The sequence below is a fragment of the Pempheris klunzingeri genome, chromosome 5 (assembly GCF_042242105.1).
Source record: "Pempheris klunzingeri isolate RE-2024b chromosome 5, fPemKlu1.hap1, whole genome shotgun sequence".
Taxonomy (NCBI): domain Eukaryota; kingdom Metazoa; phylum Chordata; class Actinopteri; order Acropomatiformes; family Pempheridae; genus Pempheris; species Pempheris klunzingeri.
Genome location: NC_092016.1, coordinates 1,477,753 through 1,547,461, shown reverse-complemented (window position 1 = coordinate 1,547,461; position 69,709 = coordinate 1,477,753). Strand labels below are relative to the sequence as shown.

Sequence of the window (69,709 nt, the reverse complement as noted above, 5' to 3'; positions counted from 1 at the left end):
GTGACAGCATTATGAAAGGATCCCTACAGAGAACCTGAGACTTGGTGTGACTTTAAAGTCTTTAAAGTGTTTTTAATCCTTAAATGGTTTTAAGATATAAAATAGTTTAAATCTTATTTTTTTAGAAATGAAGCTGTGACCATAACAAAATGCCTCCACAGTTAGTTCATGTTCTGGTTTTAGTTTATTTCAGATATTATATATATTATAAACTCATCCATTGTCTGTTTATCTGTGTGTTTGTTGTTCTGTGTTTCTGCAATTTAAAAAGGAGATTTAGAACTTTACTTCATTAAATAAAGCACAAAAAAAGTAAAAGAAGAAGAAGTTTCAGATGTTTAGACATTCGTTAAAGAGATTGATGTAACTCTAAGGTTATTTTAAGGAATATAAGATATAAAAACAGGCTCCTGGTGAATATGTTTGCACCAATATTAGGAATGTCAGACGGCATTAACAGTCCGTGAGTCATAATGCAGGAGCAGCCGTTCTCTGCACACTGGTGTCCATTTATGAAACAATCGTCAGTCTGTGAACATCAGTGTCTCTTTCATGCAGAAAATAAGCACATGAACGAGCGCTTGTGATGGAAACAAAGGCATTTTTCTCTGAGGCCTTGTTGTTTTAACAAAGCAGGCTGGAGCTCGATGCATTTATTTATCGTTTTTATACATTTCTGTTGGTCTGTACCAGCTGGAGAGGAGCACAGGTCTCTGTTTGTTCTGGAGGCGTACAGTGAGACGCTCAGTCAGCTGACGGACCGACGCTTTAGCTGAGAGAAGATGGACAAAGAAAAAAAAGCATCATTGTGATTTCTTTAATGCAGTGGGTTTCAACCTTTTCTGGCTGAACGGCAAAGGTGAAGTATGTCAATCACATTTCCCCACAGACAGTTTCAGACAAAGTGAGCAAAAAGAAACAGAAAACAACAAAAATAGACAGAAAACAACCCAAAGAGACAGAAAACAACCATAAAGAGACAAAAACTGACAACCAACCGACACACTGACCAAAGAGAAGCACAGAATGACCCAAAAGAGACACAAAACGACCAAAAACAAACAAAAAACGACCAAAATGAGACTCAAAACGACCAAAAAGAAACAAATAATGACCAAAAAAAGACCAAAATGAGACAAAAAAACAACCAGAGACGCAGAACGAGCAAAAAGAACCAAAAAACGACCAAAATGAGACACAAAAACAAACAAAGAGACCCAAAATGACTAAATAAAGACAGAAAATGACTAAATAGAGACAGGAAGCGACCACACAGACACTCAAATCTTTGGCTCTTGCTCTTTCGTGGGGAAGCTGGAGGCCTTTGACATGTTTTACCTTCAGAGGTGACACTGGGCCAGGTGGACTCAAGGTGATGGTGAACTGTATGTTGGCAAATAGAAGTGACTGACAGGCTCAGAGTGTTATTCTAAGTGTGTGACAGCATCATGGAAAGGATCCCTACAGAGAGAGACCTGGAAGATCCTTTTGGTTTAACCACAAACAGCACACACACCAGACTACATTCACTAAAACAGGGATTTTAGCTTGCAGACCATGGGTGTTCACTAACCATTTAAAACAACTAAGGCAGAAGAGTTTGAGTGTTTTTTGGTATTTTAGAAGGTTAGTTAACGCCAAAGTCAAATAACGACACAAAAAAATGAACTGATTGAGGAAGCAGTAGACCAGCAGCTCCTGTGTGCTGCACGGTAAAATCACAGTTTTTGTCAATGGAGTCTGGTGGCTTTGAGGAGGGCAACACAACAGCTATTTCTGAAAATCATTTCAAAATGCTTCTTTTTTTTAAAACGACTTTTTATACTATTATGCAGTTTAACCCTTTAATGCCTAGTGTATCATAGTGTTTTTTTGTATTTTATCTGTGTTTTATATGTGTTTGTTTGTTTAAGATGAACAAACTGTGAGCAATAAATTGCAAAAAAATGCCGGATGTAGAAAAAATTATACAAATTAACTTTTAAATATATATATATTATATTTTTGTAATTTCGATAAACACTCCAGTTTCAAAAAATTGGAATGGTTCAGGCTTTAAAGGGTTAATCTACACTCCCCTCCAAAAGTATTGGAACAGTGAGGCCAATTCCTTTATTTTTGCTGAAAACATTTGGGTTTGACATCAAAAGATGAATATGAGACAAGAGATCAACATTTCAGCTTTTATTTCCAGGTGTTTACATCTGGATCTGACACACAACTTAGAAGATATCATTATTTGTAACGGAACACCAAATTTTTAGGCGAGCAAAAATATTGGAACAGATAAGACTTAAAATAGATTAACGTGAAAAGACTAAATATTTAGCTGCAAATCCTTTGTTTGCAATAACTCTTGTCTCATATTCATCTTTTGATGTCAAACCCAAATGTTTTCAGTCTACAGCAAAAATAAAGGAATTGGCAGAAATACGGAAATAAAGGTGGAAATACTGAACAGGCAGCCCCGGCAAAATAAGTCCCTGAAGTACTCACTGCTGCTTGTCAAGCTTCCTGCTGGGAGACAATATAAAAGCGAGGAGGACAGACAGATGTTTGAGTCTCCTTCCTGCTCTTTATTCTTCCTCTCTGTCTTATTACTCCTGTTCTTTTGTCCTTGTGTGATCTTGGGTGTTGCGTTCAGGGACGGCGATGATGATGGTGATGGTGATGGTGAGGATGATGATGGTGCACAGCAGAGATAAGCTCTCAGGCCGACTGTGTGAACTGGTGATAAGGACAGAAAGTATGAACCAGTAATGGACACAGTTTGGAACGAGGACGTGAATATTTCAGAGCAGCTGTGACTGATTAATATTTGGTGACACCCGGATGATTCATGGCCCCTCTGAAGACGAGCCGCCTCACGTGGGAAGTTTTGCATATTTACATTAAAGGTTTGTGATCATACGTGATGATATCTGGACGTCTTTGTGTTTGTCATTGTGCACGAGCACCTTCACCAGGCTGGGATAATGGGAAGTAACCCTAACAAGTGAAGAGGACAGAAGATGATGATAATAAACAGAAAACATCATAATTAATTTAAAAAAAACAGGTGAATATATAAATCCTCCTCTCCAGTGTTTGATTTATTGATTATCACCAACATTTTCTTTAAAAAACACCACAAAGTTCCCCCCCGTATATCTTCACACACTCCCGTCTGTTTGTTTTTCCATAGAAACACATGACGAAATGCCTTTAATATATTAATTCATACCTGGTTTGTTTGTTGTTTTTCTATCATATATCTATTGAGACACAAGTCTATCAGTACATGGAGGTTTCATGACACTTTCAGCAATTGAGTTTTGCAAATAAAACACACACAAATGTACAAGAGCAGCTGAAAATATCAGTCGATTCATCGATTAGACAACAGACAGACAAAGCCACCAGACTCCATTGACAAAAACAGTGATTTTACCTCACAGAACTCACAGTTCATGTGACTTTGGTCTGGTTTTAAAGGGTTAGTTAACACTAACTGACCGAGGCAGTGGTCGACCAGCAGCTCCTGTGTTCTGCAGGGTAAACTGTCAACGGTTGATTCATCAATAAGTCAATAGGTGAAGATTGTATGATATTAATTTCCAGTAAAATGTTTCCTGGTTGCAGCTTCTCAGGTGTGAAGCTTTGCTTTGTTTTTCCTCTGAATCATCTGAGTGTGTTTTTAATGATGTTGATCTTCGGACACAACCAGCGGTGTGAAGGAGAGAAACTATGTCTGACACTAAATAATCCACACTGAGCTCCAACTGGTGACGTTTTCTCTGCAAACCTGACAGGAAGTGGGTGCACAGAGCCGAGCCTCTGCTCTCTGATCACACATGACCTGTGCAGCCAGAATCACGCTGTTACCCTCGGACAGGGGGGCTCCGCTGGGGGGCCGGTGTGTGTGTGTGTGGGGGTGGGGGGTGGCGTTCGGGGCGTCCGGGTGGGACAGGGAGATTTTCAGCCCGTCGCATATTTGGCAGGTCTTCTTGTTATTGAATATTTCCATTGTCGGGGTAACAAAAGTGCGGTGATCACTGCTGAAATGCTCACAAAGGAAATGCCTTCTTGCAAACAACATGCTGAGCCGAGCAGTTTTGATGTGAAATATGCAATCATTAGAAAAGCACCTTTGTTTTATTGTTGTTGTTTTTTTTAAGTAAGCCGCCGGGAGCATTGTGCCGCCTCTGACATGTACCACCAACATGCACACACACACACACACACACACACACACACTGCACATCTGAACACAATAAGGACAGGCAGCAGGGTGTGACTGCTCTCTGTGGATGTCCAGGCTTTTCTGCTGCTGGTTGTGGTCACACTGTGATATCACCATGACGGCAAGCAGCTACTTTAGTGAGATTTTAGAAGTCGTCCTCAGACACTCTGTAGTGGATTTAGACTCACACACACACACACACGTCCTGCTGCACCAAACGCTCAATTGAGCAGCGAATGTGGATTAATCCGCCGCTGAAAATAGTCCCTCTGCAGTTGCACTGTTCTCTCCTGTTCATTTGTCCTGTTTAAACCACATAATTGTGATTTTATAGATTCACGTGAGATTTAACGTGGCAGTAAGACAAACCGGCCTCATCAGCCAGACTGAACAGCACACGCTGGATCCTACGAGACATTCACCTGAAGAAGAAATAATTAAGACATTTAATAATATTCTAGAAAATGCCTTTTTGTTTGAAATGATTGCTGAGAACATGCTGTGCTAAATGGTGTATTTATAAGACTTATAAGTCTTTAAGAAATAAAGTAGAAGCACTCAGACCCTTTACTCATGTAGAAATACTGTATATAATATATAATATAAAAGTATATATGCAAATAATAAGTAGAAGTACCTCAAGTATATATCTGTGTGTCATTATCAGATAGTTAATCCATGTCACTGGTGGAGTCCAGTGGTTCCCAACCTGGGGGTCGGGCCCCTCCAGAGGGTCCCCACATAAATCTTATCGTGGTCGTCATATCATTCATCTGTTCATCAGTGTGATCTCTGAGACACACCTGATCCACGTGATCACCCAGACGCCTGAGAACGATCCAAGTCGATCAGAAACATCAGCGACATGCAGGACTGAGAAACACTCCGATATGTTAGATATCATCTAATATCAGCTGCTGAGATGAAGCCATGTGAGAAGTTTAGTGGGAAAATCTTACGTCAAAAAACAAAAAGATTAGAAACAAGTGTGTTTTAAAAGCTTGTTGTATCATCAAGAGAGTCAAATCTTCACCAAAGTCACACAAAACACAAACTAGAACCGATCAAGGCGTCAATAAACCATCAACTCCTGTGTTCTGATTAAATTAGTGTCTATAATTCATCTGTAATGCATCACGTTTGATAAACTAAGCTTATATTTTGTATTTAATCTTGATCTTCAGTGTAGCCTGGCTGATCCCTGCAGTGGTGTAATGGATGGAGTAGAGAGAAACACTCACATGAAGTACAAATACCTCAAAACTGCACTAAAGTACTTGAGTAAAATAACGTCATATAATGTGACGAGAAGGAGTGAGTGTCTGTATTTCACTACAACATTCAAAGTGAAACAGTCTGGAGTCTGTGTGCTGCATTTTTCTCTGTGTGTCTGTCAGAGATATCCATCTTTGAGAGGCTTTGTGCCCGTTTTGTTTCAGGCTTTAGTTCTCTGTGTGGAAGCTGAGCACTCATCACTCTGGCTGTGACCACGGAGGACCGAGGCTTCGGCTGTCAGAGGTGAACACGCAGCCCTGAACACAACATCAGCCCTGAACACAACATCAGCCGGACCACAACATCAGCCCTGAACACAACATCAGCCCTGAACACATCAGCCCTGAACACAACATCAGCCTTGAACACAACATCAGCCCTGAACACAACATCAGCCCTGAACACATCAGCCCTGAACACAACATCAGCCCTGAACACATCAGCCCTGAACACAACATCAGCCCTGAACACAACATCAGTCCTGAACACAACATCAGCCCTGAACACAACATCAGCTCTGAACACAACATCAGCCCTGAACACAACAGCCCTGAACACAACATCAGCTCTGAACACAACATCAGCCCTGAACACAACATCAGCCCTGAACACAACATCAGTCCTGAACACAACATCAGCCCTGAACACAACATCAGTCCTGAACACAACATCAGCCCTGAACACAACATCAGCCCTGAACACAACATCAGCTCTGAACACAACATCAGCCCTGAACACAACATCAGTCCTGAACACAACATCAGCCCTGAACACAACATCAGCCCTGAACACAACATCAGCTCTGAACACAACATCAGCCCTGAACACAACAGCCCTGAACACAACATCAGCCCTGAACACAACATCAGTCCTGAACACAACATCAGCCCTGAACACAACATCAGCCCTGAACACAACATCAGCATTGTAGGATTTTTAATGCATTAATTGGTAAATTCCTCGGTAAAATAAGTATTTGGTCACCTACAAACAAGTAAGATTTCTGGCTCTCACAGACCTGTAACTTCTTCTTTAAGAGGCTCCTCTGTCCTCCACTCGTTACCTGTATTAATGGCACCTGTTTGAACTCGTTATCAGTATAAAAGACACCTGTCCACAACCTCAAACAGTCACACTCCAAACTCCACTATGGCCAAGACCAAAGAGCTGTCAAAGGACACCAGAAACAAAATTGTAGAGCTGCACCAGGCTGGGAAGACTGAATCTGCAATAGGTAAGCAGCTTGGTGTGAAGAAATCAACTGTCGTGAGATTTTGAGTGAAAACCTCCTTCCATCAGCAAGGGCATTGAAGATGAAACGTGGCTGGGTCTTTCAGCATGACAATGATCCCAAACACACCGCCCGGGCAACGAAGGAGTGGCTTCGTAAGAAGCATTTCAAGGTCCTGGAGTGGCCGAGCCAGTCTCCAGATCTCAACCCCATAGAAAATCTTTGGAGGGAGTTGAAAGTCCGTGTTGCCCAGCGACAGCCCCAAAACATCACTGCTCTAGAGGAGATCTGCATGGAGGAATGGGCCAAAATACCAGCAACAATGTGTGAAAACCTTGTGAAGACTTACAGAAAACATTTGACCTCTGTCATTGCCAACAAAGGGTATATAACAAAGTATTGAGATGAACTTTTGTTATTGACCAAATACTTATTTTCCACCATAATTTGCAAATAAATTCTTTAAAATTCCTACAATGTGATTTTCTGGATTCTTTCCCTCCATTCTGTCTCTCATAGTTGAGGTGTACCTATGATGAAAATTACAGGCCTCTCTCATCTTTTTAAGTGGGAGAACTGGTGGCTGACTAAATACTTTTTTGCCCCACTGTATATGCATATGTTAGGGTTCATCTGACCTCAACCCTAACCTTTCACTCCACTGTCCCACTGTTTTACAGGCACCTGAACTAACCACAAACACCCAACTGTCCCGCTGTTATTACAGACACCTGAACTCACCACAAACACCCAACTGTCCCGCTGTTATTACAGACACCTGAACTAACCACAGACCCTGACTGTCCCGCTGTTATTACAGACACCTGAACTAACCACAGACCCTGACTGTCCCGCTGTTATTAGACACCTGAACTAACCACAGACCCTGACTGTCCCGCTGTTATTACAGACACCTGAACTAACCACAGACCCTGACTGTCCCGTTGTTATTACAGACACCTGAACTAACCACAGACCCTGACTGTCCTGCTGTTATTACAGACACCTGAACTAACCACAGACCCTGACTGTCCCGCTGTTATTACAGACACCTGAACTAACCACAGACCCTGACTGTCCCGTTGTTATTACAGACACCTGAACTAACCACAGACCCTGACTGTCCCGTTGTTATTACAGACACCTGAACTAACCACAGACCCTGACTGTCCCGCTGTTATTACAGACACCTGAACTAACCACAGACCCTGACTGTCCCGCTGTTATTACAGACACCTGAACTAACCACAAACACCCAACTGTCCCGCTGTTATTACAGACACCTGAACTAACCACAGACCCTGACTGTCCCGTTGTTATTACAGACACCTGAACTAACCACAGACCCTGACTGTCCTGTTGTTATTACAGACACCTGAACTAACCACAGACCCTGACTGTCCTGTTGTTACGTTGTTATGTTGCTGATCACATGTCAGTTGTTACAGACATGTTATAGATCTATACGCTCCGACACATTTCCATTAGCAGAAACGTGCTACAGCTGCAGAAACGAAGCCATTTCAAGAACACAGACCAAAATCTAAAACTAGAACTGTTTTAGAAGTGGGAGGAAAAGTGGAATAAAGAGGTAAAGACTCAGTTTGTCTTTGTTTTGAGTCTTCGGACTGTGTTTCTGGTTAATGTGTCAGGTCGTTGTAGCAGGAACTCACACCTGCTCATCAAATTATTGCTCTATAGCGCCACCAGTGGTCAAACACTGCTGCTCCTTGAGGTGAGGATGAACTATAGCTCACCTACAGCCCGGTCACACAGGTTTACAATTCAGCTTTTCAGTAGTAGTATGAACTTCCTGTCCTGTTGTCTTTTCAAATCTTCATCGTAGGAAATGAATCGAGTTAACAGAGTTAAGAAATAAAGGCTGTCTGTAGGTGTGAAGAATACATCAAGAAATCAAGAGAAGGGTTAATTACAAAACATCCCATATGGTCTAGCGGTCAGGATTCCTGGTTTTCACCCAGGTGGCCCGGGTTCAACTCCCGGTATGGGAACGTGGGACATGTTTAGTTTCTACCTCTTTCTGAATGACGACAGTCTTTAAAACTTGGAATAAAATACAAGGGCCTGTTTTGGTTGTCAACAAGTCAGTAGTTATAATTGAGAAAGTAACACAACAAGAGAAACCCAACACAACCCAAATTATAAAATGATTTTTGTTCAGTAAGACTTAAAAACAGAGATAACTTGCAGACAATCACACTAATCGTTATGTTTAAAAATCTATTGCACATGATGACATTATTCTGTATACTGACATGTTACGTATGTCAGCTGTAAATTCATGCAAAACAAAAGAATGTGAACTTTGCATTCAATAAATTAACATTTTACGTACATTTCAAATGCCCATTAACGCAGCATTAAGACTTCTGCAGTATTAATGCTCCTAAAAATTGTTTCTTCCTTTTGTTCCCTCCATCTAATCAGTGAATCAGCAGTAACTCCTCCCATTGATAACCAGAGGGCCGCTGCGGTCAGTCTGGTGACCGACACCAGCGCCTCCTACAGGTGTTCTCGTCAGTCCTTCGTGTCCCGAGGAGAAGGACACACCTCCGCCCTGAATCACACAAACATCATTCATCCTCAAACCTGCCGAGAAAACCTCCGGACTTTGGCTCCAGTGGTAAACCGACTGTCCGCTGTTGGAGACCATCGCTGGATTCTTCTGCGGCGGCTCGGGAAGTTTAACCAGACGAGCGCCGAATCCCGCTGATGATGATCTGTCCACAGAAAGTCTGCGGCCTCTCCTACTGGTGGCGCTGTTCCACATGTGAGTTCCCATATGAACCTGCAAGAGGGAAGTCATTGGTTACGATCCCGGATGTGGTGATATCTCTTCCCAAGAACAGCCACTGTCCAATCACAACTAAGCAAGCCTTCCTGTTTTGCACTTTGTTTTAAAGATTTGTTGTTAAATTCCCATATTTTATGCTGGTTTAAGCTTGGTTTAAATCATAATTCCCATACCGGGAGTTGAACCCGGGCCGCCTGGGTGAAAACCAGGAATCCTAACCGCTAGACCATATGGGACTGAAAGCAGGGGTCACGTATCCTCTAATTCTTGGCGGGATTTAAAATTAAAAAGATTTAGTCAGGTATTAGCTGCTTGGTATTATCCATCTTTAGCTAACGTTGTGATAAACCGCTCTATAAACCAGGTGATCACTGTTATATTTATATTTATATTTATTTGCTATTGCTGTTTTTTCTTCTACTATTGCTTCTTTTCACTCTCCCTGTTCAATTGTTGCTGCTGTAACATGAAAATTTCCCCATTACCCATACTACCATACCATAAAGTGTGCCAGAAAAAAGATTTGGTATGATTGAATACATAGTGTGTCTAATGCAGAGGCCAAATGGGTCTTTTCCACCACATGGACTTCAGTTAACACAACCTGGAGCTTCCCATGACCCGACCTCGTAAGAACCTGTAAGGTTCTCAGTTCTGTGTTGTGTTGTGTTTCCACTGTGTTTTAAAAGCAACACCACTTCGGATACCAAACGTCGGGATTTTTATATGTTTGGTAGGAGGCTGCAGTTCAGCGGTGGTACTGACAGTTGAACCAGCTGTTCATTGTATCGCCTGTATATGGGTTGGACACTTGGACACGGTCTGACACAAAGGTTCGATGGAAACAAAAACAGAACTCTTGTTAATCTGTGAGACCTAAAAGTATACAGGTGAAACTAACCTTTAGATTTCCTTTGGTGGTGAACGCTCGTCCACAGACAGCACAGGCAAATGGCCGTTCCCCGGTGTGAGTCCGCTCATGGATCTGCAGAGCACTGGAGGATGAGAAGCTCTTCCCACAAGTCTTGCAGTGGTGCTGTTTGGGCGTCCGCCGAGGTGGCGCTGCGGTAAATACAGGGGATCCATAAACGGAGGAGCTCTGTGAATGACCAGAATGATCCTTGCCATTCCTAAAGTTCAGGAAATCAGTCACCTCCGTCTTTACAGCTGGTGAGCTCATGGACAAGATGGAGCCGTTGTGGTTGGGGGCTTGGCTAGGATTGGAGGGCTCAAAGAGGTGTGGCGGGAAGTCCCTCATTTGATGGGTGAGCATGTGTTGCTTGAGATTCCCCTTAGTGGAAAAGCCCCTGTTGCATGTTGTGCAGATAAATGGCCTCTCCTTGGTATGGCTCCGGTAGTGGATATCCAAGGCACTTTGACAGGCAAAATTCTTTCCACATATGTCGCAGTAAGTGTTCTTCAGGGCCCCCTTATCTCTAAGCTCGTAGATCAAGCTTGAAGAGTCCACGGCGTGGTTGAATAACTTTAGGTCACTGGACGCTGTGGCAGATGCACGAAGTGTTAAAGTGGTGGAGTCGAGCCACACCTGGAACGGTTTGTCAAGCCTTGCAGTTTTAAAGTACATTGACGCTTGGCCATTAGGGGAGAGAGACCGTGTGGGGGCTGAACTGTCAGACGTGGGGAATGTGCCAACCCAATGACCACTTTCAGCGGCCGGTTGGTTGTTTGTTTGAACACATTCCTCATTTGATCCTTCTGGCCTCTCCGTTTTGATCCATTTGAGCTGCAGCTCCCCATGTGGCCCTTGATAACTTGTCTTCTTGTTAGCATCCATTAGATTTTTATTAAACGGAGATGGAGACAGTTGGATGGCTAAGGAATTGAGTCTGGACAATCTTTTGCCACGAAAGCCCCCATTATTGTTGTCTAAAATGTTATGCCTGTGATTCAGTTTGGTTTTATCCCCAAATCCTTCATTACCATCCACTGAGTATTTCTGCTTTGCATGGTTGGTATTGGGTAAGTGACCTTGCATGTGCATGTGTACATGTTGCTGCAAGACTACAGTGTTCGTAAACTTCCTTTGGCAGATGGGGCACGAGTGCTGAACCCTCAGTGGGACTGTGGCACGGTGAACGGCTTGGTGTGTCTTCAGGTTTCCTTTGGTGGTGAAAGCTCGGCCACACAGTTTACACTGGTATGGACGCTCCCCTGTATGCGTCCGATAATGCATCCTCAGGGCACTCTGACAACTGAGTATGCGGTGGCAGATGACGCACTCGTTTGGGTCTGACACTCCTTTGCCAGTGGTGTCTGATGGCAGCTGGAGAGCAGGGTTGTCCGAGTATTTTAACGAAAGAAATCCTGAAAATAAGTTAGAATGTGGATGGGCGAATGATTTGGGTATGACACTGGCTGACTCCTCTGACTTTGTGGTCATCATTTTAGAGACTAAGTTAAAAGATGGTTTTACATCTTCGCTTGGAAGATTCATTGTTCTTTGCTGCCCAGTCTCCACTGAATCAGAGGCTTTTGTAGGGTTTGCTTTTGACTTGAAGTCCGAGCTTGCCGCTGAATCAAAGTATGGATCACCCTGAAGAAGGGGAATGGGTAGTGAGATAGGGTTCTCCTCTTTCTTGATAAGGGAGGACAGGTTTGTTGAGTCTGACTCTTCCAGGGAACCAGAGGTCATTGTAGGTGGGGATGATGGCCCATCAAACCATCTGGCAGCAGGAACTCCAGCATTGCTTTGGACGTTGTCCAGATGCTCTTGGATAAGATACGGGTTCATTTGGATGTGTTGGTACCTCTCTTTGTGCCTCTGAAAATGAACCTTTAAGTTCCCCCGGGTGGAGAACCTGTTGCCACACACGTTGCATTTGTACGGCCGCTCTCCGGTGTGTGATCGCAGATGAATTTGCAAGGCACTGTCCCTCCCAAAAACTTTGGCGCAAAATCTGCATTTGCGTTTGCAAAGAGACTCTTTCAAAGACAACGTGGGTGCAGAAAGCATCGGATTCTTGCATTTCCTCTGTTGGGCCAAGGCTGCCAAGGCATCTAGGTCCTCAACAATCGCACTGATGTTTGGTATAGAAGCTGAAGCTGTGTGCTCACTGCTAGATGAAGGTTGAGGTAAGTGGGAGTTGTCAGAGGTCTTACTGGTGAAGCAGTTCTTGCTAAACATCAGAGAGGACATCTTGGTTCTGGACAAGATATTAAGTTGGGCGTCAGAGGAACCGCAGTCCATGTGTTGTTTCTTGGAAACGTGCTTGTGAACTGCTGTCGTCATGAGTTTACTTAGAGCTTGTGGGGACTCTGAGCCTGAGAGCCCATTTTTGCAGTCAGACTGGCTTTGATTTAGCAGCTCAGTGGCTGTAAAATGCTTGAAGTCGCTTATGCTAGCAGACTGAGTTGATAAGCATTTGGCTATCCCAGCAGCTGCAGCTAGTTGCTGGGACAGATGAGCACTGAGAGCCTTGAGCTGACTGGTGGGCTTTGAAGGTGACAGGTCTTTGGTGCAGATCACCAGGGTCTCTGGGATCTCGGCTTGGTGAGAAGCAACCAACATTACCTGGTGACGGATTTGATCAATTAGCTGCAGCTGGTGGATCTGCTGTATCTGCAGGGCGAGGAGCTGCTGCAGCAGAGACGAGATGGCAGTCTTACTGTGGCAGCTGTCTGACGGCGTCAGCTGTGAAAACTGAGCCACGGCCACTTTAGTGCTCTCAAGGTTTTCAATAATAACGTTGCTCCTCATCCAGGAGTGTCCTCCTTGGTCGGCTGAGCAGCCAGGTGGAGGTGGAGGTACAGATTCTGGGAAAACTGAGGTGCATTCAGTGCCGGCGACGCTGTGGTTGCTGCTGTTGCTCCCTGGGCTTTCAACACTTCTACGGCTGCTTCTGCTGCTGAAATAATCCATGAATTCTGCACTTTTGTTGGATCTGTCCTGTGATGTGGTGTTGCAGTTTTCAAAGTTATTAACAGTTTCTCCCAGCTCCCCTGCTGGGCTGGCCAGTAATGAGGCTGCAGGAGGAGTTTTGCTGCCGGACAGCAGATCTTCATCCTCATTCACAATCAGAACTGGAGGATTTGGAGAGCAATCTCTTTGATGTTGTTCCAGGTCTGATAGCGCACTAAACTCAGCACAGCATTGGCTGCAGACATGAGCACGATCCACTGCAGAAGGAGACTCCAAACTGACAGACACATCTTCTGAAACAGATAAAAACAAAGGGGGAAAATCATTTCTGCCATTTTGCCACTTCACTTTTCTGGAACATTTTCTCAACATTCATAATTGTCTCTGTAGCAAAGGAATGAAAGGATGACTGAAACAATCTATTAAGTCTTTCAGTTTTCTACTCTCGCCTTTTAAAAGTTGAGTGAATTGACCAGCAACAAAAAAAGAACATCTTAATTTAAGAGTTGTCTGAAAGTCATGTAACATTAGAACCAATTTCTCACCTGAGTGAACTCTGCAAATGACCAAAATGTTTTAATTAAGAATTAATTGCAATCTTAACACTTAGAATGAGCCTATATACATACGTACATACAAGAATTCACATTTTAATGTGTTGCAGATTTGATTCAAGCTCCAATTAAACAGATTAAACTCTCGAAATGAAATAAGTTACAATCAATCAATCATACAAGAAAACAATAGTAATACAGATTTGTCCCCTATAGTATAGTATAGTGTATCATAGCACAACTGTACACAAAGGATGTGAGTGATTACTATCACACTATACAGCAGTAACAGTAGTAGTATTTATATATTATAGGACTATTGTAAAGGTCTGTGATACAAATATCATTATAGATTATCTGATTACTACTTTTATACATAGTGACCTCATTAGCCCACATGGTATATTAAGAATATTAAAGAAGATAAAGAGAAATAAAGATCATTTTGTGTTTCATCCACAGACAAACAGAAAGAATCACAACAAACAGCTGAAATAACTCACCAGTGTTCAGAGATAAATCAGTCTGGAAGAGCTGCTGTGGTTTGAGCTGTTTCCTCCGCGACATGTTTCCAACTCTGACTGACCCGAGCAACTCAGAGAGAGAGGGAGAGAGAGAGGAGAGAGAGAGGGAGGGAGAGAGGGAGAGAGGGGGGGAGAGAGGGAGGAGAGAGAGAGGGAGAGAGGGGGAGAGGGGGGGAGAGAGGGAGGAGAGAGAGAGGGAGAGAGGGGGAGAGGGAGGGAGGAGAGAGAGAGGGAGAGAGGGAGAGAGGGAGAGAGGGGGGCATAGAAAGCACAGTATTTGTCATAACAAACCACACCCCCTACATACACACACACACACACACACACACACACACACACACACACACACACACACACACACACTTATTAACCCCTTACAGTCTGAAATCATCTGTTCTGGTCGACAGGGTGACCAGACGTCCACACAGGTGATCTGTGGGACAGTTAGACAGGTGATCTGTAGGACAGTTAGACAGGTGATCTGTGGGACAGTTAGACAGGTGATCTGTGGGACAGTTAGACAGGTGATCTGTGGGACAGTTAGACAGGTGATCTGTGGGACAGTTAGACAGGTGATCTGTGGGACAGTTAGACAGGTGATCTGTGGGACAGTTAGACAGGTGACATGTCCTCATGTCCTGGAGCAGGTTCAGGTCATTCAGATATTTGTATCAAGGAAGAGACTGAAAGAGGGTTCAGTGCTGGAGAACAGGTGACATGAAAGAGTCTGCTGAGAGATGGAAGTTAGAAATGAAACATAGAGTTGATTAGAGGAGGAATCAGTGCTGGAGAACAGGTGGGGTCCAGGTGGGTTTGTCCAGACTCTCCTGAGTGACGAGGAGACAGTAAACCATCTTGTATCAGTCCTGTCGGGAACATGATGTTAATATTTCAGTCTTTAACTCGTCGCCCAGGTGAGCTGAGAGCTTTTACCTGACAGGTGAAGAGTTCACTCAGCCAGTCGTCATGTGACCCGACCGATCTGCTCTGATTCACAGCTGATTCACACACACACACACACACACACACCTGACATCGTCCAGGTGTTCTCTCACACTCTTTGAAAGCAGACACTTTGTCATTAGAGATGAAGACTTCCCAGCAGCTCAGACCCCCGGGGCCCTTAGCAACACACTGCAGGGGCCAAAACAACGAGGAGGAGTCATCAACAGTGACTGAGCTCCACTTCCTGTCTGCCGCAGTGTGACAGGAGAGCTGAGATCCATCCAGTGTGTGAGTCACCTGCAGGTCTGTAGACTGAAGTGAAGCGTTCAGGAGACCAGAAAACAGCATAAGGAGCTACATTATTCCTTTAATCCGCCTGAAATCAGTCCGATCACAGATTCCAGCTCATCCGTCTCTCACAGATGATGTGATTTCTGCTCCGTTGTTGGCGGCTTTCCTACTTGGAATGTTTTTGTACCTCCTGTAGGATTCTAGAACACGACATCATGACGCATTAGAACACGCTGTGACCTCACAGAATTCTAGAACATGACATCATGACGCATTAGAACACGCTGTGACCTCACAGAATTCTAGAACACGACATCATGACGCATTAGAACACGCTGTGACCTCACAGAATTCTAGAACACGACATCATGACACATTAGAACACGCTGTGATTACGAAGCCGTCACACATTGGCAAAGTAAAGTGATCGATACGCGAAAATTGTTACGTACGTTTATAAATATACACCAATTGGCAATTCAGTGTAACCAGTGAACCTAACCTCCTGGAGTACCTGCAGTGAACACACACAAACACAGCGACGCCTGTCTTATTAGTCTTATTAGTTACAGTTTATTTACCGTACAAAGACGCTATAAATAAAATGACTATTAACAAGTAGTAAAAACAATATATTAGCTATTTAGTCCATTTTGTTTGAAATATTGATTATTACAAGTAGCCAATGTTAAATTAACACCAATCTACATATTTATAATATTCAAATATTTAGTGTAAAAGGGGTAAAACCAAAGGAAATTGGCTACTTTGGAATCAATAAGAAAAGGACGAACATCAGAGGAAACACTGCCGTTTTCTGGGGGTTTGTTGTTCTGATCTGTTGTCACCCAACAAGCACACGAGACTTTGATAGAGTTTTGTTTATCAAACCAAAGTGGACTGAGTCCACGGGAACGTAAAGACTTCAGCAGATTTACTGCCGTGTCACGCCGGAGGTGTGAATCTGCGGTTTGTGATGCTGATAAATCTCAGAGAACATGTCAGCAGCTGCGTGTGCTTTACAGCTCCGTCAGTATTTGATGGAGCGAGTTTACGACGTGAACTCAGCTGCACAAAACTTTGTTCGTCTTCTGAGAAATCAAACTTTCAGGATTCAAACACAACTCATAAAGCAAACAGCTGTCAGCAAACACTGGGATGTGGAGACTTCAGATCAGCAGCAAAGATACAAACATCCTTAAGATATATTTGTTGATAATATCATAATGTTGGATGTCTGGTGTCTGGTGGATTCTCATTTAGAGAAAAATTAAGTTGTGCGTCATCAGTGCAGCAAAAAAACCTAAAGAATATGTATTATTCTTAATATGTAACGTGCAGACAGAAGGGGACCCAGGACAGAGCCCTGAGGTGCTCCACACTTTCATCTTTGATAGCTCTAAATGAAACCCCTTACAGGAGGACTTTGGTATTTTTAAACCTACTACCTATTTGTACATATTTTGGTGTGTAAACGATGTCACAGCCTGGTTCAACAGACCATGATACAGGGTGGAGGACGGCTGTACACTGTAAAAACTGAGTAGCTCCTGGAAAAACCTTCAGGTTACCCCAAGAACTTAGGGGATCGTCCAAGAAGACGTTCCTCAATGCTCTGCAAGAACCTTTAGGATTCCTCAGTATGGAAACCTGGAAGAACCCAAGTTCTTAGAGGATCTTTATGCTACTATTTCTCTCTTCACATGATTGGAGTCGACACTGTGAAGCCGGATGACACCTCAGAGGGAGTTGGTGACCCACTGGGGATCGATTTCATCTATTTCTGGAGTTAAATAAGCAGAAAATGTGAGGAAGACTCTAGTTTTTATGCAACAGTGCACAGTTGGTATTAAGTCAAATGATAAAGTTCCATTAAGGGTCATTAAAATGGAAATTAATGATTAACATCATCCAATGCAGTAGTAGTGATAAACAGCCATTTTGTTTGCTGTGAATATTTTGATCCTGTGTATTGAATTGATGTATTAATTCATTAATTATTGGCAATATCTGTAAAATCTGTAAATAGAAGCTAATAACAATAATCTATTATTATTATTATTATTATTATTATTATTATTAATGCTATTCGTTTCATTACCACAGCAGAACTTCTACAGGTTCCTCACAGAGCTTCAAAAGGTTCCTCGAGTGACCTTGAAGGTTCCTTAAAGCATTTTAAGAAGTTCCCCCACAGTTTCAAACTGAAGAACGTCCAAAAGTTCCTCGAGGATCTTATAGTTTTAACAGTGTAAGAGGGAAGAGACAGAGTGCTCACACAGACCAGGTGACGACCCTCCACATCTGCCCACCTGGAAGAGAAAAAGTAAATATAGTGGAACCAAATGCTGAGACAATAATAAAGAACATTCTTAGATTAACTTGTAGTCTTAGAGAAAGTTTCCCTATTATATGATCAACCCTCTTACCAGATCCAATCCACCATCTACCAACCTTGGATTCAACACTAATTTGTAGAAAAAGTGTTGGAACTGGTCCAGTAGATCATCTAAAGCGTGATCCTTTGGGACAACTGCACCTGATCACAGTAGGTCCACTAAAAGAGCTTGTTTGATCCACTGACAGGCTCAGAGTGTTATTCTAAGTGTGTGACAGCATCATGGAAAGGATCCCTACAGAGAGAGACCTGGAAGATCCTTTTGGTTTAACCACAAACAGCACACACACCAGACTACATTCACTAAAACAGGGATTTGTTGGTTTTAAAGAACCCTTCAGGCCTGGAAATAACAATGAAATCCACGACTATTCCAGGTGTTTCATAACATAACAGTTGGCTTTTTATTTCTCAGACTTATTGAATTCACACCCACAGCATCATCTAGTGGCGACGCAGAAACAACCAGGTGACTTTAAACTGTTTATTTATTCCATCAGAGCTTTTTTTTTACAACCAAGAAGTTCTAATAAAAGTAAAGTTTGTTTAAACAAACAAACCAACAGATTTCAGGAGTAAAAAATAAAGGCACTTAACTTACAGCATCTCCTTAAAATAGCTTTTCTTTTGTCTTTTTTACAAATATTTACACACTTCTCATCGTGACGTTCAGTCGAGGTGAAAACACAGTTTGAGTTAAAATACACGAGAGCAGGATGAGGAGGGAAACACACACACAGAGTTTAATTCCTACATTAAATGTTGAAAAGTTAGACCAAAATATCTGCTGGTGTGACAATAAAAATAACTGTTTAATACTATAAATGTCGTAATCAACCTGGAGCCCTTTAAGTGACAGATTTTTAACATCTCTGATGATTAAAAACAAAAGATTTTCATGATGGATCATCGGTTTCACGGTTAAATAGAAGACTTAACTAAATCACATCTTGTTATTAGTAAAACAGGAAACATGAGGACGACTAGTAGGACTGTGAGTAAATACGTTCAGCAGAGTAAAATAGAAAGAAAGCCTCAGAGTGAGAACGTACTGCGTCAGAAAGCTGCTGCTGCTGCTGCTACTTCATCAAACCTTCACTTCAGTGAGAAACTTCATGTAAAAAAAAAAAAACAGATCAATAAGAAAACCCCAGGATACATTCGTCTATCAGAGGATAAATGGATGGAATGAAGAGAAAGACGAGTGAACTCTGACAACAAAACACTAACGAGTCTGTTTGTTCCGTCTCTACAAAACGCAGTGCAGAAGAAATGTGTTTGATGATTGATCACCACTCATTGATTATTAATTCACACCAGGTCTAACAGTATGCCGCCTCCCCACTGCCACCATCACTATTTAAAAAGGACAATCTGGTTAATAGTTAATATTCATGTCTTTTATCGCTCATATTATTGTTCTCTCTTACTTTTATCTGGACTACAGTTCCCAGAAGTCTTTGTGGGGTGTAAAGAGGAAGTAAAATGGATTTAGTTCTTTTAGCCTGTGTTTCTTCACAGTCGGCCAAATTATCAGTGTTAAAAGTGAGCTGGTGTTTGTACTGATGCACACACACACTCATCGCTGGATTATTCTGATAGTGAAGAAGAAAATAGGCGGCGGTGGACCAGCAGCTAACAACTCTCCATCTTGCTATTATAATATTATAAATGCTGCATTAGAAAAAGCTCATTTCAAAACAAACGTGGGTTTTAGTCAGTGGACTCTTTCTAAAATAATAAATACAAATTCAACCAATTTTATAAATACATCTTTTTGCCTTTATCTTTTGGTTTTGTAACTTTTTAAAGGGCATTTTTTCAGGTCACATTCATTCTGTTTTCAGGCAGCAGGTGGGTGTTTGTGATGTAACTGGCTCGGCCAATCAGACTGCAGAGCTGAACATGATGTCACACACCCTAACCATCATCAGGCTCAGGTGAGCCAAATGTTCCTACAGGTCTGAACTCTGACAACAAGCGTGAAGCTGCAGTTTGGTGGTTGGTGGTGTAACACTGTGATGGTGATCGCTGTGGTGATATCTGGTGTGTGTGTGTGTGTGTGTGTGTGTGTGTGTGTGTGTGTGTGTGTGTGTGTCTGCGCTCTCAGTGGGAGGAGCTACGGTCGTTGGCGACGTCCTGCAGGCGTCGCAGCAGAGCAGAGTGGTTGTCCGGACAAACCCTCTTGGGTGACGTCTCCTCCTCCAGCGGCATGCTGCGCTTCCTGGTGGGCGTCTCGCCGGTCCGGATCATACTGTTGATCTCCTGGAGACGCTGAGGGGTCAGAGGTCACAGAGGAGGGTCAGAGGTCACAGAGGAGGGTCAGAGGTCACAGAGGAGGGTCAGAGGTCATAGAGGAGGGTCAGAGGTCATACAGGAGGGTCAGAGGTCACAGAGGAGGGTCAGAGGTCACACAGGAGGGTCAGAGGTCACACAGGAGGGTCAGAGGTCACAAACAAGGGGTTAGAGATCACGCAGAAGGGTCCAGAGATCACAGAGAAGGAGCCAGAGGTTACAGAGAAGAGGTCAGAGGTCGTACAAGGGTCAGAGGTCACAAACATGAGGTCAAAAGTCAAAGAGAATGGGTCAGAGGATACAGAGAAGGGTCAGAGTTCATACAGAAGAGTCAAAGGTCACAAAAGTGGAGTCAGAGGTCATAGAGAAGGAGTCAGAGGTCATAGAGAAGGAGTCAGAGGTCATAGAGAAGGAGTCAGAGGTCGTACAGAAGGAGTCAGAGGTCATAGAGAAGGAGTCAGAGGTCATAGAGAAGGAGTCAGAGGTCATAGAGAAGGAGTCAGAGGTCGTAGAGAACCTATTAAACACACCTGCTAACAGAAAAGGTTTCTCTTCTTCATTGATTTACTGTATTGTAGTAAAGATCACCTCTGACCCACCACCTTCTGTAGCTCAGCCATCGTTCCAGCCCTGTCACATCTGGTATGAATATGTTCTGCTGCATGCTCTGTATTAAATGTAACAGTAGGGGGGGGCTTACGTTGGGGGGGCTGCTGCAGATGTAGTAGTAAATCTTGTCCCGGTGGGTGGTCGGCGTGGGGGCGGAGCCTGTCTTGTGAGGTGAGATGTAGATGGAGTGTTTGCTGGACAGAAGCATCCGACGGGGGGACCCGGTCCTCAGGGAGGGGTACGGACACAGGGGGGGGGACTCCACCTGCACACACACACACACACACACACACACACACAGAATTAACACACAGGAAATCTGAACGCTGCTGTTTTTCCTAAATTCACACAAGAATCTCTGGCAGCAAGTTCTGTTTCTTTAACCCTTCACTGTTTACGTCCACGTTCACTCACTGTTAGTCTTCTTCTTCTTCTTCTCTGCATTTGTTAGCTCCACACTGCATGTTTCTTACTAGCATGTACTAGCAACCAGTGCAGTGGTGAAAAGTACATCTACAAACTGGAACAAACGTATCGTCTGTCTACTGCACCCTTCATGATCAGGATTTCACAAACACAACATGTACTCAGAGCTCCGTGTGTATAAACTCCTAATAAGACCGTATATATGTCTTCAGACCACAAACAGCAGCTACACAACCCTGACTACAAACGTAGGTATTGAATTTTTGTTGAGACAGAAATCAACATTTTGAATTGACTATGTTATTATTTATTTTCCTTTTCAGATCTGAATTGATTTTAAATGTCGGTAAGTAAGGAAACGTGGCACAAGAGGGCGGCACTGAGCTGCTGAGGCACTGACTCCCACCTGCACATCGTCCAGGTGGGACAAGACGTGTGCTTCCTTAGGGTAGATGTTCCCACAGGAGAAAATGACTCTACACTGTGTGTAGATGACCTCTGAGACACTATGGGTAATTATAGTGGTGTGTGGTTTCTTGTTTAAGTTCTAATTTACTGTAAACTGTCTGATGTATGGAGTGTTTCAGTCTTCAGTTTGCTGGTTCGCTCTGAGAATTATTCTGTTTAGTCATTTTATTTATGCAGCTTTTAAAGTGGGGTTCATGTTTGGGATCAATATGGTCATTATGGTGTTCAATACATGGATGATACACAGTGTGAAGTTGGTTAATCACATTACACATCATGATGTTTATCATCAGTATAATTAGCATGTAAGCTTTTAAGAATCTGTTGAAGTCAGTTTATTGTTTCTTAGATGTTCTGATAATCTACTATTTGTACATTACTGATTGATTTGAATTGTTTTTGGAAGGAAGAGAAAAACTGTTCAAATGTGGTGACAAAAGTTTATATGGTTTCATTTCTCTCTCTCTCTTTTCTTTAAAAGTTCACGTAGCTTTTCAGGAGTGAAATTCAAGAACCTAAAGCATAATTTCTTTATCGTCACATTTAAATTATTATACCCACAGAAATGAAAAGTTAATGATGACGGGTTTGTTTCAGTTCAAACCTTAAAAGATTTCTGGTGATTGTTCAGATGAGTTTGAAAATCAAGCACTTTTCAAAGAGTATTAACTAATTCAAGACTTTTCCAAACCTTGAACATGTGATGAGAGTTTCAAGACTTTGTTTGAACCTTGAAATCTCCATCATATTAATTTCAGACTCGTTCAGATGGTTGTAAAAAAGTTGCAGCTTCACGTTCTAACTGTGAAATCCACCCTGATCATGCTTCACTATCGATAAGCTCTGAGCTCTGAGGATGTGAGAGGACGTACCCCAGCGGAGGGAGAGCTCGCCGAGTATCTCAGAGCAAAGTGTCTCATCTGCTTGATGTAAACGTTGTTGTAGAAGTGGATCAGGTCTCCCCGCTCCTCCTCGCCCTCGCCCACCGTGGAGGAGGAGGAGGAAGAGGAGGAGGAGGAGGAGGTGGAGGAGTTCTTGTTGGGGGTGGAGGGGGCACTGCTTGGCTGGGGGGTGGGCAAGGTGCTGCTGGAGCGAATGGCAACCGGACTGATGTCTCCACCTGCTGGTGGGAGGTCGGCGGGAGACGTCGGTCAACAACAAACACACAAAAGCTCATGAGTAAGTAAAGAAATACATAATTAGAAGAGTACGGAATAAAAATATATATCACAGAGGAGAGGAACATGGTGGTGTGATTAGTAGCAGCAAAGTCTAGGAAATGAAACAGAACACAATAATAAATATGATCATGTAATGATACTGATTTGTCTCATTTAGAAATAAAATGCATTAAACAAATCAATAAGTAAACCATGACAATGAATGTACTAATTATTTGAGTCATGTGAAGCTCATTATTCACCCTCTTTTAGCTCTGTGTTTGGTCTCCACCAACTCCTGATGGGAATATGTGGCCCTTTAGCAGCTGAAAGCTCCACTATGTTCACCAGCTGCTCTGTTACTGTTCCTGTCTGCTGCTTCTAGGAGCACTGACACTGAAGCAAGCAGGACAGGAGCTAACAGAGGCTAAGAGGAAGGTGACCTGAGGGTTTGTCACTACGAGACACTAAAACAGGTGTTTTCATACCTGGATCCTGGTTCACGTCGGCAGACAAGCTGTGTTTGTTGGCGTCGTTGTTGCCCGAGTGACGTCTTCTCCTGCCTGAGATCAGCACACTCCTGTACACCTGAAGCACACACAGATATTGTTCACCGAGGCAACAGTGACTCCTGTATTAGCTTACAAGTGAGTCAGTGGGAATTAAACAGAGCTGCATTTTGTTTCATTTTGTTTTAAATGATTTTAGTTCTGCAGTCCTTCGGCAAATGTTATAAAACCCAGTGGTACATTTACACAGGTGCTGTACTTAAGTATGACTTTGAGGTACTTTTCCTTTTATTTCCTTTACACTTGTACTCTTGTGCTACATCTTAGAGGAAAATATTGCACTTTCTTAAATAGTTTTTTATTAGTTATTCATTTGTCTGTTTGAAAGCTTTAGCTAGTGGTTATTTTACAAATTCAAATAATCAATATGTAATATTATAGATTAAACTAAGTGATTCGTGCTAATAGTTTAGTGAAGTCTGTGTTTAACCAGATGATTCACTGTTAAATAACATATTGATAATTCATCCAAAATGAGCCCCTAATAGTTTTTTATGATCAGATTTACTAAACTGTATCTGAACACACATCAGAGCAGGTTCTTACGTTGCTGCTGGCCTGAGGCTGCGTGCGGTAACACTTCATTATGTTCTGGAAAGATTTGTCCTCTTTGGTGACCTGATGAAAACACAGGAAACACACACGGTTACCTCAACAGAGAGAAACACACACACACACACACACACACACACACACACACACCTTTGCCATGACGTAAACAGCGCACATGAGGAGCTGGTCGAGGTGACGGTCCATCATCAGTTCCGTACAGTGAACCAGAGAATATTCAAAACACGTCCAGATCTTCCTCCTCAGCTCGGACGAGATGTCCAGTTTGGCACACAGATCTCTGAGACGCACGCTGGCCAGGTGGTACACCTGTGAGCAGGAAGGACAATCACCTTAATCACTTTATTCCCTCTTCCTGCTTCCTGTCTCTGCCCTGAGCACACAGCACTCGTACCTTCCTGAAGAACAGGGACAGCGAGCCTTTCCTCAGCGGACTGCTGGCTGGTTTGGAAGCTGGTTTGGTGACGGCTGATTGGACGGCGAGAGTGCCGCTCAGGGCCTGTGCGGACAGCGGCTGCAGCGTGGCCCCGCCCTGTCCGGTCACACTCACCTGGAATGGGATGAAGGTGATGCCTCCGCTCTCATTGGCTATACCTGCCGAGGTCAGAGGTCAGAGGTCAGAGGTCAGGGGTCAGAGGTCAGAGGTCAGAGGTCAGAGGTCAGGGTTGGTTATTATAATAATAATAATAATAATATAATTATCAACATCATATTTTAGGTTTGAGATGACTTTGTGTTCAGCCCCTCACCCTGCACAGGTATGGTGACCGTCTGCCCGTTGTTGGCGGTAACAGTGGCGGTTGCCATGGTGACCACAGTCTGCCCGGCCGGGATGGCTGTGACTACTGCGGCCTGGCCGGTCTTGGTCGCAGCAGCCGGTGCGGCGCCGGTGGGGACGACTCCAGACTCGCTGCCGTCCACGGGGTCGACGAACAGACGGCGGCGAGCTGCGCCGGCGGGCGGAGAGCTGTACCGGTCCAGCAGGGTGGTGGGGGAGGGGGACACGCCTGCAGGGAGAAGAGGGGGGGCAGATGTTTTTATACTCAGGCTGTCGTCGAGGTGTCACTAACTTACTACATTACAGAAGCTAATATTGTTCTTTATTTGTCACTTCTTACTTTGTAGATTCAGATTATTAGTACAAACTATCAATCATCTCCCAGCAGCGGTAGCAGCTTGTTTGCTACAGGGACGTCTACCTGTCGTCAATGTGTCTGATTAATAGATTAAAGGATTCCCCCAAATCACACAATGTGAGCACGAGCAGGAAGTTCACATGCACAAGAAACCAGGTTTTTATTCATTATCTCTTTTATCTGACAGGTTAGACAGTAACTGGTTAATGTGAAATCAGGCTTCTTTAATCCTACAGCTCGATGACTTAACCTTTAATTAGTTTACTGCAGAATGAACCTGTTTTTAAGAGCTCGCAGACTTAATGAATGGTTCTGACCCACACCTTTGATGGTGCTGTTGGCGCTGAGGTCCGGTCCGTGGCTGATGGGAGTGACGGGGACGCTGCCCGTGCTGCCTTCATCATTTTGTTCCAGGTACTGAGGAGGCATTACCTGAAACACACACACACACACACAGAGTCAAAAACTGAAGCTTGTTCTTTCATTCAAACAGACAAACACTGTAACATGGTCAGATCTACATGTCTATATTTCCTAAGACCTGCTGGCAGGCGGGGACGGCGTCTTTGGCCCCGCGGAGGCTCTCCCACAGCGGGGAGTCGCTGGTCCAGGCCAGGCTCTCCAGAACCTGCTCCTCCACCTGGTTCAGGTGCTTCACCACCTCCCGAAACAGGCCCTGCTCCGACCGCACCAACACCTCGATCACCTGCAGGACACAAGGAGCTTCTTACATGTGGTTTTATCTTCCTACTGCTGCTGTTCTATTCTAAATACTAACAGACGCACATCCTGAGAGGAGCTTGTATTGATACCTTGTAGAAGTGATAAGCAGGGAGCTGGAAGATGCCGATCAGGTTGGGGAAATCTCCCGGAGGTCTGTAGGAGAAGATGACGATCTCCAAACAGCAGACCAGCAGGGAGCGATGGAAGATGTCCTGCTCCATGATGCACTGAAACACACCAATACATAACACAGCGCCGCCATGAGCATCACAAGCCTCCATCCCTGTAAGCATTTACTGTGACGGTAAACGTCCTGCCTGTTTATTTATTAGAAAGGAGTCAGTGTCTCTGCGTACTGTAGCGGAGGCCTCTCAATGCAGAGGCTTAAATATCTAAGGTACCACAGACCTGCCTGTCACTCTGCTCCAGCTCTCACATCTGCAGCTTTACCGAGAGCAAAATACTCACCGACAGGTCCGCGTCTCCCAGGATCATCTTCTCTCTCTCTATGATGGACTCCAGGATCCTGTAGTAGAGCGCCTCCGCCAGGTGGAAGTACTTCACTGCCATCTCTGCAGAGCACAAAGTTTGTTTATTTAGGTGGTTGGAGAGAATCAAATATAAACTAGACATGAGTGTCAGTTTACACGAACCTTTCCCCATCCCCCTGTTCTCCGCCCCGCTGCGCTCGAAATGTTGGCAGAGGAGCTCAAACATGTCCTTCAGGCGCTTGCTGATGACATCACTGGGGTCTCTGGCACAGGTCCTGCAGGGATACAGTTTATGTCATTACACTGCAGGAGCTAAAACACCTGAGACTGAGACTGTGACGGTGACGGTGACCACATGGGTTCGTTCAAGGAACATGACAAGTACTCAGACTGTAGAAGTACTCAGATCCTTTAACAACATCACAATGTAAAAAATATCATTAAAAGTAAGAATCCTGCATTCACTGTACTTCACTGAAGGTAGCTGAAGTATCAGTGATGAAAGTAAAGTAAAGTAATAAAAGTACTTGGGTATTATTGTAGTTAAAGTATCAGCAGTGGAAGTACACAAGTATGATTGAAGTAGTCTTTTTGTACTTTTTATCATAAATATGTACAAATGCTGAAGAAACTGATGTCTGGTTTTTGTTTGTCGTGTCAAATGTTCTAAATAAAGTTTGGAGAAAAAGTAGTGTTGTAGAGTATCAGTCGCTTTCCTCTTTCTAATCGTTCATCGTCAAAGTTAACTGTAGTAACATGCCTGAGTGTCTCTGTGAGCTTAGCGCTCGGCCCCTGTTTGGTTCCTGACAGCAGGGTGTGGAGTCGGCCGACACTCTTCATGGCGGACGACACCGGAGACGCCAGGCTGTTCTCCTGAACATACTTCCTCCCCGTCAGAGGAGTGGAGACCTTCAGAGCCGAGGCCTGACGAGAGGAGAGACACCAGGTTGGATATTTCATATTTACAGCAATACGTAATAAAACTCGGGACGTAGAAGGAATAAGACATAAAAAAAAAAAAAAAAAACATGAAGCAGTTTGAATCATCCTGCTTTAAAGGTATTTTTAATCCTGGGCACATCACTGATAGCGGGCAGTCTGTGGTTACCATGGCAACCGCCACCGTTACCGAAATACCAAAATAGGCTGATACATACCCGTGCAGGGTGAAGGGCTAAAAACATTTAAGAACATGTCTTCCCTATTTTTATATACTTTGTGCTCAAAATGACTGAAGTTTTGAAATTGGTCCAGTAGGCAGAAGCCACCAGACTCCATTGACAAAAACAACAATTTTACCCTGCAGAATATGGGAGTTGATCGTTGGTTTGTTGGTGTTATTGTGAGACTATGGTCATTTAAAGGGTTAGTTTGGGTACAGCACAATATTTTTGTAACACACAACAACAAAAACAAACTAACAAACTAAAGCAGCTTTGGACCAGCAATTCCTGTATTCGGCAAAGTAAAATCCCTGTTTTTATGAATGTAGTCTGGTGTGTGTGCTGTTTGTGGTTAAACCAAAAGGATCTTCCAGGTCTCTCTCTGTAGGGATCCTTTCCATGATGCTGTCACACACTTGCAGTTGTCCCAAAGGATCACGTTGCAGCCATTGCAGCCCGTTTGGTGGCTGCTGGCTGAGGTGATCTACTGGACCAGTTCCAACACTTTTACTACCTACCAGTCACTCAGACCCCAGGATGTGTATAAACGGTGCCCAGGTTTAAAACTACCAGAGTTCTCCTTTGAAAGAGGCAAACAGAGAAACATGGGCTGGGTGTCTCACAGTGAGGCTGGTGTGAAGCTTGTAGGTGGCGCTGTCCTGGTTCTCCACCCCTTCACACAGGCAGGGCCCTGGGGTGCCGATGTCCTCGTTCGCCCCCTCGCCAGTGAAGATCCTCTCATCCAGACTGCCGGTCGCCAGAACATGTTCCTCGTACACCCGACCGAGAGACAAACTGCGGGATTAGAAGAGAAGAGTCAAGTAAAGATGATTATACTCATTTTATTAAGGTTCAATAAAGATTTGAGCTGCAGTTTAAGAAACATTTTGCCCACAAAATAAAGTTCTTCTGATAGAAAACATGTTGTAATGACTGAAATGATCTTTCTTTTGTCAGCTGACACTCACAAACTCTCTCCAAAGTTCATGGGGTCCAGAAAACCCGTCAGACTGTCCTCTTTTCCTCTGACAATCTGTGCAAGAGAAGCGAGTTTAATTTTACACAAAACCACAAACACCATCAGGCCAGGCCGCCACTGTGTGTGTGTGTGTGTGTGTTTCCTCGTCTCTACTTCCTAACTGTGGCGGTAAGAAGTGAAAAACCGCATCATGTAAGAAAATCAGAGGCAGTAACTTTTATTAGAAACTAGTAATTATAAGACCAGTAATATCACATCAGAAACATATTATGAATATTATGATGATTCTTAATAGCTTTAACTGATTTAACTGTTTTAAGTGGTGTTACAGGTGGTCTGTGTGTGTTTCATGGAGCCAGATCACCAGTTAAATCTGGTTTATTTCAGTAAATCAAACTTATTTCCATTTAAAGTAGGCTAGTAGGAAAGTGGTCCTGGTTTTGGACCTCAGAGTTCCTTATTACTGCTGCTCTGTAATTTCTATTTCATTTGCAGCTTTAGCCTCGATTCATTATTTATTGGTGAAACACTCTACACTCCAAGTACAAACACGGGAATGAAAGCATGTCTTACCCTCTTGTGGAAGAGCTTCTTGATGAAGGGTTTCCAGAAGTGTTCTTTGACCCCTTTGGCCTCCAGCACCAGGCCGTCATGCAGCTCACACAGCTGCTCTATGAAGCAGTAGGGACCTGAGGACGGCCTGTAGTCTTTACTGCTGAAGTCCTCTGGCAGACCTGAGTGACGAGTAACCAGGGGATTCGACATATTACTATATTTAGAATATTTTCACTGTAATGATGCCAATGATTTAATGCCACAAGACTCCATTCACGAAAGCAGTAATTCTCTGTTGCAGAATGCAGCAGCTGCTGATCTACTGCTTTTTCAATCAGTTAGTTTGGTTGTGTCATTGTGTGACTTTGTTGTTTTAATTAGTTAGTTTGGACCCAAACTTGTGTGTTAGCTCACTGACTGAGGCAGCGGCAGCACAGCAAACTCATGTGCTATATGAGGTAAAATTACTGTTTTTGTCAATGGAATCTGGTGGCTGTGAAGCGAGCAAAGAGAAATGAGAGAGAGAATGGCTTCAGTTGTCCATCGAAGGAGCTGTAAAGTGAAAACATCTTAAATACAGCTTACATTTAAACTGATGTTATTTTTGGAGTTGGGCTATAATACATAGGTAATACACTATCAATAATAATAATGACACGTACCTCATATAATCCAGACCATCTCTTTAAAAACTGCTGTTATTTGAGGCTTTGTTTGGTTTCTGATTATATCTCATTAGTTCTTAACACTGTTGATATAACTGGACCCACTTATGCAGCTAAATAAAGCTTGATGAAACATTTTCCAGTGATTTTTTGATACTTCAGCAATAAGAGAATAATGAAAAAAGTCATGATGGACATGTTTGAGATTCTTTAATTGTTATTTCTTTAAAATTGTTAAATGAAAACAACATTATTCTTCTGTCTTTTTGTGCTTTTATCTTTCGTGGTGCCTTCAGTTCTTTACATTTTCAAACCCTCACGTTTGTTTCCTGTGTGAATACAGTTTGGCGTGGTGTCATTTTTCATGTCGAGGCTGGCAGAGCAGTTTCCTTTCTCATCAGGTTCTCCTGCACAATAAATACCACGTTTGGAGATGGAGGTGGAGGTGGAGGTGGAGGAGGGGGGCAACAGAGGAAACACCAGGTGTCAACAGGAAGAGAGGGCAGCGCTGATATACACACTGCTGTAGGTTTTGTGGGAGTTGGCGGGTTGGAATTTGTTCAACAAAAAGAGCCTAAGTTTTTGATTTATCTTGTGTGTTTGATTCAGTGTTGTACAGGACTGATAAGCAGGCTTCCCATAAGCAAGAGCTGATTTAATTTTATGGCTCTTTAACGTCGTGTTTCGCAACTCTGAACTTTGACACATCTGTGGAAGGGACATACTTCAAAACTCTGAACAACAAAGACTGGGATGAAAAAGATGTTCTAATCTAATAAATATCACTTTTACTAAATATTAAACTTGTGATAATTGATGTCTTTGTCTACTTGCTATCAGCGAGCTGTGAACATTTGTTGTGTCACTGATATTTAGGCGTATATATCCTATTAAACCTATTTTTTGAGTAGTGTATTATTAGTGGTGGTCGGCAGGCAGTTAAATAATGTACTGCTGTGGAGGGGGCAGCAGAACTAAAATGTATTTTAGTTTTAATAAAATCTATCACGATAATTGTTTTCTATATTTAGAGTATTTTAACTGCTTTCAATGAGAAACTGACGCTGGTGTATTGTTCTCTTCCAAACCACCAAACTCCATTGATAAAAACAGTAATTTTACCTTCCAGAACAGAGGAGTCACTCGTCTAGTTGCTGAGAATTTGGCGTTGTAAAGGGTCACTTTGTCTCTGAACTGAAACCCTCTAACTAACCCAGTGTCACACAATAACACAAACAAACTGAACAATCGAGCCAGCGATAGACCAGCAACTCCTTTGTCCTCTGAGGTAAAATTAGTATTTTTGTCTATGGAGTTTGGTGGCTTTGCAGAGAGTGATATTACTTCAACACAGCTTCGGTTCCCTTTTTGAGAGGCCTGTCTGACAACAAAGCGAAGCAGTGAAAATGCTCTAAATATAATTATAATTAGGTGGGCCTTTTTTAGGAGGCTAAAACCCACTTTCCACAGCAGTACCTTGCTGAGTGTCTGTGCCGGGACTCCTGTCTGTCCGTCAAGTAGAGTTATATGAGTTTCTTCACCATAGTGAACGAATTACACACGAGCAGATGACAGATGTGATCTTTCCCATTTTCCACAGAACATCAGAAGTTCATATTTGTGGAGGTCAGAGCAGCGTGTGGTACCTTTGAAGTTTGGGTTGAGCAGGTCTTTCCTTGTGTTGCACAGCAGTGCGTTGGTGAAGACGAGGTCGAGAGCACAGAGCAGCAGATGGTACGAGTTCACCAGGTCATCGCTGATCATGGGGAAGTTCCCTGAACGAGAACGAAATGGAAGAACATGACACCACATGAGCGATTTATTGTGTCCTGGGGCTAAGTTGGCACAGCAGATTTACACTATTACTGCCAAATCTACCTGGCAGGTTTCAACTAGACTAGTAATCAGAACATCAGACCGAAGGCAGCGGTTGTGATCAGCAGGCATGTCAGACGAGAGCAGGGGGGAGTAAACGAGTGTAGAACCACCATGGTTCACTTCAGAGCTGCATTTGTTTCTGTCAAAATACATCTGACGGCAGAAATGTGTTTACACAGTAACTAAGTAACGCCGGTGAAAACACGGTCGCCATGGAGGAAATGCGGCAACGAGTTTGTGTGAGCGGCAACGGGATCTGATGATGTCCAGCTGACGTTAGCGAGTCTGAACTTGCCCTCAGATCAGACCGGTGCAAGTCCCTCACATGCTGATCCAGAACTCTGCGTCCCTGCTGTTTGTTAGGAAACCGGCTGGATGAAGCGTCCCCTGTTTCAAGTCCATGTATTTATATTTTCATGGCTGATTTCAGCATTTGTAACCACATAAAACCAACAGATCAACGTACGAATGAACAAATAAACCTAAGAAAAAAAGGCGTTTTTGTTTGGGAGTTACATTTTTTGTGGTTCTTCCTTTCACACTGTTTCATCAGCTGAATCTGTTGTCCTTTCCGTCGCTGTTTAGACTCATCAGGATGTCCTGATGAGTCTATTAGCAGATCTGAAGGTTCAGATTGGGTCTGTAAACCAGATAATCTGAGCCCAACACTGGTACCTACCAGATTCTATCTCTGACTTTTGGGGATGTGAGCCAGGCTTTTACTTGCTTTCTTGAGATCAGAGAGCTTCCCGATCCACCCAGGAGGAATGAAGTGACTCAGCAGGGTGGGCAGGAGGAAGGATTAAAGTGACCAATCAACCTTTTGATATATAAACAGGATGTGAGTTTTCTTTTCCTCGGATGGCCACGCCACAAACTGATTTGAGTTAGTTGCCCGAACTGCTGCTGCTTCTTCTTCTTCTCCTTCTTTAGGGGTGTAAGACATGAGGACCAGGACTGACAGGTTCCACATTCTTAATTATTGTACAGCCAAAACAATAAAACAGGCCCAAAATCAAATGGAGAAAAGTTAGTGTGATATATAGAGATATTATTTTGTCATTTATTAAGATTGTGGAAACTATAACACCTTTTCCATGTTCAATACACCCCTGAAGAAGAAGAAGAAGAAGAAGAAGAAGAAGAAGAAAATAATAACTAAAGAAGCAAAAATAAATCTTTACCTTTAGCATGGACAAACAAAACCCAGCAGAAGTTGAAGACCTCGGTCACAGTGCAGGGATGGCGCCTGGACAGAGAGGACATGAGGGGAAAAGAAAAAAACTGAAATACACCACGTGAGGAGAAAACAGTAACAACACATTCACTCCTTTGAGGTGTAACGGAACATGTATTGGTACCAAACGGCTCCGTACAGGATGTTTGGTTCGGTGCGTGACTTTCCTTCCTCACTCTGACTTATGGAATAATAATTATAGAGCACAAGTACATCAGGAACATTTACCCAGCTGTAGTGGGCTCATGGATGTGCTAAACTATTATTAAATATTATTATTATGCGCCGTTATTTCCAGTGTGAAACTAAATCTCAGTGCCTGAACGACTTAAAGCACATTTGGTTTCTGTGGTGGTGAAACAGCGTCGCCAGGACCAGACCTGAGGGATCAGAGGAAAAGTAGTGGTTCGGTCCCCCCCGGTATGGACAAAGGATGGAAGGATGAACAGATTAATAATAAGCAGGTGGACAGTCAGTGTGTTACTGTTGTTTTAGCCACTTTATATTCACTCCGACTGTAAATCAGATGAAAATAAAACTAGACTGCTTCAGTTATACTGATTGTTGGATGTTTTCAAAAGACCAAAATGTTATTTTTGTCTGAACCGTGACCCCAAATCAAAGCTTTGACTTTTACTGGGTGTCTTTAATGTTAATAGCTGAACTTTATCCAGTCATTCAAAGCTTTAGGAATGACTTACAGCATTAATCAATAATCAATTTATCAGTTCATCATGTACTCATCTATCTGATGGTCTGAACCAACTCCTACAGTTCAGCTCTAAGAGGCCAAGAAGTAAAAGTGTATCATCAGTGAGTGAGAATGTGTAGTTTGTAGTTCAGGCCCCTGAAACACCAAACACACACACAAGCAGCAGCAGAGCTCGAGGTCAAAGGTCCCACCTCTGTTTGCGGCTGCGGTGGACTCGTGGCGGCTCGTCCGACGGCGCCTTGAAGATGGCTTTGAAGATGGGAACGTACTTCTTAAAGATGACCGCCGACACGGTGAAGTTTCTCTCCAGCTTGTCGGTGCTCTGACGGAAATCCTGAGGCAGGCTGGCCATGTCCTGCCACTTCTTCATCTTATTAAAAAACTCTATCAGGCTGTGAGGAGGAAGAGGAGGAAGAGGAGGAGGAGGAAGGTTTACACACTATACCTACAGCAGTAACCTCCTACTGTTTATTTCAGCAGCTGTTCATATCAACTCTGAGTGGGAGCCTTGATCAGGATCATCTAATGTTCCTTAGCTATCTCCTCTCTGCAGGTTGTGCAAGACGCCTCTCCGAAGCAATTTTCTACAAATATCTTTCACCTGCCCGCTGCTAAAGGGTTAACAAAGTCCACCTGTTCTCCAGCAGCTGATGAGCAGCTACAACAGTTAGCTAGCAGCTAATGCACTAATGCACCAGGGTGCAGATGGCCAACAGCCACTATTTGGCCTTATTTACACCCTGCTGGGTCCTTGTAAAGAACAATAAATGACTTTACAGTTTAATGTGGCTGCAGCGGCCGAATGGTTTGGAGCAGGTTTCAGATCCTGTGTTATATATTTCAGTTTTCAGTAACTGTTTGGTTGGATTTAGGAAAAGATCATAGTTTGGGTTCAAAAAAGTAAAAAAAACACCTTGTTTCCAACAAACACCAGCCTGCCTTCCTATTTTCATTACTGGCTGATCTGCAGGTCATTTTCTCAATGCAAGACAAATCAATTTGTCTGTAAAATGTCCTAAGCGATGCCTTTACATGTCGTGTTGTGTCCAACCAACCCACAGAGATTCAGATTTAAAATTAACCAGGGTTATTATTATTATGTGAAGAAACACTTTAGTTAACTGAAATTGAAACTAGACTCTAGAAAAATGTACAGGAAGTGTCTTTAGTTTGAGTCTTTGTTAATCAGAGATCATGTCGACATGACTGGGAGTCAGTCGTCTTCACAGTGTTTTATTGTAACACCACTTCTGATCTTCTGCCCCTGACAAATATAATAATATATTATTATAAAAGAACTTTAAACTAAACATTTCTAAACAATAAAAACCAAACTGTGGAAACTAACTGAAACTAGACAGAAAATTAAAAACAAAATAGAAATAAAAACTATAATAGTGACTCTGATGCTAACTCAGTAAACGACAGGTGAGTGCACAGGTGCATTGTGGGCCTAACCTCATCTCTGAGCAGCGGAGGATTCTGGTCAGGGAGACGTAGTTCCCCTCGGCGGTGCCTTTCCCCACCGTCGGCACCGAGGACCTGCAGGCCACGTACAGGGCACAGGCCAGCCAGTGCAGCTCGCTGCCCTGTGGGGGGGGGGGAATTATGATTTGGTTTGCAGCTAATGATCATTTTCATTATCGATTAATCTGCCAATCATTTTCTCCGTGTATTGATTAATTGTTTGGTCTATAAGCTGTCAGAAAACAGTATGTTGTCATATCCAGAGCTGGGAGACATATTCAGATCCTTCACTTGAGTAAAAGTATCAGCGCCGTGGAGTGAAACTACTCGACTACAAAGGTTATAATTAGTATGTTTGTAGATTAATATCGAGGAAAAGCATCAGCTCGTTGGCTCTGAGAAGCTAGAAGCACCAAATATTTGACTAAATTGATTATTCTGTTATCAAAATAGCTGCTGATTCATTGTCTTTGCTGTCTGTGTGGCAGATTTCCCCTTTTCTTATTAAGTGTGCAGAGACAGTGGCCTAATTATTCAGGTACTTTACTTCAGTAAAAGTAAGTAAAACAAACATCATCAGTGCTCATTATGGAGGAAACGATTCTGTATCATATTATCACATTATTATTACTGACGTTGTTCCTGCATGTGTACGCAGCATCGCACTGATGGAGTCAGTCACTTTATATATTATCTGTAAAAGCCAGCAGAGGAGGAAGTATTCAGCTTCTTTAACAGAATCAGAATCAACTTTATTGGCCAAGTTTGTACAAGCAAACAAGCAAAATAAAGAATAAGAACTCAAACAGTACATATAATGGAGGTAGGTGTCTTTTAGTGTACTTGTACTTGAATAAAAGTGTAAAACAGTCCTGGATTAGAAATGTTACATCAGTAATAGTATGACAGCATCTCTTCCCAGCCCAGTGGGAGGTTACACCTCACATGTTGGTAACTGGAGTGGAATAAAACACAGTGTTTCTGTAGTTCAGGCTGAAGCTGCTCTATAAATAAGCCTGTATGTGTATTAAATAAGAAGCTCCAGTCATCAGTGAGTGTGCTGGACTACACTGAGCCCTCTGCTGGCTCCATCAGTGCTCAGACTGTCATCACTGTCTCTATGACCATGTAATGTTTTACAGTGTTTACACCAGAGCGACTGTTTACATTCTGTTAGTTAGCATTCAGTTTAGCACCACTAACCTGCTAACCTGGTTATTAACTAACAGTAACACCAGGGTGTGGTGGTTTACGGTGTTTTTAGTGCCATTCAGACCCCAGACTATCACTCCTTACCCGTGTTTTTATCTGTATAAGCCGACAGAAGCGGTTACAGACGTGTTAGCATTGAGTGGATTAACCTAGCTAGCTACTCCACACGGACAGCAGCGGAGCAGCAGCAGCGGACAGCGACCACACCGAAGTATGAGACACAACAGAGGGGTTTTAGTTATTTTACCTCTAATGTGAAATTCCTGCTGATGTTCTCGTAGGTTTTCCACGCCTCGCCGCTCGCCTCTTCGTCCATATTCAAAGCCCGACAGAGATCCTCAAACCCGGTCCGTGCTCTCTGCAACAGCTCGTCCTCCTCGCTCATTTTTTTTGGCTCTCCGAACCAACTTAGCGGCTAAAAACGTTGGTTTAGAGGAAAGAGAGTTAATCCAGATGGCGTTTAAGTAGCTGTTTGCTGGGATATGAGCGTAACGGTGTTATTAAGCTGCTGTAAGATATACGGATCTGTACAGTGTGGCCATTTAAATGTCCTTTGACTGACAGGTACGACGACGCGCGGCCGCTGCGAGCGTACGTAGCGCCGTAAGCAACGGAGTGGAACGTCATATCTGTGCGTATCCTACGTAGAGAATCCCAAAAGCTGCGTATCTTACCCCAGCCCACTAAACGTGCGTAGTGCGTAGTGAATGGGTGCGTCAACCGTCATTCCGAATACTACTACTTCCGGTTGTTTTGTTTTCAGCTGTCGGCCCTGCTCACGGTTGTCTGTCCGGACGTCCGTATGAAAAAAGCTAAATTAGTGTTTTTTTTAAACCAACGATGATTAAAACGGCGTAAATAGAGGTTTAAAAACATTTTAAGTTTTAAGGTCAGAGTTCGGCTCTTTAAAAAACACTGTTTTCCGTCGAAAAACCAACTAAACATTCATTCAGTTAGCTGCAATCTGGTAATAAATCTACATCTGTTGCTTAAGGAGCACAAACTCACTATAGAAATGAGTTATCATTATGAGTGAAGCCTGTTTTTATGCTTTAATGAGTTTACTGAAGTAGAAGCAGTGGTGACAGAAGTACTCATCCTTTACTCAAGTAGAACCAGTAACTTTACCAATATGTAAAAATATGCTGTTATAGATCAATAACCAACGTTCAGGCTACAGTGAAAGTATTATCCTTACCAGAATGCACCCAAAGTATTTTTTTTATTTTATATGTGAAACAGTATTTTACTGTAGCTGGTCGAGGTGGAACTGATTTGGACTCAAACAACTGGTCCACCTGGACTGTGGGGGGGCTCACAGACTGGGTCCCTCTCTCTCCTGCTGGTTTTGTTGCTGAATGAGTAACAAACTTTATCATTCTTATTTGTTCGTGCAAGACTGACGGCAACAATACCTGGAAACATCTGTGTGTGTGTGTGTGTGTGTTTTTATAATAATGTTTCATATAAGTAGATCCTGTTTGTACATTGTTAAAGTAACAAGTGACTACAGCTATTGTAGCTTCAAATGAAAACACTTATATATATATAAAGGACAAGTACCCTCCATCACTACAAACAGGGTTACAGCAGCAGATGATCCTCTACTGGTCCTCAGGAGGGACATTTGGTTGCTGCAGCTGCACCAGGACACAAATAAATACAGCTAACTAGAGAAAGTACAAAAAAAAACAAACAGTGTATTTCCCCTCGGGGATCAATAAAGTATTTCTATCCATCTATAAAACTAAAATAACAGAAGTAAAAACAGAAAGTGTACGAGCGTAAGTAAAGATGATATCATACACAGTAATATGAGACATGAGGAAGTAATGATACTTATTTATTTAGTCCAAAAGATTTTACTTTAAATGTATTTTGTTGTTGTTTTTTCCATGTTTTTATAGATTTTTATGCAAAACAGTGAGAAACAGTTCCAGGTTTTAAATTAAATAAAAAAATAAAAAAAAGTCTTACCACCAAACAAATGGATTTTTCCAGAATAATCTCATTAAGGCTCCTCCCTCCGATCCGCTGTGCTGGTGAGACGAGAGAAGTCTCAGCGGAGGCCTTTAAGTGTAACTCACCATGGCAACTGGGGTGGATCACCGTGGCAACAGATGCTGCTCAGTAAACCTGCTCTTAGACAAAAACTAATAAACAAATTCAAAAACAAACAACTGATTGAATAAGGCTGCTCACACATGAGGAGCTGTGAGCCGTCAGGGATGTGTCTGAGTCCTCGTGGGTGCAATGTTGGTTTTCTTTAGTGTTTCTGCAGCGTCTTATTCCAGTGATGACATCGTTTCATCGTGCTGGACATCACTTTTTACTGCTGCTCCATCTGATCGCATGAAGTTTCTTGTAATTAACCACTCGGCCTTTTTCACATGAGCACACCTGATAAAGTGTCAGTTGACAGAACCAGTTGATAGCCAGGGTCACGATACTGTTATTATCCACTCTTACTGATGTGAGACACCAGATCACCTGCTAGCGACTAGCAGTTATTGTCATTATTGCCCCACCAGGCCAGTGTTTTCTCCATTAATCGGTTATTCCCAGACCTGAGGGTGACTTCTACAAATGTCTTCTTTTGTTTGATTGTTTTTGAGTCCAAAACCCAAAGAAACTCAATTTACAATGATAGAAAACAAGGAACAGCAGCAAATCTTCACATTGAAGGAGCAGCATTTTTGCTTAAAAGTTTTCAAGCAAGCAGTTTTTATAATAGTTACTGATTCATTCAACTAATTGTTGATCCTCAGTCTTTGGCTTCAGTGCTGCAGAACGCTCAGCAGGTTATAGGTGACGGTGTCTCTGATGACCTCTGCAGGGCAGTACGTGTCTCCATCATAGGCTTCTGTATCAGGCTGCTGCAGGTAACTGGCACAAGGCACGATCTCGACGCTCCACTCGGGGAGGAAGGCGTCGCCCCGGCTCTCACAGACGTTGTGCAACACGCAGCACGCGGTGACGACTCTGGGCATCATGGAGACGTCGATGTCGCTCTTCTTCAGCAGGCACCTCCAGCGGCCTCTGAGGCGCGTGAAGGCAACGTCGACCACGGAGCGGGCGGAGGTGAGGGTGTAGGTGAAGCGGCGCTGCTCCGGAGAGAGCTGGTGCTCCTGGCTGTATCCCTTCATGAGCCACGGCTTCAGGGGGAACGAGACGTCGCCGATGAGATGGACGGGAATCTCCACTCCGTCAGACACGACCGATTTCTGAGAGAGAGAGACTTGTTATCTATAAAACAGCATGAAGTTCAGTCTTTTTACCAGCTCACTGATGGTTTCATGACCGATACAGATTAAGGAAGAAGAAATATTTGTAATCATGAGACCTGCACAAGCAACAGAAAATGGATTAAATCAGCACCAATCAGAATTATGAATCAGTAAATATTAGCTCAGATTTCCACTCGTCCTCTCTGAGCTGCAGATCTGATGAGTGAACCTGCAGCACAGTCCACCATCACATCCCTCCCACTGTTAGTTCAGGTGTTCAAAGTCTCCCGACAGCCTGCATTCACATCCACAAACAGTTTATAACAGCATCACCGCCTACAGCAGCTTCTAACAGACTGCAGGCTGCAGCAGGCCCACAGAGAAACCTGCTCTCCATCCAGGATTTATCCACACCCAGAGTCAGGAAACACCACCGCTGACCCATCCCATTGTACCCACAATCCTTCACTCTCATGAACACTTAACATCAGTCACACAGAACCAGAAACAATCTCTTCGTAATAACGTCGTCACGCCAAAATTCCCCTGAACACGTTTATTCTAACGGATATTTTTGCAGTTTTTAAACAGTTTGTACAGTACAGAGCCATTTCCTGTATATAACAATAGAATATCTATGCTGAAGTTATAGTTAGTCATGTTAACTTTGTTGTTTTCCTGTTTGTGTTCACATATCTAATAATCCTGGTTCTGATTCCTCTGAAGCCTTTAAGGGAAATTAATTCAAGAGATACTCTGTTAGAAATAATTCCTCTGCTGAACCTCCAGTAACTGTTCTAAATGTAATAAATAAAGATTCATTGATTGATTGATTGAGTTCAGTTAAGCTCAGAAGGGACAACTAACAGCTGCAGCCCCACACGCAGCACTGCAGGTGGACTAGGGTCAGTAGAAGTTAAATCAGTCGGTCAGACGGGGGGGGGGGGGGACTCACCTGTCTGGGGAACAGGTAACCGTCCGGGCAGTCCTCTGCTCTCAGGTACAGGTCTGAGCTGGCGAGCACCGAGGCACTGCTGGTGCTTCCAGGCCAGCCGGCGTACACGTCAGTGAACCTGTCAGGGACAAAACAGCCTTTATGCTGCTGTTACTGACTGTTTACCACCTGGTTCCATCTCTGGCTGTTTGTACCTGCACACTAAACATCACCTGTGTCCCAGCTGGTACCATCACATCAGGCCCTCTATCCCTGCACAGCCTCCATCAGTAGGAACTCATTCTAGTTCACCTTCTGCACCGTTCATGGAGATTCTCACTGTCACTGAGACCCTGAGGACTCAGACCGTCATGGACTCACCGGGCGCTGTGGTCCACCACCGCCTGCAGGATCACGGAGTGCCAGCCCCTCTGGTTCAGGTAGTGCTCCGGGTTGTCCCTCGGAGGGGCGATGGGGATGTGAGTGGCTCCGATGGCCCCGGCACACTGCGGGTAGCAGCGGTCCCTGAAGGCTCTGATGGTGGCGTCCAGCCGCGGGCCGCCGGGGAGCGACACGAAGCGCCGGTGCAGCCGGTCCACTATGGCGGAGGTGACCTGGCGGACGATGTTACACACGGTGGCGATTCCGACCCCGAACATGTCGGCGATGGAGCGGTACTCTCCGGACCGGGAGAACCACCACAGGGTGATGGCCAGCCGGCGGCGCGGCTCGATGGGAGCCCGGTAGTTCGTCCTGCGGCGTTTGATGGCCGGTCCCACCTGTTCCACCAGGTAGTCGAACGTCGCCCGGGACACGCGGAACTGCGCCTTCCACTCCTCATCGTTAAACGACTCCGCCAGAGACCAGAAGTTCTTCCCGGGCCTCCGGTTCCGGACCCAGATGGGCCTGTTGGTGGAGGTGATGAGACTCAGAATGGCGGCGATGGAGGACAGCAGGAACGCCCTCCTCCTCCGCAGGTACTGCCGCCGCCGCCGGTCCCGCTCCACCATCTCCCGCGCCCTCCTGCGCTGCAGCAGCGCCGTTTGGATCCGGTACAGCTCAAACATCCGGTCACCGAACACCGGGGGGACACTCAGGCTTAAAACGGAGCGAAGCATCACCGCAGCCAGTGAAGAGTCCTCCTCCGTGTCCGCCTCCATTTTAACCTGACAGTAAACAAGCTTAACGTCGCCTTTTTATGACGTATTAGGTTAGCGGACCACGTGAACTCAATAATAATAATAATAATAATAATAATGACAATAATAATAATGACAACAACAACAATAATAAAGTTGTTATTTTGTTGACTGGAAAATAAAGAAAACACGGAAGTTTCAATAAAGTTTGTAATTATTTTTTAAAAAGGCATCACGTGGTGCATTGCGTGATCCGTTGCTAGGAAACGGTACAGTCTAGTCAGTAGCTAGCAGCTAGCTTCTTCTGTTAACGCGATTTCAACGCGAACAAGCTGAACTCGGACCGATAAAGAACCATTTTAGGACAAATAAGATATTTAGACTCTCTTTGTGGGCGCTTTTATGTGTCCACACGGTTTGTTTACTGTCTAAGACGGTTTAAACCCCCTCCCGGTTTGCGGTTTGATGGTAGATGGCTACCGTTACCCGGAGGAGTAAACAGGCAGATAAATGGTAGAACCGTCCGGGACAGAAGTGTGCCGAACCGGGACAAAGACACCAGACTGCTGAGGACGAGCCCGCAGCCAGCGACAGGTAACCGACAGCCACCGGGCAGGTATGTGACACAAGGAGGTTATTATCAGCTTCATGTAGAGAAGAGTCCGGAGAAAAGAACAAGTGTGTCAGAACAGTTCTGGAGTAAACTGCTCTTAAATTATCAATCTGATAGACTTGAAATATGAAATGTGTATTTTTTTTTTTATCCTGCGCCCTGATTTAGCATATTTTGGGTTTCACTGACAGGTAGTAAAAGTGTTGGAACTGGTCCAGTAGATCACCTCAGCCAGCAGCCACCAAACAGGCTGCACTGGCTGCAACGTGATCCTTTGGGACAACTGCACCTGATCACAGTAGGTCCACTAAAAGAGCTTGTTTGATCCACTGACAGGCTCAGAGTGTTATTCTAAGTGTGTGACAGCATCATGGAAAGGATCCCTACAGAGAGAGACCTGGAAGATCCTTTTGGTTTAACCACAAACAGCACACACACCAGACTACATTCACTAAAACAGGGATTTTAGAGAACAGGACACAGGAGCTGCTGCTCTGCTGCTGCGACCATTGTTTAGTTTGGTGATCAGCCTGGGGTTTGTGTTATTGTGTGGCTTTGATGCTTTAAAGAGAGAGTTTGGGTCTAAACTCGTGTAGTAAAACACCAAAGTCACAGCAACTACCAGCAGCAACTGTGTTTTGTGTGGTAAAATCCCTGTTTTAGTGAATGTAGTCTGGTGTGTGTGCTGTTTGTGGTTAAACCAAAAGGATCTTCCAGGTCTCTCTCTGTAGGGATCCTTTCCATGATGCTGTCACACACTTAGAATAACACTCTGAGCCTGTCAGTGGATCAAACAAGCTCTTTTAGTGGACCTACTGTGATCAGGTGCAGTTGTCCCAAAGGATCACGTTGCAGCCCGTTTGGTGGCTGCTGGCTGAGGTGATCTACTGGACCAGTTCCAACACTTTTTGTACCTAGCAGTCATTCAGACACCAGAATGTGTAAAAACACCTAATTCTGCTGCTGCTGGAGACGTTCAACATTTTAACGGTGACAGTTGAGTCAGAGAGGGAACAGATTGATCAGGTTTGTTTTAGCCTCTGACATCAGTGATTCCTGCCTTTCAGTCAGAGTCCAGCAGGAGCAGGAAGGACCGTGGCCAGATGTCAGCCAGCAGCATCAGTGATGAGTTCGATGAAGACCAAAAGCTCCTGAGGGCCGACAAGCCGACTGGCGGACAACCTGTGGTCAGTCCACACGAGGAGGACGAGGAGGAGGAGGAGGAGGAAGAGGAAGAGGAGGAGGACTCTGATGAAGAAGACTCGGACGATGACGACGAAGCCAGCAAGGCTCCAGAGGGGGCGTACGACCCCGCCGACTACGCCAACCTGCCCGTCAGCACCGAGATCAAGGAGCTGTTCCAGTACATCACACGGTGGGAAGTTTACAGTGAATCACACACAGCAGACTGACACATGTGATCAATAAAGCTTTAAATCATCACATCTGAGAAGCTCAAAGGAACGAAAGTTTGTGACGCACCATCACAAACTTCCTGCATTAATCAGACTGCTGTCTCCTCTCAGCTACACCCCCCAGTCCGTGGAGCTGGAGCACAGCCTGAAGCCGTTCATCCCAGACTTCATCCCGGCTGTGGGCGACATCGACGCCTTCCTGAAGGTACAAAACACATCCTGTCTGCTCGTCAGGAAGAGCTCTAGTGTCACAGGCCCTCAGGCTGTGTGACAGAACTCAAAGGAGGCTTGGGGGGAGAAGTGCACCTGTAAAGATACCCTCATTTTGAAACACTTTCTTGTATTAACGGTTGTGGTACAGAAAACGTGTGACATGTCTCATTACTAAGATCTGACATGATCTATATTGGGATCACAGACTTTTGCCAAATCGCACTGCCCTTATTGACCCTGTTCGTACTTGTTTTTTAATGTTTCCCTGATCCGACCCCCAGGGGACAGCTGAGACTTAGCATTAGCGTTAGCATTAGCATTAGCATTAGCATTAGCACAGCTAGCTGTTCTCTCATCCAGAAGCTGATTGGCTGAAACTCATCAGATCTCAGCAGCAGGTCAAACAGCTTCTGAACTAGAGCCTCAGTGTGTGTGTGTGAGTGTGTGAGTGTGTGAGTGTGTGTGTGTGTGTGTGTGTGTGTGTGTGTGTGTGTGTGTGTGTGAGATCGTGCAGCTTGTTGAATGTAACTCGACCTGACTGGTGCCCGTGTGGCCTTCAGGTGCCGAGGCCGGATGGTAAATCGGACGATCTGGGTCTGCTGGCTCTGGACGAGCCCAGCGTGAAACAGTCGGACCCCACGGTGCTGTCACTGTGGCTGTCAGAGGAGACCAAGCAGCACGGAGCCACCGAGGTACACACACACACACACACACACACACACACACACACACACACACACACATCTGTAACACACACACACACATACATACACATCTGTAACACACACACACACACACACGCACACACACACACACACACATCTGTAACACACACACACACACACACACATACACGCACACACACACACACACACACATCTGTAACACACACACACACACACACATCTGTAACACACATACACACATACATACACATCTGTAACACACACACACACACATCTGTAACACACATACACACATACATACACATCTGTAACACACACACACTAACACACACACACACACATCTGTAACACACACACACACACACATACACGCACACACACACACACACACACATCTGTAACACACACACACACACACACACACATCTGTAACACACACACACACACACAGGATCATTACACACACACACACACACACACACACACACACAGCTCCCTCCCTCCCTAAACTAAAAGCCCCCCCCCCCTCCAGCTGAAGAAGGTGGCGAGCGTCGCCAGCCCCCAGACGAACCCCCGGGCGGTGGACAGCTGGGTGGACAGCATCAGCGCCCTGCACCGCTCCAAACCCCCGGCCAGCGTCCAGTACGGCCGCCCCATGCCGGACATCGACAGCCTGATGCAGGAGTGGCCGGCCGAGCTGGAGGAGCTGCTGGGCCGCCTGCAGCTGCCCCCCGCCCGCCTGCACTGCAGCACCGCCCAGTACGCCGACGCCGCCTGCGCCCTGCTGGACATCCCCGTGTACGGCAGCAGGATCCAGTCCCTGCACCTGCTGTTCAGCCTCTACCTGGAGTTCAGAGACTCACAGCACTTCACACGCAGAGCCTAGAGACTCACCCCCCCCCCCCCCCCCCCCCCCCCCCCCCCCCCACCCCCCCACCCCTAAAACCACGTTTCTATAACGATGGATGATCAAAACCAGATCAGGTGTGAACTGATTCTAACTCTTTCTGGACTGAACTGCAGATTATCATTTTCATTAAAGGAGACTCAGACTTCTGCTCATGTTCAGGCTCATTCATGTATTTAGGATCCTACTAGAATATTTAAAGATCTAACTCATCATGCTGCACCATCATTAAACCCTGCAGTGCTTTTTATCCGGGTGCTGCTTCTCTGTGTTTGTGGTCCAATATGGCAACGACGCAGCATCTACATATCTGCATCTGTGATTCAGCTACTGTGGCACCTTATAATATAACTAATGTGACTGGTCGTCCCTGCTTCCTTCTCTTCTTCTTCCTCCTCTTCTTCTTCTACCCGTAGTGTCTGTAGGGATCATGAGGTGTCCTTTAAACAGACTGTACCATCACCACCATCACTGTTGATAATGATAATACTTTAGTATGATGATACTGGTGCAGCAGCAGAACGCCATCGTTAAGGTGTTTTGGGGTCGTGGTTAGTTCCTTATTTAGATTTCAGAGAGCCAACAGGACACTTGCGGCACATGTAGCAGGGCTCAGAGGCTGATCACTGAGTGTCTCTGCTCTCAGAGCGTCCTCGTGAAGAATCCGTTGTTAGATCAAAGCCTCTCCACATGAGACTCCATTCATTAGGAGTTCTAGCTAACATGAGAGCGTGCCCTCAGGGTGGAAGGGTGGCCTAGGATAAACAGATTTGGGCAGAATGGGATATCGCTATGACTCTTCCAACACAGTCCAGCCCTATAAAGCCTGTCAGATCTGTCTCCCACGTCAATTTAAATGAATACAAGTTGGAATCAGAGGCGTTTAGGAGCCTGGACTAGTGCGCTGCTACTAAAATGTTGAGTGTCACAGTCAGGTGGAGCTTTTAGAAGGGAATTAAACATCATAACCATTTGTGAGTGAAAAAGACTGTGAGTGTTTCCAATATGTGACTACAATCATGTCCCAGGATTCCAGCTGAGGTGTTTCTGGGTTCATTCCCGTCCTTTAAAGGAAACGTCTGCGTGCAAAGTGGCCGACGAACCATCCTGGGAAGTTGCCCCTATTCCATAATCACTATGACGACCAGTGAAGCTTTTCCAGCACCTCTCTCCGTCCTCAAAAAGAAAAGTGGTGCTCTGTAGCTTCAGTGTGTCCAAGATTGTCCGGCAGGCCAAAACCATCAGGTGCGTCCTCACACTCCTGTTACCTGTATCCACTCCATGAACTGAATGTATATATACAGTATATACTATAGTTTTTATTTTATTTTATTTTATTTAACTCGCACTTTGGTCTCCAGTGTGAACACGTCGATGTCTTCTTACATGATGTGGTTGAGTAAAGGTTTTCCCACACTGGTCACAGCAGTTCAGTTCAAGTTCAAGTTCAAGTTCAAGTTTCTTTATTGTCATTATACAAGATAATGACATTTTGCAGACTCCCAGCAGTGTGGTTTCTCTCCAGAGTGAAACCGTTGGTGAGTTTTTAGGTAACCTTGAGTGGCAAACACTTCCCCACAGCACTCACAGCCGTAGGGTTTCTCCCCAGTGTGAACTCTCAGGTGAATCTTTAACTCAGCCGACCTTGTGAAGGATTTGCCACAGAGATGACAGCAGTGACGTTTCAGTCTCTCTTCTTCTTCTTCTGCGTTTGTGTAGCAACAGACAGACACAAGCAGACAGAGAGAGACGAAGCAAGAGATGTCATGGTAGAGTGAGCAATCTGAAACCATTAATAACATTTGGGGCAAGTCTGTGGAACACTGGCACCTCCATCATTGAGTTGCATTATGGGAAATGTAGCCACTAGAGAAGACACACACACACACACACACACTCCTTATTTCCTGTCTATTGATGCTTCTTCTTCTTATTTTCTTGTGCTTTTATCATCTTTTACATGCAGTTTAATGTGTCTGTGTCTTGTTTTCTGTCCCTGTAAAGCACTCGGTGTGTGAAAGCTGCTTTATAAATACATTAGATTAGATTTTATTGATCTTTCACATGTTACAGCAGCAACAGATGCAGACACGCAGTAATAGTAAAAACTAGTGATGACAATCTGAAGCTTTCTGAAGCTGCAAACCTTCGAAAAAAGGTTCATTACTCGAAGCTTTTCAAACCAGAGGCCAACAAGGACCTCTGGTGGTGAAGGTGAAGGGAAGCGTTTCATGTGTCAGAGCTGACAAATGTATGAATGCATCTGAGGCAAACATGAATAAATGATTAGATTATTGAATGAATGATTTGTCCTCATCACTAAAACCCAATGAAGTTAATATTTTGATGTTACATTTCTGATGTTAAATGGCCAACTTGAATAAAGATGGGAATGAAAAAAGCAAAGTATTCATATGCATGTTTAAATGTGTTCGAAGTGACACAGCAAACGTTTAGGTATCATGAGTGATAGTGGAAGTGAAGTGACTGTGGCAACTTTGGGACAGTGTGAGTGTTTGTGGACAGTGATGGTGCTTGAGGACTAATCATTGTGAATATTGTGCTTGGTGTGTTTACATTAGATTTTTCCACAGTGCTAGGCTCGAGCCTGTTTCTGTTTTTGTTCACAACCTCTCCAGCTTTAGAGAACACTCGTTCACATGGCACTGAAGAGGCAGGGATGCAGAGGAATTTATGGGTCAGCACATACAAATTTGGGTACATATATTTTTGCTGTGCCCAAAACTGCAGGGGATCCTCTGTGCGTGGCACATCTGGTCCACTGAGGTACCGTTGAACCTTCACCTTTCTGGACTCATGGTGGTCCAAAAGTTCCCACAGGCCAGTCCCTGAAACAATGACAAAATAAAATACATTAAATATGACCTATGGTTGTAACTAAACGTAATTCAAAGTCTAACATTTCACTGATTCTCACAATTTAATCTCAACTCGCTGCACACACTCCTCACTAAAAGTCAGGGATGTTCAGCTTTCAGGTGAAATCTCAGGATGAACCTAAAATGCATTCTAACCTTTCCAGGTGAACTTAATGTGACCTTCTCTAAACCTTTGAATGCACATGTCCAACTGTTCAGTGTCTCAGTACTTTCTGCACCAGCTGCTGTTCTCTAACAAGAAGCTTAACAGCAACATTCACAACAGGTTTGATCCATGAATCCACCAATACATTTCCTGCTTCAGTTAGAATTGGTATTTAAACAGTCCTCCTCATCCTGCTGTTCACATTCTGACATCATGAGACCAAGACGACACCTAACAGTTGATCAGCAGCACCTCAACACTGGAGGCTTCAAACAGGAAGTCCTCAGACGGAGGTGTTCACTGAGCTTAGAGGGTCACAGAGTGTCATCAGGAGGTTGGAACAGTGATACAGAGACTGGAAGAGTCACAGAAAGGAGAGGAGTGGACGTCCTTTGGCCACGTCCCAATTTATTGAGACACTGAACATGTTTTGTTGTGGTATACCTACCACAAATCACCAGTGCATGCTTCTACTTAAATGTCCTACTTTCATGATATAATATCACTGTAGCATTCACTTTTTACATTTTCCATATATTTCACCTGAAAGTTGAATATCCCTAACTTTTAGTGAGTAGTGTGTGTCTCTCTCTCTCTCTCTGTGAAAAAAAGCAATATGGTTAAAGAAATGAAGGATGGTGGCCTAGAAGTTATTGACTTTGATTGCCTTAACGGAGCTTTAAAGATTAACTGGCTGAAATCTTGGATCAAACATAGCAACTCATTCTGGTACTGTATCCCAAATTCCCTATTTAATAAGATTGGAGGACTGAAGTGTCTTCTCATGGCGGACTTTAATATCGATAAACTACCTCTCTCATTGTCAGAGTTCCATAAACAGATTCTATTATATTGGAGAATGTTATATGTGCATCATTTTTCACCCCACACCACCATGCTTTGGAATAATAGATATGTATTATACCGAAATAAGTCCTTATTTTATCGGGATTGGTCTGAGAGAAATATATGGTCTATAGCTGAATTAATGGATGCCAGTGGTAATATCTTGGATTATCAACAATTTTGCACGAAACATAAATTCAATATTATTAATTTACACAAAGCACTTCCTCAAGAATTTATATTTTTAACGAAAAACATACTGACACACCAACCTATAGTACCACAGCTCGCCCCTCTATCAGGACAGGGGATTTTAATTCTGGACAAAACATGTAACAATAACTTTATAAGAAACTGCTTCACTGAAAAACTCTTCCCTGGAAGACAAAACAAAAATGACATTCTGCACAAATCTGATAAAGAATTAATTGTTAAACTAAGAACAATGTACCTGACATTCCCTAGACCCCCCAAAACGAAGGAAACACACTTTAAAATTATGAACAATATTTATCCATCTAAAGAATTACTCAGACTACGCTTTAATATTGATGATGATATATACACATTTTGTAAAAACGATATTGAAACTACGGACCATGTATTTTTCTCATGTGGTATAATACAAACGTTTTGGCTTAACATGCACAAATGGATCAAACAAAAAATTCCACTGCTTCCAGCTTCTGTCTCTAGAGACGATATAACCTTTGGTTTGATCTTGCAAAACAAAAATGATGAACTGTGCTGTGATGTAATTCTTTGTCTAGCAAAATTCTTTATCCATAAGAACAGAGTACTGAAAACATCCCCCAAAATTATTATTTTCCTGAATGAATTTAAAATATATCTGAAATCTTTAAACCTTCTTAAAGGTCTAAAAGCACAGAAAGTATATGATATCTTAAAAAATTTCCCAACTGAATTGGATAGCTGAAATTAGTAGGAATTGCCCCTTATGATATCAGTGATTATTATCTTATCTACTTTTTTGTCTTTTTAAGATTTATTTACCTCACCTCTACCTCAATCTGCTCTGAATTTATTATGTCGAAGCACCAAATGTATGGATTATAATCTCTTTATATTGTTACAATGTCTGTTAAATGAAGTTGCCATACTTGTTTATTTGTGTGTTTTTTCAATAAAGCATTGAAAAAAAAAAAAAAAAAAAAAAAAAAAAAAAAAAAAAAGCTCCGTTGAAAAGTGGTTCATTTTTTTTTAACACATGCTTCGAAGCTTCGGTGTCACAGGTAACATCACTACTAATAATAATATAAATATTATAAATATAAGTAAGTAACATTAGCAAACTAACAAGTTTCTCTGTTCTTGCTACGAAACTTCCGACACACTGCGGCTGCGCAGTCCGCAGTGACTTTCTTCACTCTCACTTGAACTTCATCAAGGACACCTTAGGTCGCTGCCTCATCCGGACCTGAAGGTAAAGTTCTCTTTCTTCCTGTAACACCAGCTGTCGGTGCTCTGCTTTGATGTGCAGGAGTGTCCAAACTCTTGACAACAGTTTTAGTATTATTTCTAATTTTCTTCTACATAGAGAGACGAGCTAATGTTCTCATTGTTCACCGTCTCAAACTTTCTACTCTCACTTGCTCTCTGACGTTTTCTTAATTCCACCATCTTGGGTCACCTGCAGCACATTTCTTCTTCTATTACTCATTTTATGGAGAAGCTGCCTCGTTCAAGACAGTTACTGTCACGTGCGTCTCAACAGCGGCGGGCGGACGGGGGGGGGGCACTCGGGCATGCAAAATGATTACCGGCAGCGCCCCTCACTACAGTTTTAGCTCGACTCCACTCGGTTCGGGTCGTTTCCACTACAGCTCACTAGCTCAGGGCCCCACCTCAACGACATAGCAAGCCTACTAGTACTTTAGCAGTACTAGTACTACCTTTAGCAGTACCACCTTTAGCAGTACTAGTACTACCTTTAGCAGTACTAGTACTACCTTTAGCAGTACTAGTACTATTACCACCTTTATCAGTACTAGTACTACCTTTAGCAGTACCACCTTTATCAGTACTAGTACTACCTTCAGCAGTACTAGTACTATTACCACCTTTATCAGTACTAGTACTACCTTTAGCAGTACCACCTTTAGCAGTACTAGTACTACCTTTAGCAGTACCACCTTTAGCAGTACTAGTACTACCTTTAGCAGTACTAGTACCACCTTTATCAGTACTAGTACTACCTTTAGCAGTACCACCTTTAGCAGTACTAGTACTATTACCACCTTTATCAGTACTAGTACTACCTTTAGCAGTACCACCTTCAGCAGTACTAGTACTATTACCACCTTTATCAGTACTAGTACTACCTTTAGCAGTACCACCTTTAGCAGTACTAGTACCACCTTTATCAGTACTAGTACTACCTTTAGCAGTACCACCTTTATCAGTACTAGTACTATTACCACCTTTATCAGTACTAGTACTACCTTTAGCAGTACCACCTTTAGCAGTACTAGTACTATTACCACCTTTATCAGTACTAGTACTACCTTTAGCAGTACCACCTTTAGCAGTACTAGTACTACCTTTAGCAGTACCACCTTTATCAGTACTATTACCACCTTTAGCAGTACTAGTACTATTACCACCTTTAGCAGTACTAGTACTAGTACCACCTTTATCAGTACTAGTACTACCTTTAGCAGTACCACCTTTATCAGTACTAGTACTACCTTCAGCAGTACTAGTACTATTACCACCTTTAGCAGTACTAGTACTAGTACCACCTTTATCAGTACTAGTACTACCTTTAGCAGTACCACCTTTATCAGTACTAGTACTACCTTCAGCAGTACTAGTACTATTACCACCTTTAGCAGTACTAGTACTATTACTACCTTTATCAGTACTAGTACTACTGCTTCTGTGGCTGAAGAGTAAAAAGTGAATTTCTCTGTCTGCCAGGATGTTTGAGGTACTGGACTCTGCTGGATCTGGACCTGGATCTGGACCTGGATCTGGACCTGGACCTGAAGCCAGCTGTGTGTCCCTCAAGAGTGACCGTTCAAAGAAAGAAATCCTTGATTTTAAAGGCCAGAGTCCCCCTGCAGCAGAGAGGTCAGCTGGTGTTAACATCACACTCACACTCTGACTGGACGTCCTGAGGCGGACTGAGATCTTAAATATTCCAATAATTAATTGATTTTAGGGAGAAGAGGTTTTTGCTGCCCTGAAGAGTGTTTTCACTTCAGTGCTGCAGGATGGAAGCTGCTGCTAGTTTGAGCGTCTGTGTGGAGTTTGCATGTAGTTAAAAGTCATGCAGGCTAATTGGTGACCTCTAATCGGGATATCTGGCTTCGGTTTTGCCCGTCTGCTCTCTGTTTCATGACACTCGCGGCTGGTTGGTGCTTTAGGAAACACTTGAGACGTAAAAGGAAGCAAAAGGCTAACGAAGGCTAACCCTCGTCCCAGCAAGTTCTTCCATCAAATCTTAGTTTTCAGCCATGTGACAGTAGGAACATGTCTGCGATGACTCCAGCCAGACTCTGACCTGTTGCATTACAACAGTAGGAACCGTCACAGCAGACGGTTGGTTTGTTGTCACTCTGGAGTGGCTGTAAGAAAACAGCGAGCGGACGTCTCAACAACACATTGTTTGAATCCTCCGGTGCTGATTTCATGCTGTGTTTTTCTATCAGGCTGGAAGAAGCAGAAGCCGGAGGTGTGTCCTGGAGGAGTGACCTGTCCATGGATTGTCCTCAGTCCTTCCAAAATGGGCACCCTGTAGACCAAAGGTGTGTGTGTGTGTGTGTGTGTGTGTGTGTGTCAGATCTTCAGTTTCCATCTGTATTCTCTTCAGTATAAATGTGAGAACGCACCCCCGATATAATCAATAACAATATTACACACTGTTAAACCTGCTAAACCTTTTCAGCAAACCTCCTGTAGGTTGAGGACACAAACATGCAGACGTGGTTTTAACCCTTTTCTCCTTTAAGTAAAACTGTGGGGACATAAAACAGACTGTGAAGATCTGAAATGTTAAATATTAGAATTATTAAAGTGTCTGAAACTGGCTGTTTAAAATCAGCTGGTTGTGTCTCAGCTGTTAATCAGACAGACCGCCATATTGGAAAAGGTCTCTGGATCACATGACTGCACCAGGAAGTTCAAGATCTGCCACTGAGGGAAGTTAAATTCAAGGATAAAAGCTGTAAAGGGACATTTCCAGGATATTTAAAATGTCTGGGACACCTGTGGGTTCTTATGACTTAAAGAATTTTACGAAACATCTTAGTAAAACATCTTAGTAAAACATCTTAGTAAAACTCCCTTCAGCACCACTGCTGGGAAAAACCCCACGGAGGAAACACTGGAGCGGCTCGTCTGGTCTGATGTTTCGTCTTCACTCATGGTTTCATTAAAATAAGCAGTGAAAAGCCAGCAGCTCAGCAGCAGACAGACAGACAGAGACAAGCTGGTGAATGTGGTGGAGCGTATGGAGCCAGGAGAGACTGAAGATGGAGCCAGGAGAGACTAAAGATGGAGCCAGGAGAGACTGAAGATGGAGCCGGGAGAGACTGAAGATGGAGCCAGGAGAGACTAAAGATGGAGCCGGGAGATACTGAAGATGGAGCCAGGAGAGACTGAAGATGGAGCCGGGAGAGACTGAAGATGGAGCCGGGAGAGACTGAAGATGGAGCCGGGAGAGACTGAAGATGGAGCCGGGAGAGACTGAAGATGGAGCCGGGAGAGACTGAAGATGGAGCCGGGAGAGACTGAAGATGGAGCCAGGAGATACTGAAGATGGAGCCGGGAGAGACTGAAGATGGAGCCAGGAGAGACTAAAGATGGAGCCGGGAGAGACTGAAGATGGAGCCGGGAGAGACTAAAGATGGAGCCAGGAGAGACTAAAGATGGAGCCAGGAGAGGGTGGAGGACATGAACAGAATCACTGATGTGTTGTGTGAGGGTTGCTGTTCATGGTGTTACAGGTGTAGCTCCGTCACGACAACACAAACGCAGGTCGGTTCTTTGAAACGAGCATTTGTTGCTTGGACAGCTCTTGTTTCTGTGATGCATCCACACCTTCGTCACGCCGTGAGAACTCGCTGGCTGCTTGTCAAGAAGAGTTACTTAAGTTCTTGAAAGTCTCTTTGACTGTCAGACACAAAAACACACGGTGTTCCTGCACTCAAAGCAGTCTGGACCGTTGATTCTCAGTGAGATCGGCGGTGTAACCAACACTTTAACCTGATTCAGTGCTGTGATCAACTCTTTAACTCAAAGGACCGTCGGCTTGTGTTTGACGGCTGATTCTTCATCATTTCTCCTCAGAGACGACCAGGAGAGCTCAGGGTTTCCCCGTGGTCAGTCCGACCAAACGCAGCTGAACTCCACATTCACGGTTTGTGCATTAACATGAATGAATTAAATCTAGTCTGGTCCCAGTCGTCTCCACGTGGACCTGAAGTCTGGTTTCACGCTCCTGCTGTGGTTGTGCTGTTTGTGTGATGGTGTCTTCCAGCTGCTGTGGGAGAACATCGTCACTTTTGGGAAAGACGAGCTGAAGAAGCTCCAGACGGTTCTGACCTCAGGTTACCCAGAATGCTCCGAGAGCCCGGGGGAGGATGAGGAGGTGCTGAGCGGTGAGGAGAAGGAGCAGAGGAGGAGGAGCAGGGAGGCGTTTCTGAACATCGCACTTTACTTCCTGAGGAGAATGAATCATTTGGAGCTGGCTGACTATCTGCAGAGCAGTAAGAGGATTTCATGTTCATGTTCTTTAGTTCCTGTCGACGCTGCTTTCTGCCCGTTCAGTTGTTTGTTCCAGTCTGAGAAGTGCATTTCTTCTTTATTCTACATCGTGGCAGCATGCATGGTGTCTAAATGTTGAATGTTTTGAATGCTCGACAGGTTTGACAGATAATATCAACAGGTTAGGTGTCCCAGAGAACACGTGGATTCATTAATAACAAACCGAGCTCCACTGATCCAACAATCAGTCCAGTTAAATCCAGATCCTGGTTTTATCTTGTATCCCCCAAACAAATCAAGCGTTTAGCAGTCCACAAAGACTGCCGCTGCCTCGTAGAGCTCCAGTCAGGTTCTGCACAGGCCGGTAACTTCTGGGGGAAGTCCGCCATTCTTCTGTGAGTATGAAGGGATGAAATGAAGTGGCCTGATCATTAATGATGTTACTCGCTCTTGCAGAATCTCCTGCCATGTGCCAACTTAACCTCAAATCGAATCTGACGAAGAGGTTCCAGTGTGTGTTTGAGGGCGTCACTAAAGCAGGAAGCCCGCCGCTTCTGAACCAGATCTACACAGAGCTCCACATCACAGAGGGGGGAACCGGAGAGGTCAACGATGAACACGAGGTCAGACTGATTGAAACAGCGTTCAAGAAAGTGGCGAAAGCGGAAACAAGAATAAGATGTGAAGACATCTTTAAATCCTCACCTGGAAGAGATGAACAAATCAGAGTAGTGATGACAAAGGGAGTGGCCGGTATCGGGAAAACGGTCCTCACACAGAAGTTCACTCTGGACTGGGCTGAAGACAAAACCAACCAGGACATACAGTTTGTGTTTCCTTTCACCTTCAGACAGCTGAATGTGCAGAAACAGAAGAAGTGCAGCTTGGTGGAACTCCTTCACGACTTCTTCACTGAAACCAAAGAAGCAGGAATCTGCAGGTTTGACGAGTTCCAGGTCGTCTTCATCTTCGACGGTCTGGACGAGTGTCGACTTCCTCTGGACTTCCTCAACAATGAGCCCCTGACTGATGTGACAGAGTCCACCTCAGTGGATGTGCTGCTGACAAACCTCATCAGTGGGAATCTGCTTCCCTCTGCTCGCCTCTGGATAACCACACGACCTGCAGCAGCCAATCAGATCCCCCTTGAACATGTTGACATGGTGACAGAGGTCAGAGGGTTCACTGATGAACAGAAGGAGGAGTACTTCAGGAAGAGATTCACAGATGAGAAGCAGGCCGACAGAATCATCTCCCACATCAAGACGTCCCGAAGCCTCCACATCATGTGCCACATCCCGGTCTTCTGCTGGATCACCGCTACGGTTCTGAAGGACATGTTGAAGACCAGAGATGGAGGAGTGCTGCCCAAGACCCTGACTGAGATGTACATCCACTTCCTGGTGGTTCAGACCAAACTGAAGAACATCAAGTACGATGGAGGAGCTGGGACAGACTCACACTGGAGTCCAGAGACCAGGAGGATGATCGAGTCTCTGGGAAAACTGGCGTTTGAGCAGCTGCAGGAAGGGAACCTGATCTTCTATGAATCAGACCTGGCAGAGTGCGGCACCGATATCATAGAAGCCTCTAAGTACTCAGGAGTGTTCACACAGATCTTTAAAGAGGAGAGAGGGCTGTACCTGAACAAGGTGTTCTGCTTTGTCCACCTGAGTGTTCAGGAGTTTCTGGCTGCTCTTCACGTCCATCTGACCTTCACCAACTCTGGAGTCAATCTGCTGTCAGACAAACAAGCATCCTCCCAGAAATGTGAAACGGGAAAACTTGAATCTGCACTACAACACCTCTACCAGAGTGCTGTGGACAAAGCTCTGCAGAGTCCAAATGGACACCTGGACTTGTTCCTCCGATTCTTCCTCGGCCTTTCCCTGCAGACCAATCAGACTCTCCTACGAGGCCTGCTGACACAAACAGGAAGTAGCTCAAGAACCGGTCAGGTAATGGTCGAGTACATCAAGAAGAAGATTGAGGAGACTCCCTTAGCGGAGCAAACCATCAACCTGTTCCACTGTCTGAATGAGCTGAATGATTGTTCTCTGGTGGAGAAGATCCAACAGTACCTGAGATCAGGGAGGCTCGCCACATATTCTCTCTCTCCTGCTCAGTGGTCAGCTCTGGTCTTCATCTTACTGTCGTCAGAAGAAGATCTGGATGTGTTTGACCTGAAGAAGTACTCCGCTACAGAAGAGGCTCTTCTGAGGCTGCTGCCAGTGGTCAAAGCCTGCAAGAAAGCTGTGTAAGTGGCATTTATTCATCAGTAAATATGCTACAATCTTTCAACTGGTGAGAAACATGAATAACTTCTTGTTTCCTTACTGTTGTCTGTTCAGACTGAGCGGCTGTAACCTCTCTGAGGGAAGCTGTGAAGCTCTGTCCTCAGTCCTCAGCTCCCAGTCCTCCAGTCTGAGAGAGCTGGACCTGAGTAACAACGACCTGACGGATTCAGGAGTGAAGCTGCTGTCTGCTGGACTGGGGAGTCCACACTGTTTACTGAAAACTCTCAGGTCAGGATTCGTTAAATAACTCAAGTGGCCATATTTTAAATACTAAATTAGTACCTGAACAAAAAAGAAAACCAAAACAAACCAAGTATTCACAGGGTCTTCACTGTTCAGTACTTTGATATATCACATCTTTCTTTATTATATTCTATAAGAAGTGTATATTTGCTTTGGTTCAGACTAAAATATCTAAAATAAGTATTTTGTGGATTGTCAGGAAATTTGCTTCAAACATTCATGCTCCCCTCATGATGATTCATATATATATTTTATAAAGTGTTAAAGCTGTTAAATGTGAACATGCTAATGTTATTGTGCATGCTGGTGTTAGCATTTAGCTCAAAACACAGCCTCACAGAGAAACGTGATTTTTTTTAATTGATGTATTTCTTTGAAGACAGTTTTTCTTCTTTTCCACTCGTATGATCGTCGTATGATCGTCCAGGTGTGTTGTTTTGTGTGTTTGCAGGCTGTCAGGCTGTCTGATCACAGAGGAAGGCTGTGCTTCTCTGGCCTCAGCTCTGAGCTCCAACCCCTCCCACCTGAGAGAGCTGGACCTGAGCTACAACCATCCAGGAGCCTCAGGGCTGAAGCTGCTGTCTGCTGGACCGGACGGTCCTGAATGGAAGCTGGACACTCTCAGGTATGAAGGGACCTGCGTACGGCTGTTAGCGGTGTTTAGCAAACAGATGTGAAGTTTTACTTTCGGCCAAACGCATCAGGGAGCAGCCGACACAGCAAGTCTTTGCTGTTTCACATCCATCTGCAATTCTTCAGCTCAGTTTGGTAAGAAAAGCAGAGTGAAGCCAAGAGTTATGAGTGAAGAGAGGAAGCGAGGAGACTAAGTAATAGTTTTCCACTAAAGTTCCACCAGCTCGTACAGATGATCCTCTACTTTAATCCGGACAGGTTATGTTTGTCACAGCAGATTTAAATCTGAGAATTGAATCATTATTTCTGCTTCAGTGACATCAAACATGACGTGCAGCACAGTGGAAATAGAAGTTATCCTATTCAACCCCAAACCACAGTAAAGTGAACATGCTTAAAACATCCTAACGTAGAAACAACGGTGGTGTTTTTATGAGAAGCCTGTTTGTTTTTGGTTTTTAAGGGAAATGGTCTCTGAGGACTGGAAGCAAAGTACTATTGTTGTTATTTGAGACAGAAGTTATAGTCTTTGACACACACACACACACACACACACACCGTCATCCTTTCTTTCACACAAATGAGAAACGATGTCACGTTGGTGTCTGCATGCTTTCAGGATGGAGCCTGGTGGAGTCCGATGGTTGAGACCAGGCCTGAGGAAGTGTAAGTGTCTTCAACTTGTTCAAATCTCCGACGTCGTCATCAAACTGCCAGTACTGATGACTGCTGTGTGTCGTTCTCCTCGTCAGATTCCTGCAAACTCACGATCGACACAAACACGACGAACGGGAAGCTCAAACTGTCGGACAGCGACAGGAAGGTGATGCACGTGGATGAGGACCAGCGTTACCCCGCTCACGCAGAGAGGTTTGACCACTGGCCTCAGCTGATGTGTGGAAACCGTCTGACCGGCCGGTGCTACTGGGAGCTCGAGTGGGGGGGGAGAGTTCACACGTCGGTGGCCTACAGCGGAATCGGCAGGAGAGGAGACGGTGACGACTGCTTGTTCGGAAGCAACGATCAGTCCTGGAGGCTGATCTGCTCTGATCGGGGCTACTCTGTCTGTCACAATAACAGAGGAGCATCCCTGTCCTCCTCCCCCTCTTTCTCCCCCTTCCCTTCCTCCTCCCCCTCCTCCTCCTCCTCCAACACAGTGGCGGTCTATGTGGACTGTCCTGCCGGCTCTCTGTCCTTCTACAAAGTCTCTTCTGACACACTGATCCACCTCCACACCTTCAACACCTCCTTCACTGGGCCTCTGTATCCCGGCTTTGGCTTCACTCCTGGTTCCTGGGTGTCTCTGTCCCCCCTGCAGGAGGGAGAGTCTCCGTCCCCCCTGCAGGAGGGAGAGTCTCCGTCCCCCCTGCAGGAGGGAGAGTCTCCGTCCCCCCTGCTGGAGGGAGAGCCTCCGTCCCCCCTTCAGGAGGGAGAGCCTCCGTCCCCCCTGCAGTAGGGAGAGCCTCCGTCCCCCCTGCAGTAGGGAGAGCCTCCGTCCCCCCTGCAGGAGGGAGAGTCTCCGTCCCCCCTGCAGTAGGGAGAGCCTCCGTCCCCCCTTCAGGAGGGAGAGCCTCCGTCCCCCCTTCAGGAGGGAGAGCCTCCGTCCCCCCTGCAGTAGGGAGAGCCTCCGTCCCCCCTTCAGGAGGGAGAGCCTCCGTCCCCCCTGCAGTAGGGAGAGCCTCCGTCCCCCCTGCAGTAGGGAGAGCCTCCGTCCCCCCTTCAGGAGGGAGAGCCTCCGTCCCCCCTGCAGGAGGGAGAGCCTCCGTCCCCCCTTCAGTAGGGAGAGCCTCCGTCCCCCCTGCAGTAGGGAGAGCCTCCGTCCCCCCTGCAGGAGGGAGAGCCTCCGTCCCCCCTTCAGGAGGGAGAGCCTCCGTCCCCCCTGCAGGAGGGAGAGCCTCCGTCCCCCCTTCAGGAGGGAGAGCCTCCGTCCCCCCTTCAGGAGGGAGAGCCTCCGTCCCCCCTGCTGGAGGGAGAGCCTCCGTCCCCCCTGCTGGAGGGAGAGCCTCCGTCCCCCCTGCTGGAGGGAGAGCCTCCGTCCCCCCTTCAGGAGGGAGAGCCTCCGTCCCCCCTTCAGGAGGGAGAGCCTCCGTCCCCCCTGCAGGAGGGAGAGCCTCCGTCCCCCCTGCAGGAGGGAGAGCCTCCGTCCCCCCTTCAGGAGGGAGAGCCTCCGTCCCCCCTGCAGTAGGGAGAGCCTCCGTCCCCCCTTCAGGAGGGAGAGCCTCCGTCCCCCCTGCAGTAGGGAGAGCCTCCGTCCCCCCTTCAGGAGGGAGAGCCTCGGAGGGAGAGCCTCCGTCCCCCCTGCAGGAGGGAGAGCCTCCGTCCCCCCTGCAGGAGGGAGAGCCTCCGTCCCCCCTTCAGGAGGGAGAGCCTCCGTCCCCCCTTCAGGAGGGAGAGCCTCCGTCCCCCCTGCAGGAGGGAGAGCCTCAGTCCCCCCTTCAGGAGGGAGAGCCTCCGTCCCCCCTTCAGGAGGGAGAGCCTCCGTCCCCCCTGCAGTAGGGAGAGCCTCCGTCCCCCCTTCAGGAGGGAGAGCCTCCGTCCCCCCTTCAGGAGGGAGAGCCTCCGTCCCCCCTTCAGGAGGGAGAGCCTCCGTCCCCCCTGCAGTAGGGAGAGCCTCCGTCCCCCCTTCAGGAGGGAGAGCCTCCGTCCCCCCTTCAGGAGGGAGAGCCTCCGTCCCCCCTGCAGGAGGGAGAGCCTCCGTCCCCCCTGCAGGAGGGAGAGCCTCCGTCCCCCCTTCAGTAGGGAGAGCCTCCGTCCCCCCTGCAGTAGGGAGAGCCTCCGTCCCCCCTTCAGGAGGGAGAGCCTCCGTCCCCCCTGCAGGAGGGAGAGCCTCAGTCCCCCCTGCTGGAGGGAGAGCCTCCGTCCCCCCTGCAGGAGGGAGAGCCTCAGTCCCCCCTGCTGGAGGGAGAGCCTCCGTCCCCCCTGCTGGAGGGAGAGCCTCCGTCCCCCCTGCAGGAGGGAGAGCCTCCGTCCCCCCTTCAGGAGGGAGAGCCTCCGTCCCCCCTTCAGGAGGGAGAGCCTCCCCCTGCTGGAGAAACACTCCCCCTGCTGGAGAAACACTCCCCCTGCTGGAGAAACACTCCCCCTGCTGACTGAGCGCTGAGGGTCACTGTGGTTGCAGGTTTTGCCAGAAAGCGACCGTAAGTCGTGGATCAGATTTTAGTTCAGAGGCTCTCCTCTTACACTCTCCTTTGTTTTAAGAATAAGAAGGACAATCCTGAGAATTAAAAAAACATTTACTGAACTGATCTTGTTTACAAAACATGAACGACCTCAGAATAAGTGCACACATGGTGCCTCAGTCCTTCCCCACAGGCACAAACACTCACCACAGCTACTGACTGAACATTTGACTTTATTATCACAACAACTCGCCAAGATCTAGAAATGATTTCCACATCTGTGTAGTAATCCTCAGCCTAAAGCCTTAGAAATCTATAAAATGTCTACAGAAAAGTTGTGGCAGTGCTCGAACCACACGACTCTTTTGCTCTGATGCTGCGGCCTCATCGGACCCTCCGCTGGGCCGGTTTTGGCCCGCAGGCCGTACGTTTGACTCCCCGGGCCTGGAGGGTTTTAGTGTGAGTCAGTGAGTTTTGGAGACTTTCCACTACGATGGACCTCGGCGGCGTCTCTCTCTCCAGAAATCATCTCCTCCGTTACTCCAGATGATCCTCAGCCCGTAGGAACTACTTTCCGCCGAACTACACCCGCCAACCGTCTCGCTGCCTGTTCACCCGTAGACGCTGTTGCTCGAGTCTCAGAGTCACGTGACCTTTTTCCATTGCGGTGGATAATTCCCTGTTTGTCTCTTTATGTTTTATATTATAAATGCTGCTTATTATTTTTATTGTACTGTTACACTCCAGTATATTTTATTTACCTGTTCACCGTTATACTCATGAATATTCATAAATGTATGTTCCAATTAACCTCTGTGTAAGAATTTTAATACATCTTTTTTTTTTTTTATTCATACTTTTATATATTTATATTTTACTTTGTGTTTGAAGTTTATTCTTATTCTGGGGATTATTAAAGGAATTCTGATTATACGACATGTTTTACAGTATTTAAACCAATAACGTGCCATCAAACTGTAGCTTGGGCTGAAGTCTTTTGTTTATTTTCTTTTGGTCGATAACTGACTTATTTTTTGGATATCTGCCCGTGCGTGCGTATGGATGGATGGATGGATGGATGGATGGATGCGGTGGGGGATTTGGTTTTTACTGGAACTACAGCTACAGTAGAAACATCTCCTGAATGTTTTTTTTACTGTTTTTTAGTCCTGACAAAGAAACTGAAAACATTCCTCATGTGCACAATGAACTTCTTCTGTTTCTCACCCTTTAAAGACGAAAGCTGCTTCACCAATAAAAGTCTAAAAGCATTCTGTGAGAGTGTTTGTTGTCTTTCTCCGGTCGGGAACACCGACACGATTCAGCTCAGAGATCCAGTGTGTTTCACCTCTGGGCCGACCTGGAAGACCGACTAACATCACGTCTCTGGGATAAATCTTAAATACGTTTTTTATAATAGTTCCAGAAAATATTATTATGTAGATGTAGATATTGTTTATTGATCCCTCAGTGGGGAAAGTTTACTGTTACAGCAGCTCAAAGGGGAAACAGACAAAAACACACAGTTAAAGAACAGAAAAGTTGTAGTATGTTGACGGTTGATCATGTTTTCATAGATATGATCCTTAGTTATTGTAGAAACAGACATTTGTTATTTGAAAAATGGCTAAATATAAGTGAAATCCACATTTTGCAGTTTCTAATTAGCCAAAAAGCAACAAAATGAACTAATTTACAATTTATTTTCATAAGATCATATTAATTAAGATAAGATGATGATGACAGATAAGATTTTTGAGTCAATATATCAAATATTATGTTAAATAATACAGAAACCATTGTTACCCATTATATGAAACCCAGATCACATGACCTGTTCCTTATGATGTCATTTCCTCCTGATGAAGACACTCAGGAGGCTGTAAGCTTTGTTCTTTCTGCCTTTTCCTAAAAAAATTCTAATAAACTAATGTCAGAGTGGAGGAAGAACTGAAGTCAACAGTGTTCCTCCAATATCGCTTTTAAATGATGTGTAATAGTATTTCACTTAATTACTACTGTAGTAGTTTAAAAATCTTTCTCAAAAATGCAATATGATGTTTAGTTCTGATTTCTGATTTCAGGCCGTCTGTCTGTAACTTAATTGGCACAATAATCAATTAATATCTCCTTTTATTTAACAAATATCCGAAATAAATAATCCTTAAGCTTGTCAGTTACTAAAAACACAACATATCAACACTTTTTAATCAGGAGAAAACATATATGAACCTTTTTTTCCAAAGATTTTGAAACTCAAAAAGCCCCGAAATGATATAATGACCCTTAAACGCATCACGCTGTCAGGTGTCCTCACCTGTCCACATACTTCTGACCGCACGCAATCAGACAAAACTGTCCTCTTTGCATTCTGTGAATCTGTTGAAGTTGTAGTCGTGTAGATTGTTGCCTTCTTCCAGTCCAGCAGAGGGCAGCATCGTCCCACTGGTAGCAACTGTGACAACACACTTACTAAAGCAGTGATCGACGCCTCTGTCTCTTTCTTTACAGCCGATATTATGATCCTTAACGTGTGTGAGAGTAAACAGGACATAGCTGGTGACTGTGAGCAGCGTCACTGCTCCTTTAAAGACAATAACATTTGTCCTTCAGCAGGAATCGAAGCCACACTGAGTCACCTGTCAGCAGCTGCTGCTTTTTATCTGTTCACACTGAAGAGAGGAAGCTCACACAAAGAGAGCGAGAGCTGGGCCCTGATGTGTGTGTTTTAAATGTGTGTGTGTGTGTGTGTGTGTGTGTGTGTGTGTGTGTGTGTGTGTGTGTGTGTGTGTGTGTGTGTGTGTGCTGTGTGTCCTCCCTGCCTGAGGGCGGCGCTGCTCTGTGCTGTTTCAGTGAGCTCAGGTGGAGGTGCAGGTGCAGGTGGAGGCTCGTGGCGGCCATTTTAAAATGGCTCCTGCTGAGGCCGACGTCACTCCTGCAGACTGAGAGCAGCAGTTTCAAAGTGGGCAGAGGTGAGAGTCCTTTTCCTTTTGTTCCCTTTGTCCTGTTTATCTTAAAGGTTTTAGTTTGTGAAGGTTGGAAAGTTAGTTGGTGATATTACAGATTGTTTTGTTTATTGTTCTGGCCGTTCTCACCCTGATGATTTAGTTTATCTGCAATCCACCCAGTAAATTATGGCCCCATGTAGAGGGAAACAGTGGCAGGACCACGTTGTGACTAACCAATCAGATGCAGATGTGAAGAGTGAATGTGTTTGACGAATGGACGTCACTTCTGGTTCCAAAATCAAGATGGCGATGCCCAAAAAGCCAATGTTGAGGCTTCAAAACGGCAGTTCACGAACCAGTGGGCGACATCTATGGTGTCAGAATCTCATGCTTGATGTTAATGCTCAAGCATTAGCCCCTGTTAGCACAAGCATTAGCCCCTGTTAGCACAAGCATTGGCCCCAGTTAGCACCAGCATTGACCCCTGTTAGCACAAGCATTAGCCCCAGTTAGCACCAGCATTAGCCCCTGTTAGCACCAGCATTGGCCCCTGTTAGCACAAGCATTAGCCCCAGTTAGCACCAGCATTAGCCCCTGTTAGCACAAGCATTGGCCCCAGTTAGCACCAGCATTGGCCCCTGTTAGCACAAGCATTAGCCCCTGTTAGCACCAGCATTAGCCCCAGTTAGCACAAGCATTAGCCCCTGTTAGCACAAGCATTAGCCCCTGTTAGCACAAGCATTGGCCCCTGTTAGCACAAGCATTAGCCCCTGTTAGCACAAGCATTAGCCCCTGTTAGCACAAGCATTGGCCCCTGTTAGCACAAGCATTAGCCCCTGTTAGCACAAGCATTAGCCCCTGTTAGCACAAGCATTAGCCCCAGTTAGCACCAGCATTAGCCCCTGTTAGCACCAGCATTAGCCCCTGTTAGCACCAGCATTGGCCCCTGTTAGCACCAGCATTGGCCCCTGTTAGCACAAGCATTAGCCCCTGTTAGCACAAGCATTAGCCCCAGTTAGCACAAGCATTGGCCCCAGTTAGCACAAGCATTGGCCCCAGTTAGCACCAGCATTAGCCCCTGGTTGCCCATAATTGTCTTTACTCATGCAAACAACAATCAGTCGATCACGAGCCAGATATTTGCTTCGCATGTGAGATGAGCAGGTTTTGTGGAGCGTTCAGCAGCTGAACACAGATGTTTCCCTCAGTAGCTGATAGATACCAAAGCCAGAGCTAAAATTCATCGTGTGGACACAAACACTGAGCTGAAAGCTGCACAGGATGTTGAGTGCCTTGGGTGTTGTGAAAAGGTTGGTCCCACGCGGTGCCACGCTCTGCTCTGCACGGTAACATGATCAGAGTCTGGTGGCCTTGAAGACGGCGATGAAAGCTGTGACACGTCCACCTCAGGTACAGCGAGGGACCGTCGTCCAGATTTAATACTGTACAAGGAGCTGTGATCTCTTTAAAACTTTAAAAATCCACCATATTTACAAAAAGGAACCATGTTCACCAATTCACCGGTTAACTAATAACCAATTATTTTGATTATAGAGGACTAAAATAAACTTTCTCTCAAAAGTCAAAATGCCAAAAATTCTCTGGTTATTTGCTGTTTTTCTTTGTCCTCCATGATATTCTGCTAAATGTCTTGTTGTTAGTCTGATATTTTACTGATTAATCAAGAAATTAATTGACAAATTAATCTATAATGAAACATTATTTGCAGCTTTAGTGCAAAGATAATGTATAAAATAATGAAAAATATGAAAAAGAGCTCCGTCAGGTCTGTTTAGCAGCTTCTGACGACCTGTCTGGTGTCATTGATGCTTCGTTAGGACTCTCAGTGTTTTGCAGTGAAAATGAAACTCGTTCTCTCTCTGCTGGTTCCTGGGAGTCTTGAGGGCGAGCTGGCTCAGACTCTTGGCAGCGGGGTCCAGGTTTAAGGATCCGGCTCCTCGACAACAAACGGAGGTGTTGACAGAGCTGATCCGGGCCGACCCGCAGGCCCGCGGGAGGCGTCGCTCCCAGCAGAGACGACAGCTGAAGCTTCGGAGGAACGACGCAGCCTGGGATCCTGCTCCTGAACCACTCCGACGCCTGCGTCTGAGCCGCTGGAGTTCCCAGCATGCCTCTGACTGACTCAGGTGGAGCGTGAGGCCGGGCCAGCTGCCGCGGGGAGGCTCGGCCTGCGGGGGCCCCTCTTCCTCCAGGCTGCTGCAGCTCAGACCCCCGAGACCGCAAACAAATGTTGTCCACAAACAAAAGAGCATAAAGGAGCGTGAACACAATCAGCTCGTCCTTAAACGACGTTAATGAACATGAATTTACATTTATTAAGATGCTTTTGTCCAAGTAACTCGACTCAAAATGTTCCTTTTCAAAGCTTTTCTCTCTTAGTTTATATGGATTCTTTTCACTTAACTCATTAGATTAAGTTTATTAAAGCACAAGATTAACATTATTAAATATCCAGGAGGAGGAAGTATTCAGAAGTAGAAGTAGTATTACCACGCTGTACGAGTACTCTGTTACAGTCACAGTCCTGCAATGAGAGTGTTCCCACAGTAACAGTCTGGGAGCATGATGAGGAACATGTAGCTGAAGTATTAAAGCAGCAGTAAAGTGTCTCCTGTGCCTGTTCTTCTATCTGATCCTCACATGTTTAACATTAAACTCATTACTCAGGTTAAAGTCAGTGACACAGTTTTATGTGAGCAGGAAAACCCACTTTTATAACTTAAACAGTTCAGTTTACCTTCAAATGTGACAAAGAAAAACAGCAAATCTTCCCATCAAAGCTGGAAATTATATTATTATTATTATATTATATTTAAAAATAGGATTAAAATGAATGTTTGATTTTCAAAAAGAAGCTTCTCATAACAAAACAATACAAAAAGTATGAGTAGTATCATCAGTAGTAGTAGTACCAGTAGTATGTGTAGTATTAATAGTACCACTAGTAGTATAAGTACTGGTATCAGTAGTATAAGTAGTAGTAATAATGATAGTGGTAGTACTAGTAGTGGTAGTAGATAGTGGTAGTAGTACTAGTAGTGATAGTAGTAGTAGTAATACTAGTAGTAGTACCAGCAGTAGTATTAGTAGTATGAGTAGTATTAATAGTACCAATAGTAGTATAAGTACTAGTATCAGTAGTAAAAGTAGTAGTAATAATGATAGTGGTAGTACTAGTAGTCGTAGTAGATAGTGGTAGTAGTACTAGTAGTGATAGTGGAAGTAGATAGTAGTAGTACTAGTAGTGGTAGTAGTATCAGTAGTAGTAGATAGTGGTAGTAGTACTAGTAGTGGTAGTAGTAGTAGTAGTACTACTAGTACTTCTCGTCTTGTTTATTTCTATTAATGCACATTTAATTAAAACAGACCAAATGTAAGGGTTGTCATGAATCAGGGGAGCTGCAGTGTGTATAGATGGAAGTAAACGGTAATATTAGAGTATTTGTGCTCATGAGCCTGAGAACATCTTGGTAGGAGTGTTAAAGGCCCAAACTGAAATATTCAGTGCATGTTTACTCCCTCGCTGCTGTTACCTGTGGCTGTATCCACATGTGCACCTTTTCCTGCTCACCTGAGGACTGCCCGTGTGCTTCCTGTACCTTTCCCCGTTCACTAAACCGCTCGTGTGTCCTCCTCTGCCTCCGTTATCAGTATCGGGGTCGTCTCCCTGCTGCCTCACAGATTATGTTTGTTCACCTGAAGTGATGCGTTTGATTTCTTCCCCTTTGTCCTGCTAATCCCTGTTAATCTGCACAGAAGAAGCTCCGCCAAATATTTATTAATCTCATTAACTCGTCCACAGGAGTTTACCTGATGTGGGAAAATACCTGCTTAAGTGTGATTTAAGTCGTCCGTCTGGTTTCTTAAATAATACGAGACCATTTGTGTTGTGCTCCACTCCTGCTGGGCGCCGCCGTTCTGTTAAGACCACAACAATAATCCATTTTATTCTTAATTTATTCAGATTGTTGAGCTTCTGTTACCTTTAATAGAGACACGTAGTAAGAGGACAGGTCTTTAGATGTTATCTGATATAACCAAACAGGAAATAGAGACTATTAGATGATTAATAGTTAATATTACTTATTAATGTGAACTATTTTAAAGAGATTCATGTGATTGTTTAATTTGCTTCTTCATTAAACTGAATCGTGAACTGAACTCCATCAGAATTAACAGAAATGTGTGTAAATATTATACAAATAAAACATTTAAAAAAAAAGAAAAATAGACTAGAAATGACAAACTTAATAACACCAGATAAAAGAATAGATTAACAAACACAAAAATTGATAAAAGTCAGTGACAAACACAATTAAACATTTTTAAAATCCAGAATAAAGACTAAAGAGTGAGAATTCAACAAAAAACCACAATCAGGAATTTTAAAGCTGCAGCCTCATTGGTCTGGTACGACCACTAGCATGTGGTGGCTAACGTGAGCTAGCTTCACTGCTGTGTGATGATTGCTGCTGATTCAGGTTGTGCTGTTAGCTGAATGGCGCCGTGGTTCAATGTTTTCGCGTTTCCCAGCAATGAAGCAGCAGAATGTGGCTTTAAGTTTGAAGATCTCTGATTTTTAAAGCATTAAAACTAAAATGCTTTTGTGCTGCTCTTTAAATCTCCGTGTTTCATGCATGAACACGTCAAACAAACAGGCTCCTTTAAACGCACGTGAAACAGTTTTAAAATGGATTCTCATTTGCTCGTTTGAGCCATCAGGCGTGTTTATTGTGGATGCTTGGCTCTAATTACAATAGGTTAGCGGTGGCTAGGCTAACAGGACGCCGCGGTCTAGTAAAACACATGGAGCAGCTTCCTGCTGCGTGATATTCAACAGTAAGGGTCACTGGAGGAATGACTGCAAGCAAATGGCACCATCTGTCACACAGCTTCAGCCAAACCTCCAGCGGCCTGCAGGAGGAGGCTCAGCACCGGCTTTATTTACACCTCCAGCCTGACGCGCCGCACCTTCAGCGCTCAGCACCGGCTTTAAATCCAACATATATTTTTAGAGAAGATGAGATATTCCTTTATTAGTCCCACGATGGGGAAATGTGCAATATCACAGCAGACAGGAGGAGATGTAAAACAATATGTACAGCTAAGACAGAGGAAGTATAAGAATAGAAACAATATAATATATATTATATATACATATATACTAAATTTGACATGTGTGTTAAACTCTTTTAGTTTTTATGTACACTTCTCTTTCCAGTCTCTACTAACGATCCTCTCCT

General features: G+C 44.5%; 5 protein-coding genes and 2 non-coding genes across 7 annotated transcripts; 3 read left to right on the top strand and 4 right to left on the bottom strand.

The window, feature by feature from the left end:
• The first annotated feature begins 8,668 nt into the window (after positions 1-8,668).
• trnae-uuc (transfer RNA glutamic acid (anticodon UUC)) lies at positions 8,669-8,740 on the top strand. Its single transcript has one exon. It is a non-coding gene; the product is annotated as a tRNA-Glu (tRNA).
• Positions 8,741-9,180: 440 nt separating this feature from the next.
• On the bottom strand, positions 9,181-14,544 carry sall1b (spalt-like transcription factor 1b). The gene is made up of 5 exons (XM_070830402.1): positions 14,481-14,544; positions 12,074-13,716; positions 11,615-11,827; positions 10,445-11,089; positions 9,181-9,537 (listed from the first exon to the last, which is right to left on the bottom strand). Exons 1-5 carry the CDS (start codon positions 14,542-14,544, stop codon positions 9,181-9,183), a joined length of 2,922 nt encoding a protein of 973 aa, XP_070686503.1.
• On the bottom strand, positions 9,708-9,779 carry trnae-uuc (transfer RNA glutamic acid (anticodon UUC)). Its single transcript has one exon. It is a non-coding gene; the product is annotated as a tRNA-Glu (tRNA).
• A 4,053-nt stretch (positions 14,545-18,597) lies between the features above and the next one.
• On the bottom strand, positions 18,598-36,949 carry rbl2 (retinoblastoma-like 2 (p130)). Its single transcript, XM_070830082.1, has 22 exons — positions 36,698-36,949; positions 35,230-35,360; positions 33,963-34,163; positions 33,007-33,071; positions 31,591-31,719; positions 29,298-29,458; positions 28,714-28,778; positions 28,369-28,540; positions 27,343-27,506; positions 26,745-26,857; positions 26,560-26,663; positions 26,181-26,318; positions 25,910-26,074; positions 25,692-25,800; positions 24,982-25,239; positions 24,627-24,826; positions 24,365-24,541; positions 24,209-24,280; positions 23,582-23,681; positions 22,806-23,053; positions 21,131-21,304; positions 18,598-20,409 (listed from the first exon to the last, which is right to left on the bottom strand). Exons 1-22 carry the CDS (start codon positions 36,833-36,835, stop codon positions 20,242-20,244), a joined length of 3,252 nt encoding a protein of 1,083 aa, XP_070686183.1. The 5' UTR covers positions 36,836-36,949; the 3' UTR covers positions 18,598-20,241.
• A 1,969-nt stretch (positions 36,950-38,918) lies between these two features.
• LOC139201154 (uncharacterized) lies at positions 38,919-41,771 on the bottom strand. The gene is made up of 3 exons (XM_070830400.1): positions 40,993-41,771; positions 40,633-40,750; positions 38,919-39,674 (listed from the first exon to the last, which is right to left on the bottom strand). The coding sequence occupies exons 1-3, from the start codon at positions 41,769-41,771 to the stop codon at positions 39,228-39,230; spliced, it is 1,344 nt and encodes a 447-aa protein (XP_070686501.1). The 3' UTR covers positions 38,919-39,227.
• Positions 41,772-42,337: 566 nt separating this feature from the next.
• On the top strand, positions 42,338-45,566 carry LOC139201863 (intraflagellar transport protein 46 homolog). The gene is made up of 5 exons (XM_070831294.1): positions 42,338-42,366; positions 43,431-43,738; positions 43,890-43,983; positions 44,552-44,683; positions 45,210-45,566. The coding sequence occupies exons 2-5, from the start codon at positions 43,467-43,469 to the stop codon at positions 45,561-45,563; spliced, it is 852 nt and encodes a 283-aa protein (XP_070687395.1). The 5' UTR covers positions 42,338-42,366; positions 43,431-43,466; the 3' UTR covers positions 45,564-45,566.
• A 6,850-nt stretch (positions 45,567-52,416) lies between these two features.
• Positions 52,417-61,471, top strand: LOC139201151 (uncharacterized). Its single transcript, XM_070830397.1, has 12 exons — positions 52,417-52,568; positions 53,150-53,245; positions 54,789-54,858; positions 54,979-55,207; positions 55,662-57,462; positions 57,557-57,730; positions 58,197-58,370; positions 58,998-59,044; positions 59,131-59,830; positions 59,940-60,181; positions 60,791-60,978; positions 61,169-61,471. Exons 1-12 carry the CDS (start codon positions 52,417-52,419, stop codon positions 61,469-61,471), a joined length of 4,176 nt encoding a protein of 1,391 aa, XP_070686498.1.
• Positions 61,472-69,709: the final 8,238 nt, after the last annotated feature.

What these genes read in the sequence shown, in the direction of transcription:
- sall1b (XM_070830402.1), bottom strand. Translation starts at nt 14,544, where the DNA reads ATGTCGCGGAGGAAACAGCTCAAACCACAGCAGCTCTTCCAGACTGAT. An exon ending in TGATTTATCTCTGAACACTG is followed by an intron (nt 13,717 to 14,480) that starts GTGAGTTATTTC and finishes TATCTGTTTCAG; the next exon opens with AAGATGTGTCTGTCAGTTTG. An exon ending in ATCCATACTTTGATTCAGCG is followed by an intron (nt 11,828 to 12,073) that starts GCAAGCTCGGAC and finishes CCTGCTCTCCAG; the next exon opens with CTGCCATCAGACACCACTGG.
- rbl2 (XM_070830082.1), bottom strand. Translation starts at nt 36,835, where the DNA reads ATGAGCGAGGAGGACGAGCTGTTGCAGAGAGCACGGACCGGGTTTGAG. An exon ending in GCTCAACCCAAACTTCAAAG is followed by an intron (nt 29,459 to 31,590) that starts GTACCACACGCT and finishes CTCGTCACTCAG; the next exon opens with GTCTGCCAGAGGACTTCAGC. An exon ending in AGCTTCACACCAGCCTCACT is followed by an intron (nt 27,507 to 28,368) that starts GTGAGACACCCA and finishes TCCTCTCGTCAG; the next exon opens with GCCTCGGCTCTGAAGGTCTC.
- LOC139201154 (XM_070830400.1), bottom strand. Translation starts at nt 41,771, where the DNA reads ATGGAGGCGGACACGGAGGAGGACTCTTCACTGGCTGCGGTGATGCTT. An exon ending in GTGGTGGACCACAGCGCCCG is followed by an intron (nt 40,751 to 40,992) that starts GTGAGTCCATGA and finishes TGTCCCTGACAG; the next exon opens with GTTCACTGACGTGTACGCCG. An exon ending in GTTACCTGTTCCCCAGACAG is followed by an intron (nt 39,675 to 40,632) that starts GTGAGTCCCCCC and finishes TCTCTCTCTCAG; the next exon opens with AAATCGGTCGTGTCTGACGG.
- LOC139201863 (XM_070831294.1), top strand. Translation starts at nt 43,467, where the DNA reads ATGTCAGCCAGCAGCATCAGTGATGAGTTCGATGAAGACCAAAAGCTC. An exon ending in ACATCGACGCCTTCCTGAAG is followed by an intron (nt 43,984 to 44,551) that starts GTACAAAACACA and finishes TGTGGCCTTCAG; the next exon opens with GTGCCGAGGCCGGATGGTAA. An exon ending in AGCAGCACGGAGCCACCGAG is followed by an intron (nt 44,684 to 45,209) that starts GTACACACACAC and finishes CCCCCCCTCCAG; the next exon opens with CTGAAGAAGGTGGCGAGCGT.
- LOC139201151 (XM_070830397.1), top strand. Translation starts at nt 52,417, where the DNA reads ATGTTTGAGGTACTGGACTCTGCTGGATCTGGACCTGGATCTGGACCT. An exon ending in AAAGCCTGCAAGAAAGCTGT is followed by an intron (nt 57,463 to 57,556) that starts GTAAGTGGCATT and finishes TTGTCTGTTCAG; the next exon opens with ACTGAGCGGCTGTAACCTCT. An exon ending in TGGAAGCTGGACACTCTCAG is followed by an intron (nt 58,371 to 58,997) that starts GTATGAAGGGAC and finishes GCATGCTTTCAG; the next exon opens with GATGGAGCCTGGTGGAGTCC.